The 72,089-nt window shown below is 32.2% G+C and overlaps 3 protein-coding genes, 3 long non-coding RNA genes and 1 pseudogene across 6 annotated transcripts; 6 read left to right on the plus strand and 1 right to left on the minus strand.

The window, feature by feature from the left end:
* Positions 1-3,011: 3,011 nt before the first annotated feature.
* Positions 3,012-10,280, minus strand: LOC11445187 (3-ketoacyl-CoA synthase 2-like; annotated as a pseudogene).
* A 3,675-nt stretch (positions 10,281-13,955) lies between these two features.
* LOC11444136 (very-long-chain aldehyde decarbonylase CER1) lies at positions 13,956-22,989 on the plus strand. Its single transcript, XM_003606146.4, has 10 exons — positions 13,956-14,015; positions 14,981-15,195; positions 15,492-15,724; positions 15,904-16,123; positions 16,554-16,929; positions 17,019-17,126; positions 17,257-17,457; positions 19,438-19,533; positions 20,035-20,208; positions 22,534-22,989. Exons 1-10 carry the CDS (start codon positions 13,956-13,958, stop codon positions 22,696-22,698), a joined length of 1,848 nt encoding a protein of 615 aa, XP_003606194.2. The 3' UTR covers positions 22,699-22,989.
* Positions 22,990-27,697: 4,708 nt separating this feature from the next.
* LOC112421196 (uncharacterized) lies at positions 27,698-28,148 on the plus strand. Its single transcript, XR_003011354.2, has 2 exons — positions 27,698-27,743; positions 27,875-28,148. It is a non-coding gene; the product is annotated as an uncharacterized lncRNA (long non-coding RNA).
* A 427-nt stretch (positions 28,149-28,575) lies between these two features.
* On the plus strand, positions 28,576-31,375 carry LOC120580314 (uncharacterized). The gene is made up of 2 exons (XR_005646035.1): positions 28,576-28,695; positions 31,079-31,375. It is a non-coding gene; the product is annotated as an uncharacterized lncRNA (long non-coding RNA).
* A 6,906-nt stretch (positions 31,376-38,281) lies between these two features.
* On the plus strand, positions 38,282-38,732 carry LOC112421199 (uncharacterized). The gene is made up of 2 exons (XR_003011357.2): positions 38,282-38,327; positions 38,459-38,732. It is a non-coding gene; the product is annotated as an uncharacterized lncRNA (long non-coding RNA).
* A 427-nt stretch (positions 38,733-39,159) lies between these two features.
* On the plus strand, positions 39,160-42,731 carry LOC112420763 (mucin-7). The gene is made up of 3 exons (XM_024780434.2): positions 39,160-39,279; positions 41,663-42,096; positions 42,218-42,731. The coding sequence occupies exons 2-3, from the start codon at positions 42,010-42,012 to the stop codon at positions 42,581-42,583; spliced, it is 453 nt and encodes a 150-aa protein (XP_024636202.1). The 5' UTR covers positions 39,160-39,279; positions 41,663-42,009; the 3' UTR covers positions 42,584-42,731.
* A 25,732-nt stretch (positions 42,732-68,463) lies between these two features.
* On the plus strand, positions 68,464-69,270 carry LOC11443991 (ethylene-response factor C3). Its single transcript, XM_003606149.1, has one exon. It carries the CDS (start codon positions 68,464-68,466, stop codon positions 69,268-69,270), a length of 807 nt encoding a protein of 268 aa, XP_003606197.1.
* Positions 69,271-72,089: the final 2,819 nt, after the last annotated feature.

Here is a 72,089-nt window from a genome sequence, read left to right on the forward strand (position 1 = left end):
TGGCAAATGAAAACAAAACATAGCAGAGTTGAAGTTAATCAAAACACGTAAATTAAATCAAATTCAGCTAAAAAAAATGCTATATCAAATTAATTGACAATAAAATTCTTTCTAAATTAGATTTCCAAGAAAAAAGGACAAGACTTCGCGAAAAAAAAAAAGACAAGATTGCTTATTACTTGGTAGACTGATACATTATATATAGCAGAGTTGGATCTTTACAAGATTGTCATAGACTTCATATTCCTTATTACTTCCAACGAGGAGCCCCCATTAGATATACCACTTATTCTTCTACATTTATGTGTCATATGATATATTAGCTTTCATGAATCAACATCTGCCATACTAGTAAAGACCAATGGGATACATATCTAATGGTTTGCTAACCTAAGTTTCAAACAAATAATTAATCATCAAAACTTGATTGATTTTTAGTTCCTATATTAGGTCATGTTCATTTCAGTCCCTATTTTTGAACTCATAGTTAGCTGTTATCTAAATTTAACAGTTCAGGGGTGATCTGGGGCATAGATGATGTGTCCTTACCTTTGCAACTGTGATTGCAATGGGGCATGGATGATGCGCGGATCTTGTGCCAAAAACTCCTATTCTTCTAACTTTAAGTCTAGGGACCCTCACCTATAAATCCACATATCCGTAAGTAAAAGTTACTAGGAAACAAATATCGGGCCAAGAGGATGATGACTCATACAAACAAAATATTATGTTTATGCAAAATGTCATCTCTAATTTTAACCTAATTCCATGAAAAAATAAACCTAATTTTAACCAAGGGCTCTAGAATTGGCTTCATCAAATTCCTAACTGATTGTAACTTCATCATTTCGCGCACCATAAGTGTAAAGATTGAAGAAACATGAAAGAAGAAAGAAAAAAAAGAAATTCATATAATCAAGTGAACTGATATTTGTTACTTAATGTGATTTTGATCATGCTCAATAACTTGAGCTCCTGTATTCTTCAGCAGGATTAACAATCACAGTGCATTCATAAACTGTGTGTAGCAGAAATCTTCACTCTTTTACAGTATAAAGGGAATCATGAACACAATGAATATGAATTAAAAGAATAAGCTAGATTACTAATCAAACAAAATGCCTTCATTGAATGCTAACCATGATGATCATGTATAAAAAAAACCAATAAAACCTTAACATAGTAATTATGGACACTTGGTTACTTCCAAAGGCAAATAAATAAATCTTAGGATATTACATGATATGTGCCAATAGAGTATGGTCTCAATATTTACTTGCAAGCAACATGTAAATTCATCATATCATATTTTAGGTCAGCAAACTAATATGATAAGTTAGGTCTCAGTAGAGCCTCAAGTTATCATATGATGGTAACAGATGAGGCAAATAAATCTTAGGATATTACATGACATGTGCCAATAGAGTATGGTCTCAATATTTGCTTGCAAGGAACATGTAAATTCATCATATCTTATCTCAGTTCAGCAAACTAATATGATAACTGAAGTCTCAGCAGAGCCTCAAGTTATCACACAATGTTAACAGATGCCTCATTGTCATACAATAAGAACAGATAATCAAAACTTGAAAATCCAATCCAGAGATTCAATAGAGCCTCAAGTTATCTTATGATGGTAACAGATACCTCATTGTCATACAATAAGAACAGATAATCAAAACTTAAAAATTCAAATTGAATTTGAGCAATGATATGTTATCGAATCGCCGACAGATTTTAAAAGTTATATTGGTGTATTCAACAAAGTAAATAGTCTTTAACTATATCTCTTCAAAGCTTATAATCGTCTTCACACTGTCCTCTTGGAATTCATATCCTCATCAGTGGTAATTGTTCGCCGACACCACATAACCAATCGTCATCACCGTTGAGACGTATGACAATACATTGTCATTGAAGCATAACAGTAGTGGTTGTCAAAATGAGAGTCACAGAATATCTAGCTCAAAGTAGATAGACAAAACCAACAAAATCATAAAACACATCCCTTATAAATCATTTTTCAAGTTGTCTTCAGCTTATTTCCAAAAGGAAAATGTTACATAGACACCTTTTAATTGCATACACCCTTGTACACCCCATGTATTAGGAAGAGAGAAGAGAAGAAGAAAGAGAAAGTGTACTTGTGCGGGGTCCATATGGCCACATGTCAGATTTTTGTGTGAGTGTCAAGGGGTGTATTGCCACCTAAGGGTGTTTATGTATCATAACTCTTTTCAAAAACTTTTAGTATAGCTTCTGAAAACAGTTTATAACTCACATGAAAAGTTGAAAACAGTTTGAATTTATTTTATCTTTTGATATAGAAATAGCACATACATAATCACTTAAATGATAATCATTTATACCTTATTAAACTGGTAGACAACATGAAATTGTGATGCAAACCTTGCAGCCATCGATACCCAATTGATAAAGCCTAATTCCACAATCAAAAACTCCGCAGTAGCTTCAGGATAGGGTTCAGGGCACAAACATATGCGCAGAACACGGCATCGGACGTCATCATTCTGATCATGTACGATAAGATAGAAAGTAGGATGCACATGGATCATCTTAGTGGACCCCACGAGCACATATATAACACACATATTATTCTCTTTTTCTTTAAAAAAAAACATATTATTCTTTTTTCTATAGAAACAATTTCATTTAAATGCGAATCAAATAGTTTGTGACTACATAAGCCATACAAGAAGAAATTATCTCAATCAAAATAGAAACATAAGCAAAATTATTATTCATTATATAGCAAACTACAACATTTTTTTTAAGTAGCAAACTACAATATATTATTCATTGATATTGTAGAAGTTATTATTATTATTATTATTATTATTATTATTATTATTATTATTATTATTATTATTTTTCTAATAGAAGTTTTTATTTTGTTGATACAATACTATTTATTTTTTTAGAGCTTGAACATAAAATGCTAGTTGTTGATCACTAAGAACAACAACTTTTATTATAAAAAAATCCCCACTTCAAATTGAAACATCAAGAGGAAACTCACTTATCTCATCACTCCAAGGATTGATCTCTTTAATTGGATCAACATTCCTTAATGCACACCAAACAGGAGTGTTACACTTAAATCCAGACCCAAATGCAATTTGCCAAATCCTATCACCTTTTCATACTCTTCCTTTAGCTTCACAATATGCCAACTCATACCAAACAGAACTACTTGAAGTGTTACCATATCTATAAAGTGTCATCTTTGAAGGCTCTAATTGAAAATCACTTAACCCTAGCACTTTTTGTATCTCATCAAGAACCGCTTTTCCACCCGTATGAACACAAAAGTGGTCAAAACACAACTTAAAATCAGGTGTATAAATCATCACTTTGTTGTTAATGTACTTTCTGACAATAAAAGTTGAAACATATTTGAATTGTTCTGGTAATGGTAAAACAAATTTTCCAAGTGTTGGGATGTTGGCTTTAAGGGCAAAACCAGCTGAACTCATTAGGTCTTTTGAAAGTGATACTCCTGTGATTTTGTTTGTTTCATCTTCTTTTTGAAAGACTGAATTGTAACAAGTATCTTGCGAACCTTTGTGTGTACGAACAGTGTGTTTAAGGTGATATTTTGAACGGTGAGAATCGGTGGAAATGTTTGAGAGTAAGATGGCTGCACCACCTACACGAAAGAGACAATTTGAAACAAGCATTGATCTGTTGTTTCCTAAGTAATATCCACTGTTGATGTTTTCTGTGCTCACAATTAAGGCATATGAGTTTGCATGTACCTATAAAAATCAGAAATTGAATTCACAATATGAGCATGAGAGAACGTTATCATAAAATGGTTGTTCAAATATAATTTCTCAATTTAGAAAATGTTTCAATGTACCGCCAGTGTCAAGATTTTTTACATTTTCTACAAATCATAACTATAAATTTATCAAGAATACCTAACTTCAATCATATCTACCTCAATAAGGATCGTGGTGGTTGTGGTGTTTCGCGTTGGTGGTCTTGTAGCTTCAAACTTTTCTTGATTTGGTGGCAGACCCCCTCCGGGGTCACTATATGTTTGTTTTTTACTGTTGTTTGGATGGGTGGTTGTGGCTTTTGGGACTCGGTTTTGGTGTCGGATCGGTTTTGCGGATGAGAGTTATTTAATGGGGTGACTGGTGTTGTTTAGGTGAGGAGGCGGGTGTTTGTTTGGGTGATTTCCTTTGGAGGCATCCTCCGTTACACGGATCCATGTTCGTCGCCACTAGCTCTTGTTGGTGTTTTTGGGTTGTTAAGGTGTTTAGGGAATTTTGGGGGGTGCGTGTCTCGTTGAGATGAGCCTTTTCCTTTTGATTGTTTGTCGTTTGCACCACCGCATATCATGTTGTTTGTCTTGCTTATTTCGCGTTGATTTCCAGTGGGCCGGTTACTTTTGCTTCGAGATCGGGAGTCAGTGTCTAGCTGCAATCTTGTTTGGCTTGATATGATATTTCTCTGGTTGATCGGGGGTGAGGGGTGCCCTTCTGTTTTGGTCCTAAAGTCTGGTGGACCATTCCCTTTTATTCGAGATCAGGAGTCAGTTCTTTGGCTCAAGTTTAGTTTTGGGTTTTGTTGGTGTTCTTTCGGTGGATCGACGGTCGATAGATGGTGGAAGCTAAATGATATTTTGGATATGAACTTTTCGGATGTGGCTAAACTTTGGTGTTGAGGACTGAGAGTTTAATTTTGAGGAGTGTTCTTTGGGGGTGAGTAGTGACGACGGATGGTGTTGGATATTGCTTTTACAGTGGTCATTTTCGTGAAGACGTCTGTTTGAGGTACTGGTGACGTGTTTTTTGGTGGGTGTTATCTTTAGGATATTTTTATCATATTGTATTGGTATGTTATTTTTGTGAAATTGTACTATGATATGACAATAATGGAATTAGCTGTCTCTGCAAAAATTATTGATAACCGGTGATGACATATAACTATTTATGTTTTGAGTAAAAAGAAATATGACATATAACCATTAAACTCTAGAGGACTTGTATTTGTATGCCCTCAATTTCAAAAATTCATTATATATCTCATTCTATCTTCATCTTTATCTTCCTATCGTATCACTCTACTCTATTATTTTTTTCTCTTTAATTAGTTGTAAATTGAGATTTTTGTGTCTAAGAGTCATTTTCCTAAAATCTACTATTAAACTATTTTAAGGATTCCTAATTATGAATATGAGGGAAAAAGTGGAAGCAACAATTACTTTCATTATTTCTTTACTAAAATAACTCTAACTAATTTACATTTTTATTTTTCCAACCAACAATATGTACAATGGTCAAACTATTAATTAATTCTCTCTTTTTTTTTGTCTTAAATGAAGTGGTAATCCACTGAAATTAAACTCGCACATAATTGTGAGGTCCCGGGTTCGAACCCAGGTCACAACGTTCGGCCTTGCAATTTCTACATTTACCAGTTGAGCTAAGACTTCTAGACAATTAAATTCTCTCTTTAAGGGAACATTTATCAAAGAATACCGGTTGTTAAGAAATTTAATAATAATACAATTTTTCTTAATTTTTGTGATTTAGTGCATTAGATCTATCGGCCAAAAAAGTCCATGAGATCTTACATTTAGGGTGTGTTTGATTTGGAAAAAAAAGTGTGAGGAAAGATAATAAAAGGAAAGATTGTAGAAGGATTGAAAGTTAAGGGAAAGTGAGAAGAAAGTAGGATGATTTTTTAGTTGTTTGGTATTAGTGAAAGAGAATGGAAAGTGAGAAGAAAGAATGATGAATATTTTAAAAATGACATAAATATCCTTATAATATGATGAGTTGTATATTTATTTAGGCTAAAATATGCTTTTGGTCCTTGCAAATATAGCGAGTTTGAGTTTTGGTCCCTGGTAATTTTTTTTTTGAAATTCATCCCTGCAAAATTTTTTGTTTTTTAAAAAAGTCCTTGGCCCCACTTTACTGATGATTTGGCACATTTTTGCCTACGTGATATTTGTTGACTGTGCAAAAACGTACAGGTGGACCACAAGTGGCAATTGTCTTACTTTAAATATTTGAAAATCATTTTAATTATAATTAAATTTAGTTTTCAAAATTAAAAAAAAATAATTAAATTAAAAATTGAAGAATCAGCGTCGTTCTCTTCCTCTCTTCTTCTTCTCCAAACCTTTTTTTCTTCTTCTTCTACAACAACAACACTTTTCACCATCTTCACATTTTCTCGTTCATCATTTTCTTGCATAGCAACACCAACTAAACTTCTTTCCCCTATCTAAATTTTCCTTCACAGATTCAACACAACAACAACAACAACTCGAACTCAGATTCAACACGAAATTTGGGTTTAAATTCTACAGATTGGGTGATCGAATCTGGGTATGTGATGTTGAATCTATGTTTCACAAATCTGGGTGAATGAAGAATAAGAGACTGATGTTGAATCTGAGTTTGGTTTCTAGGGATTGGACGATGAAGATGGCAGAAACAATGAATCTAATTGTTGTTGTTTAGCCATTACATAATAACAAATATGATTACCCAAAGAAAGATGAAGGAGAAAAGAGGGAGAATGGGGTTCGATTGATTGAGGAGAATGGGGAAATGAGAAACCCTAAAAAAAATCCCTGAATTTTGTGTCGTTTTTGCCCAAGCTGTGACGCGGCGGCGGCGGCGTTACGACGACGTGTCTCTTCGATGGAGAAGACGAGGGAACCTGTTGGAGAAGAAGGGAAGAAGAGAGAACACGTTCAGATTTTCCCCTTTCCTTTTTTAATGTTATTTTGGTTTAATTAAAATAAAGGTTGTTTTAATCAATTAAAATTAAATGTTTTATTTTAATTTCAAAAATATATTTTTTGTTTTTTCAAAAAGGTTTTTAAATAATTAAACTGAAACAATTGCCACGTGGCTGCCTACTATACAAAGTTACACAGTCAGCGAATGCCACGTAGACAAAAATGCGTCAAATCATCAGCAAAGTAGAGTCAAGGACTATTTTAAAAAACAAAAAATTTTGTAGGGATGAATTTCAAATTTTTTTTATCAGGGACCAAAATCCAAACTCGTTATATTTGCAGGGACCAAAAGCATATTTTAGCCATTTATTTATTATTGTTAATAATATATATAAATGCATAAATATTAATAGGCCACTCAAAAACCAAAATTTCTTGAAAAAAAATTCTGAAAATGGCCTATTAGGGGTGTTTTCCGGAAAAAAAATATTTTACAAGGGTGCAAATCAAACCGAAAATTTTATAGGAGCGAAAACCGAAAATGACATATATTACAGGGGTGAAAAACACTATTAACCCTATTAATAATTTAACATATGTACATGATCATAAACATTTATTTATATATAGATTTTGAAAATACAAATATTCAGTAGCATCCCATATTTATTTATCAATTTTATAATTTATATAGTACTTTTATGTAGGTTTTATGGTTAATTTGGAGGGCGGTTAGACTTGTGGTTTTTAGTTTTTATTGATTTCTGGGGGCCTTAGTGGAGGTTGTTTTTTGGTTTGTTTTTACAAGTTTGCATTTGATGTATGAGTGTTTGTTTGAGTGTTCCGTGTATATTCGGCACACTTTTTTTTTGTATGTTGCTATTTAAGTATTTTAGCCTAACATTCCTTGTGCTAGATAGGATTCTTTACGTTTTGAATCAATTCCATTTTAACTTCTTCAAAAAAAAAAGTACTTTTATGTACACATATGGACAAAGGTGGAACAACACAAAATCAAGCCCTTTCCTCGCCCTTTCCGCACACCGGTGGAAGGAAATTTTTTTGCACGTGGGTCCCACAAATCTTTCTTTCCTTAGCTACTGTTCTTGAGAACCAAACTATAGAAAGTTTTTAGATTTGCGTGCTTTCTTTCCTTAAACTTTCATGTGAACCAAACACACCATTAGGGACAATGTGAGCAACTAATGTTTTCCTTCAAGAGGAATGCTATGGACCCTTTTTTTTAACACTCTCTTCAACGCTCATTATCTTATTGAATAAAACCATAACTCATCACTTTAAGTGGAACCCATTTTTAAAGTGTGAGACCTACTATGATTTAAACCAATTAGAAAGTGAGTGTGGAGAGTGTTGAAAAGATAGTGTTGCTAGCACTACTCTTTCTTTCAATTGTACCACCTTCAATTTATTTTTAATCATAACAATCAATTTTCATATTTCTTTTAAGGAATCAATCAATATTGTATTTTTGCAATATTACTCGGTAAACTTTTTCGTTACGAGATAATATTTCTAAATTTTTCAATTATTTCTTGGAGTAAACTCCTCCCAATGTCTCATGTTCGATTTAAGTATCTTAGCCTAACATTCCTTGTGCTAGATAGGATTCTTTACGTTTTGAATAAATTCCATTTTAACTTCTTCAAAAAAAAAAATAGTACTTTTATGTACACATATGGACAAAGGTGGAACAACACAAAATCAAGCCCTTTCCTCGCCCTTTCCGCATACTGGTGGAAGGAAAGTTTTTTACACGTGGGTCCCACAAATCTTTCTTTCCTTAGCTACTGTTCTTGAGAACCAAACTATAGAAAGTTTTTAGATTTGCGTGCTTTCCATCCATAGGCTTTCTTTCCTTAAACTTTTATGTGAACCAAACACACCATTAGGGACAATGTGAGCAACTAATGTTTTCCTTCAAGAGGAATGCTATGGACCCTTTTTTTAACACTATCTTCAACGCTCATTCTCTTATTGAATAAAACCATAACCCATCACTTTAAGTGAAACCCATTTTCAAAGTGTGAGATCTACTATGATTTAAACCAATTAGAAAGTGAGTGTTGGAGAGATTGTTAAAAAGATAGTGTTGCTAACACTACTATTTCTTTCAATTGTACCACCTTCAATTTATTTTTAATCATAACAATCAATTTTCATATTTCTTTTAAGGAATCAATCAATATTGTATTTTTGCAATATTACTCGGTAAACTTTTTCGTTACGAGATAATATTTCTAAATTTGTCAATTATTTCTTGGAGTAAACTCCTCTCAATCTCTCAGGTTCGATTTCCATTGATATCAATTCCAATGGATTAAGTCTATGTATGTTATATCTTTAAACATGGGGACTCCACAAGTAGGGGTGGGCAAAAAAACCAAGAACCAAACTGAACTGAACTGAACAAAAAAAAACTGAATCATATTACTAACAGTTTTGAAACTGAACTGAAATAGTTCAATTCGGTTCAAAACAGTTTAGTTCGATTCAAAACAGTTCGGTTAAGTTCGGAACAGTTCAGTTCAATTCGGTAACTAAAATTCGATTTCTTTTGTTTTTTTTTCATATTTTTTTCAAAGGTATCAATAATAACAGTTCGGAACAGTTCAGTTTGAAACAGTTCAGTTCAACTCAAAATGCAACTAGTTCAGTTCATTTTAGTTATTTTAAATTTAGCAAATATTTCAGTTTAGTTTGATTCACTTTTCAATATCATCAACCTTCATTTTTGTCTTCATCAAAAGCTCATCAATAGCACCAAAAATAACCGATTCTGTTTCTTTCCTTGCTTCAACAATTGAAGTATTTTGTGGTATTTTCAATAAGGACTCTGGCACATAAGTCTTATCACCAAATCCAGACCTATCCAAAATTTTCTTTTGGAAATCTATGCTCTCATCTTTAAAATTTCCTCCAGATTTTGTTTGTTTAATAAACAATTCCTTACTACAAATGCCGTTAGGAAAAGGTTTATAACATGCAAAGTCCACTAGATATACCTTTTTTGAGCATTTCTTTTGGTAAAATGTTACTATAAAGGCTATTGAGGCACACCACATTAAAAGTGAGAAAATATTACTATACTTGAATAATATTTGGGTATTTAGATAGTCTCTAATGATACAGAGGGTAGAAGACTTGGATTGAGCTAAGAAAAGGAATGACATTGAAAACACACTCATGATTTTCGATATGGCAATTGTTCCTGCCAAAGAGCTTTTCTATTTATAGAAGTTTGTTGTAACGAACAGGGATATCCATTTATCATAAAAAAATTGAGAAATCATATTTGTACAATTATTTTTTGACAATTTTTTCGTTCATACCTATATTATATTTTTACTTTCTCTTTTTGTTGTTTTAATTTTTTTTTTGGATAACAAGAGGGTCGAAGCCCGAAAGAAAGCAACTACCGCTTCACAAGACGCGGAGTTACAATACCAATAAAGTGTGCTAAATAAATAGAACTAATCTGAGCGGGACATTGCTCATACAAAATCAAAGAAAAACCACTTTCACAAGCCATATTCGCCATCACATCTGCACAAGCGTTGGCTTCTCTAAAGGAGTGACGAACTTGAACTTCCCAATCTTTGGTCGATCAACCGTCGAATATTATGCAGAAGAGTCAGACCAACCACAATACCACCTTGATCACGGGATATGGAAGAGACCACACTCGAAGAATCTATGTGAAGCTCCACTTTACGGTAACCATGAGAACGAGCCAACTTCAAACCTTCAAATCCATTATCCCTTATCACCTCTGAACACCCCTCCACAACCTGCATTTTGGCCACCTTTAGAAGCACCATCTGTGTTAAGTCGAATCCAGCCAAAATCCGGAGGCCACCACCGAATTTCTTCCAACTCTCTACTAACTGTTAAATTGCAGCATTTATACTAGAATGAGCTCCATAATTCAGGACTCTTTGATTAATCACCTGCCAAGGAGAAGCAGGTATCACAAATTCTTCATCATGAACTAGCTTGTTCCTCCAATACCAAAGAGTGTGACACGTCGTCGGCCAAAATTCTGCCCACCTCTTCCGGTTTAGATTCTGCTCTATCCAATCTCTCAAATCTGTAGTATAGAAATTGGTACGGAATTGTAATTCAAAAGAATTTAGCCACACCGCCTCTGCCAAAGGACAATCCCTTAGGACGTGCAAGGTTGTCTCGATGGCATCCCCACAATGATGATAGTAAGGATTCCCTATGTGCATACGGTTGAGCCTACTGCATGTCATTAGCCTATCATGTTTGATAAGCCAAACGAAACTTCGAACTCTTTCCGGAACATGAAGCTTCCACACTTGATCCCAACGATCTACAGCGTCACTCGTTTCAAAATTGCATAACACGTTATAACCATGAGCAACAAAAAATACCCTTATATTCCCGCCTGTACAAGCACTAATATCACCCCCTTGTTGTTTTAATTTTCGTGTCAATACCTAATTTTTTTTTGTAAATTAATGATTGTCACAAAAGTTGTCACAAAAATAGTTGTCTGAAATATGGAAGTTATAAGGATGAGTTCATATGTTTGTTACATAGCTAAAAAATTAATTCCATATAATGTATTATCTGGAATTAATAAAATAACTTCCTACTTTTCATTTTTTTATTCTCAAAGAAATGAGTGGGAATAAAATATCTCATTAAGGTGAGAATAAAACTTGAATAACTACCTAGTAACTAACCTTATACCTCATGTTTACAAAAATAATCAGAAAAATGTGGTTGACAAAAATAATCAGAAAATGCTAACAAATGTCCTTATGATAATAGTTAAGTAAATAAAAACTAAGGTAAATTAAAGAGTGTTATTAGAACCATAAACATTCATAAGCTATGGATTTGCTTTAGTTTTTTCTTTCTGGACTGGAAAACAACTTTAGTAAGGCCTACTTCCTACATTATAACAAGGATCATCCATTAAGGGGCATCTTGAGAGAGATTATGAGTGCTCTAAGCGTTAAATATGCTTGGATCTTATCCCAAAAGTTAGCTCAAAAGAGGAGGGGACTCAAGCATATTTATACAATCGACAGCCCGGAATCCTGAGCGATGTGGACTAACACTACTAGAAAAAGAAAAATTAGTGAGGGAATTTAGTGACGGAAAAAATGAAATTCCTCACAAATTTCATGGTCGCAAAATTTAGTGACGGAATTAGAGAGGGATTTTACGTTTTCCCTCACAAAATTTCCCTCATTAATTTTTGTTTTTTTAGTAGTGTAACAACAAACTACAAATAACTTTAAAACCAACTTTAACACCCACCCTCACGCCTAGCGTGGGCCTTGGTCGAATTCCCACATCGCAATCCTTAACTGGCTCTGATACCATGTTTAATTTGGAAAATATTGAACCATTTGTAAAGCGTTTTTTTTTTTGTTTTTTTAAGAAGCTAAACTAACCTCCTTAAATTGGCACCAGAGAGAATCGAACCTAAGACCTTGAGGAAGAGCACACTCCCAAGTCCCAAGCGAATACCACTAGGCCAATCCAAGTGGGTTTAAAACGTTTTTTTTCCTTTCTAAAGAACCAGTTTTAAAGAGTTGATGAAGACTCTTGTTGTTGCACCTGGTCCGCAAGAAGAATATGCACCGTCCGTTCCAGCATCATTAATATTAGCAGCCGGCATTAACATCATTAAGCCGCCGTGCCATCAATATTCTCAATGTTAACCGTGCAAAAGAGTCCTTCTTATTTTCAGTTTTCTATCCATTCTGAGTCTGACGTCTGAGTAGAACATCTTAGAAAAATTATATTCCTCTCATCCTTATATCCTTTTCTATTATTTCATTTAAAACATGGGAATATTAAATTTTTGGTCAAATACCATTTTTGGTCCTTAGTTTGACCGAATTCTCAAGTTAGTTTTTTAAGTTTCGAAATTTTCAATTAGATCATTTTAGTTTGACAGAATTCCGAAGTCCTTTAAGGTGCAAAGGATTCAAATAGGTCATTTTAGTTGATAAACTATTTCACCATTACCCCTGCTATCAGTTATAATTGACTGATGTTGATGTAGCCGTTAAGTTGTTGACTTGGATCATAATGTTGTCTTTTAAAAGCTCGAGGATGTCAAAACGTTACGTTTAATGGTCACAAATGATCATTTATAGTGCTAGAAAGACAACTATTTACAACAACAAATGCCTTTCTAGCACTCTTAAACGACATTTATAGTGCTGGATCTAGGGATGTAACGGTTCGGTTTGGATTGGTTTTTGGTCAAAAAAATGTCCGAACCAATGAAATCTTCATCGGTTCAGTTTGGTTCAGTTTTTACCGTTTTAAAAAAACAAACCGAACCAAACTAGTCGGTTTGGATCGGTTCGTATGATCGATTTTTTGAAAATACAATTAAAAAATCCATATTTTCACAAATTTGTATTTCACGCATACAACGTACTCAAATATTTCATAAAACTTTGGTTTCCATGTTCTCTATTTTTCAAACTACTTTGTATAACTAACATGAAAAAACTAAAAAGAGATGGACAATCTCAGCGGTGACGAGGAACGATGGGTTAGGTGAGACTGACGGCTAGTGTTCTTTTTTAGTAGAAACGAAATAGTGTGTAAGTGATTAGATGAGATGATGATGGGAGACCGTGAATAAATTAAGGAGTATTTTATGTTTGACTTTAATTTTGAGCTTAATCGTAAGTGTATGTGAGAAGGGATAATATTACTAAAATGAGAAGTGAGGTTAGCATCGGTTTGGTTCATCGGTTCTGTTTTTATAACAGATCATCGGCAGTTAACTGCCAAAATTTTCCTCGGGCGTTAACTGCAGCCGATTTTGAAGAAACTCATGAGTTAACTGCCGAAGAATATTTAGATAAATTACTCGTATTTTTCAGCCTTTGCATACGTGACAACAACAATTTTCATTTTGTTCATGGCTAGCTGATTTCTAAGCTAATTTTAGCTTAGAAAAGACACATAATATGAGGCTGTGAAAACAGTAATTGTTAATTATCTGAAATTATGAGAAAATTAAATGGTAGAGTAGGCTAAACCCCACATGCTGGCAGCCCATATTTATGAATGTCAATCTAATCTCATTAATATGTCAACTTGTGTTTGAAAGCAGTCCACTTCTAGGTGAACAATTAATTTGCCAAGTCAAGCACTATATAAATAGCATCCATAAGCTACGATCTCATCACAAATTCCTACAATGGCTTCCAAAGCGGGCATCCTTACAAACTGGCCTTGGAAACCTCTTGGGAGCTTGAAGGTTGTTTTAGTTTACTACTATTATCATTTATAACAATCTTTCTGTAAAAATGATATTGTCTTTTCATAATCTCTATTTGTTTCACTCCCCTCGACCCTTTCCACAAATTAATTTATGTGTCAAATATTTCCAATTATAACACCAATATATCATTTATTACTTTTTTGCAATCTCATCTAAACGCTCTTGAGTTATTACATTTAGTTTTTTTATTAAAGTGAATGTTAAGAAATACTTCATTTATTATTTGTTCATCTAAGCGATATACAAGTAATAAATGAAATATTTCCTCTCGACAAGAAAGTAATAGATGAAGTATACTCCCTGCAAAATGAAATATAAGTAAAAGTGGTAGTTGAAATGTCAATGTACGTTGTAAAAAATTTAATCCACATACATCAACTTTTAAACTATCTCTTTTGCTTATATTTCATTTCAGAGCAAGTACAATGCTATTTAGTGAGACCTAAAATATGGAAGAATTTTAGGTAATTTGTTCAAAAATCAATAAACATTAGCGGCTTAAATAAAATACATATAGAGTAAGAATTAGTTTGCGGGTATCACTTGCAAATTTGTTTATGTGGTTAATTCTAATTGGTTATAAGAGAAATTACCATAATTTTTCAAGAATAGCCTAGGAAAAACTAGGAAATTTAGTGTCAACAATAATACCTTATAATTGATTATTATAGTTTAAGCATTTATTTTTAAGCAATTTAAAGTATAAGTCATGCTAACTAGTGCCCCGAGACACCAGTTAAAAAAAATAAAAGTAAAAAAGTTTATATTGAAAAAAGTATTCTCTACACTTTTAAGAGTTTGACTCCACAAATTTCAAGATTTTTTTACTATATATAACTAGTGCCCTTGTTACTAGTTAGCATTTTCCTTAAAGTATTGATGTTGACTGACACTATTTTCTATCTTTTTCTTCTATTTCTTTCATGATTATGAACACTAAGTTCGTGATTCTAAGCCCGTGGATTGCTCATAGCATATACTCTTTTATATGGGTGGAACGAGACCCAACCTACTATCTCATATTCCCTTATATATTGGTCAGAATGCTACATAATCAGATATGGATTTCTATCTCACGCTACCAAACTGCTAAAGGAAAAAGAAGAATTGTTGACAAAGGCCTGGAATTCGACCAAGTCGACAGAGAAACCAATTGGTTCCTAAATTTCAATTTTGGCTTTAAATATTTAACTTTCCTAATTAACTAAATAAATGTTATATAATTAATAGGAATTAGGCTCATCTAAAGTGAGTTATACATATTGATACTATAAAAAATAAATGATTTATATTTTAATTGTGTATGATTTGTTATGGACATACATAAAAAAATTAAAGACTTGTTCACTTTATTCACTAAAGTGAGTTGCTCACTTAAAAATTGAATACTAATTTATTTCGAAGAATTAATCTAATCTAATTATTAAGATTTTCATTGTGTGACATTTGCAGGGATGATCAAATATTGTTCACTGCATTAATGTTTTATATACTTTACACGATATTTCCTATGGCTGCCAACTTACCATGGTGGAGAACAGATGGTGTGATTCTTACAGCTATCTTGCATGCTGGACCAGTGGAGTTCTTATACTATTGGCTACATAGAGCACTTCATCATCATTATCTATATTCTCGTTACCATTCTCACCATCATTCTTCAATTGTCACTGAACCTATCACTGGTATGAACTTTTTTCCTTTATTTATACATATATTGAAAATGCTAACCGGTGCTCTGAGACACTCTGGTTAAAGAATCAGTTATAATAGTATTTGTATTGGAACTTTTTTTCCTTTATACATTTTTCGTAAACCCTAATATAAAAAACTTATTGTTGGTGTTGTTGGTTTTTTATGACAGCGGTGACACATCCATTTGCTGAGATGTTGGCATATTTCACACTTTTTCTTATACCAATGTTGACAACATTGTTCATGAAAAAATCGAGTGTGGTTGCATTGTATGGTTATATCTTTTACATCGATTTTATGAACAACATGGGTCATTGCAATTTTGAGTTCTTTCCTAAGAAACTCTTCTCCTACTTTCCCCAATTGAAGTATCTCACATACACACCATCGTAAGTTTGCATTACAACTTTATTCTTAATTTTTCCAATTAATTAAAACAAAACATGACGCAAAACGGAAACAAGGGTTAGCAAGCGCTAAACCTAAAAGATAAACAGACAGTTTGCAAGCGACAAACCTATCAAACAAGGGTTTCCAGAATTCAATAGAATTGAGAGAAAAGTTCTAGAAAATACTGAAATATTAAAAGACGGTTTCAGGCCTTCAGATGACCTCGGATCAATCGGACACCGGATGCAAAATTTGCACCGTTCCGACTGAACCTTTCTTGTGCGCCACTTCGTCTTCGATTAGCGCTACCGGCTTGTCTACATCAAAACATGAAGTTCCTTAGTTATATTTTATTATTTAACATTTCTTTATTGCATGTTTTTATGGTAATAAGTTCAAAAGTGTTTCATACAAAGTTTGGTTTTACAGGTTTCACTCGCTGCATCACACAAAATTTAGGTCAAATTACTCACTCTTCATGCCTATATATGACCACATTTATGGTACTGTGGATACATCCTCAGATGCTACATATGAAGCTTGTTCGAAGAGACAAGAGGAGTCACCAGATGTGGTGCACTTAACACATTTAACAACACTTGATTCCATCTTTCAACTACGTTTAGGGCTTGCTTCCTTAGCCTCCAACCCTCAAACATCGAAATGGTATCTCAATTTAATGTGGCCTTTTACAATGTGCTCTATGCTTTTGACTTGGATTAGTGGAAGTGCCTTTGTTTTAGAAAGTAACTCCTTCAAAGATCTCAAGCTGCAGTGTTGGCTTATACCAAGATTTAAAACACAAGTATGATTTCTTTCTCCCATGAATTTCGAACTTTATATTCTTAAATCTATATATTGCCGAGACAATAATGGTTGGTTGCTTTTTTGTAGTATTTCTCAAAAAAACAAAGTATCAAAATAAACAAATTGATTGAAGAGACAATAATGATGGCTGATTTAAGTGGAGTAAAGGTGATAAGTCTAGGACTTTTAAATCAGGTAAATTAATACACCCCTTATTGGATTATTTATAATATGATATAATTGTATACGTGTGTGAGACATTTAGGGTTTTCAAACTTGGATAATTAAAATTAAAATTGGGATGTAATCTTTCATGAATGTGCAGAGACAGGAGTTTAGTGCACACTGCGCACTTTATATTGAAAGGCTTCAAAATCTGAAGATTAAAGTTGTAGATGGTAGTAGCTTAGTTGTTGCTACTGTGCTTAACAACATTCCCAATGGGACCAATCAAGTGCTACTCAGGGGAAAGTTTAATAAGGTTGCTTTGGCCATTACTAATGCTTTATGCAGTAAAAATGTACAGGTATGTGCGTACATACATAACTGTTATCTCCTTTATTTATAAGCTAAAATTGCAATATTCCATGAATGATAATCTAAAGCACAAGATAACCCTATTGTAGATTCCTTTGATCCTTTAACGTCGTATACGACAGCATATAACAAATTGATCCAACAACAAATAGGTTGGATAGTTCAAACGATTTGAACTAAGGGTTAAAGAAGATTAAGGTCCTGAATTCAAATTCAAATGAAACAGTAAAATATTAATCTAACAATCAATTATCAATATTTTGTTGGAAAAATTAGGTCTTAAGCATATTTCATAAAACATGTTCAATAACTATAAATCAATAACGGAAGCAAACAAAATATTGAACGTAATTATCATCGGATCTACAACATGCTTGATTAATCAAGCATATTAAGAATTCGGGTATTATGAATACTGAACAAAGCTTTGATGACAGACATTTCAACAGCAATGATCACCAAAGAGAGAAGATGATCTGAAACACACAATATCAGCAGCTGATTTGGTTCGTTCTCAACCGGTACCATTATGCCTCAATTTCTCTTGGGATGAGGAGAAGAGAGAGTTTGCCTTGTGATGTATTGAGACTATAGTCTCTTTTATATTGGATGGTCAGTAGGGTTTCTCATTATTTCGTTAATGGGTCATCCAGACATCCACTGCTTGAGTTCATATCAATTAATTAAATATTCAATTAATTATTTTATTATAAATTTAACAGTCTTATTATTTAATTTGATCACTAATCAATTAAGACACACAATCGATAAATAGCTAATTATATAATTATTATTACGATAAATAGCTAATTATATAATTATTATTACGATATTTGCCCACAATAATGATATCGAAATATAATTAAATAATAAAATACTCCAAAATATTTTTCATTCAAAAACGAAATACAGTAAACCGCCATAAGTGGCTGTAGAGAACCAACCCAATGCAACAATGGACAACCAGTAAACTCCATTTTGTTTTCATATTTTTTACCAATATCTTTTAATGTTAAATATGATGGGTGACCCAAAAAATAGGCCCCAATACCATCTGGTAATTAAAACGAAATTGTTCATATATCTAAACCTTGTGTGATTTAATCTTAAAACTGTTCATATATCTAGTTCATATGTCTGACTTCTTAGTAAAAAAAAAATTCTAACTTCATTTCTTTTTAGCGTGGTATTTGAATTTTTTTCATAATTAACACCCCTTCAGTCTTGTGCGTGGATGACCTAATAGATAGTCTATAATATCATATTGTAAAACAAATTTGTAATTTAAATGATATTTTTCTTTATAAAATCTTTTGTAATATCATATTGTAAAACTCTTTCTTTATTAAATGTTCTCTATACTATCGTATTGTAAAACAAAGTTGTAATTTAAATGATATATTTTTGAAGTAAACAGTGCATCTGCATCTCAAAGCACTTCCCGTAAATGACAAAACACTCTTGAATCACCTCACAACAAAAGGCCACATTCTATCATCGAAAAGCCACATTCACGTAACGTACCATCGTAGATCATACTTTTTTTTTGTTTTTTTTAAATAGCTTAGTGGTTAAGGTTCGAACCTCAGCCTCAGCACATATTGTACATTATCCCTTATCAAATGAGTTAATCTCATTGAAATACATATAGTATTATTGAATAATGTTCATTTCCGATCGAGCATAAGATATTCATAGAATGGAGACACAAAATGTACGACTCTACACTGTACAATAGTACCTAAATTAAATCAATATGCTCAGCATAACCATCTAACTGAATTAAGGGGGAAAATACATCTCAATTCTCATAATATAACATTAACAAAGTTTATGATCATTAAGAAACACAATACTAGAATTCAAATTCATGTTATGTTACAGATTCATTGTCAAATTGACCCAAAATGTTCAATGTGACTTATCTGTTAGAGTTTAATTTTATTCTAATTGAGTAAATTGCAAACAGGTGACTGTATTATATAGGGATGAGCTGAAAGAGCTTGAACGAAGGGTCACCGTGTCCAATGGAAGCTTGGCTCTATCACAAATCAATACTTCAAAGGTTGATTTATTGTTTTAAACAATCATTGGACTTTCATGTTAACTAATGTCAAGATTTTCATTTGTCAACTTAATCTTAACATATTATTTCTCCGTCCCAAAATAATTGAGTCATTTGCAAAAAAAAAAATATAATATTGTTTTAAAATAAATGACCTATTTCACTTTTCAATACAATATCAATTACTTTTTTCAATTATAACTTTGATTAATACGTATTTCATCACTTCCAATTCAACATATTTTACTTTGCATTTTTTGTGATAATGAATGCACAAATACTTAACAAAAACACTCAAAATCATTTTGTTCTCTTTCACTTATATATTTTTCTTAATATGTGCGAAATGAACAAAACTTGGAAGTTATTTTGAGACGAAAGGAGTATGATCTATATTTTTGATAAATGAAATATTAAATCTTGCTTTTGTGTTTTCTTCTCAATTTGTTATGCAAGGAGGAACCTTATTACTTGATATTTCTAACATTATAAATCTAACAGATATGGTTAGTTGGAGATGATTGGGATGAAGATGAGCAAATGCAAGCATCAGAAGGATCATTGTTCATACCTTTTTCTCATTTTCCTCCAAAGAAAATGCGAAAAGGTTGCTTCTACCACTATACACCAGCAATGATAACTCCCACTGCACTTATAAACTTGCATTCCTGTGAGGTTGGTTGTTATCAGAATTTTATAATCTTCAATATATAATTTTTTTTGTTGTCAAGTATAGCCTAGTGGCTAGAGAAATTCACCTTAAAGATAAAGAAGTGAAGTGTCTGGGGTTCGAACCCGGCCCCTACACATATTGTGCAGGCCTTATCAAATTAGTTAAGCTCATGGGGACTAATCTTCAATATATTTACTGTTGTATATTGAAGATTAGTTATACAACAGTAAATATACTGTCGTATAACTAATTAATGAGATTTGAGATAATCTCTACGATAAATTATATGCATATTAGATAGAACCGTCAAATTGGATGGTCGATCTAAGACGCCTAAAGGCCCAACTAAAGATAATGGGCTAAATCAAGTCTACCTACTTGTTAGAAAATTGCTCTTCTTATTTATGAAATTGCTCAAAAATTATATGAATGGCTACCACTCGACCTCTCCAGCAACAGTTAACTGTCGTTAGACACTTTTAAAATTGGTTAAATCAACTTAAAAAGTGATTGAACCAATCTTAAAAGTGTCCAACGACAGTTAACTGTCGATGGAAAGGCTGAGCCACAATTAACTACCTCTGGTGTATTTTTTGAGCAATTTTATAAGTGAGAAGAGTAAAATCCTACTTGTTATTGTAATGCACATTAATTTTAGGGTTAAATATGTTTTTGGTCCCTATAAATATATCAACTTTTCGTTTTAGTCCCTCTAAAATTTTCCTTCGATTTTTTGTCCCTATAAAATTTTCAATCTTCACTTTTGGTCCCTCTTTTAAAGTAAACTCATATGTAGAATTCATATTATTTAATGAAATTTTCCAGAAAAATTCAAAATATTATAATAATCACTCCAAAAAAAATTCAGAATTTTTGAACAAAACATGAATTTTTATATCTTTTATGGTTAAAAATTCATATTTAATTTTTGTTTTGTTAAAAAATTCTAATTTTTTAAAGGAAATTTTTTTTAGAATATTTTACATATTTCTGCTTAATTTCATTAAAAAATACAAAATTTAAATAAAAAATAGGGACCAAAAGTAGTGATTGAAAATTTTATAGGGACTAAATGTTGAAGAATAATTTTAGAGGGACTAAATCGAAAAATTGACATATTTATATGGATCAAAAACATATTTAACCCTTAATTTTAATTTGAGCACTATGAGCTAATGGGTCAATCTGATCCATTTCATTTTAATCTTTTTCTTTAACTTTTTGGGTTTATTCACTATTTTTTTTTATATCACATTTATATATTAGTTTTTCACAATTATCTATTTGATATTATATGGTTGGATGAAATTGTAATTATTTATTATTTTTGCATTAACATTGACTATCAAATAAATTCAGGTTGTATCCCTTTAATTAATTGAACAAACCTAATAATTTATATCTTCTTAATATTTTAAAAGCATTTTTATTAATTTTTAAATTTTGTTTTAGAAAAATGTGTATAATTTTCATTAAATTTACATATTTATATATGAGGAAGGGTCAAATTGTTTTCTTGATTTGTGGTACTCCTTGTACTTGGATTCAAGTTGTTTTTGCTATTTCAAAAAAGGGATCAAATTTTATCGGTGTAATATTATTCAAATGTTCCACGACCCAATAACTTTTTCACAAATACAAATTTTACAAAATTCACCATTGGATAGAAGCTTTATACTTACATATAATTTATTTAAAGTACTTTGATTTGATGTGTTATTGAAATATAATAAAATGAATGTCTTATTGCCGCTAATTTTTCTGAGATATCAAATTACATTAGGTTTATGTAAAGTTTTACATAATATAAACTTTTAATATCGAAATGTTATATAATAGTTCGATAAAAATTAAGCAAACAAATAATGCTTCGTTCCATCTCTCAAAAAATAAAATAATGGTTCGTTCCAAAATAATATAAAGATTCATTGGACTCAACCGGATCGAAAGTAGCTTAACAAATAATTTTTTTTTGAGGGAAGCTTAACAATAATTGAAGTGTGATTTTCAGATATACTAACTCAATTTTTGTGAAAACAATTGTATAGAATCGCCATTATTCAGCTGAAAATTAGGATTGTTGAAAAACCAAAATTTCCGAATGTTTTGATTTAGACATATTAAACAATGAATTAAAACAACTTAATATTTGTTTCACATGTTATAATCTTTCTTTTTTGGTGAACCACTATGATATAATATCTTATATTAAAAACTTTTTGTAAAATAATTTGATCACATAATTTTTGATTTTGTGGTGATATATCTATAACATCAAATTGGAATTTTAACATATTAATCAATGTCTTTCTATTAATGTACAACAGAATTGGCTTCCAAGAAGAGTCATGAGTGCTTGGCGTATTGCTGGAATAATTCATGCCTTAGAAAGATGGAATGTTCATGAGTGTGGTGACACTGTATTTGACATTGAGAAAGTATGGGAAGCAAGTATTCGCCATGGTTTCCTACCCCTTAAGATTCCAAACTAATCAGACAAGTTTGGATAAACAGCATACTTAAGCATTTATAACATAACTGTTTATCAAAAAAGTGTTGTATAAGCTATTTCTATAATAAAAGTTAAAATAAAGTCAACCTGTTTTCATAGAAATTATAAGTTGATTTCATAAAGTACAGACATGTCATAAGCTATTTCAAATAAGTCATTCCAAATAAGTTCCTTAATAATGAGTTCTCATTATTAATGCTTCTTTTTTGGCTAGGGTTACAACTCTTGTAAAATTATGTTGTTTGCGGTTCGTCAAAATCATAATAAAAATGGTTAGTTTCTATTTATACAAATGTACTCAATTTATTTATTGATTTTATCGAAGTTAATTTCAAGTATCGTTGTTCACGCTACAAGGGGACCTCCATGGGCATTGCATTATGTATATTGAGAAATAAATACAAAACCATGTTTTTCTTTGGAGGCCTAGGGTTTCTCTGCCACCCCTTTGTGATAGTGTGTTTGTCGATTCGATTGAATCTCTATCAATCTTGATCGTTTTATTATTCATTGAATAATAAAAGGCTAAGTTTATAGACTTAGCACTGCAGCTACTGACTAGCAAAAAACTAGGAAACTAACCCACACTAACAACCTATCCTAAACGTGGGCAAAAGGATTTTTATTTTTTATTTTTTTGAAGAAATGGGCAAAAGGATAGAAACAACAAAACAGAAAAGTGATTTTATTTATTCTAAATAAACATTCACTCATTCAACAAGATAGGAAGTGCTCTTCCTATCATCAAGATCTCCTGCATAATCACTATCAGTATAGGAAACTAATTCTTCATTTACTCCTGCCTTGTAGAAAATTCCCAGACTTTGAGTGCCTTGTAAATATCTCAAAATATGCTTTGCTGCCAAAAAATGACTCTCATTTGAATCCTCCATAAAGTGACTTATCAAGCTGATAGAATATGCAATATATGGTCTTGTAGTTGTAAGGTACATGAGACTTCCCACTAGCTCCTTAAATAGAGTGTTATCAACTTCCACTCCTTTGTCTGATTTTAGCAATCTGCTACCTGAAACTATGGGAGTCTTCCCTGAATTACAATCAAACATATCAACTTTTTCCAGCATATCCTTAATATACTTCTTTTGCCCAATGAAAATGCCATTGCAACCTTGCAAGACATCAATGCCCAAAAAATATCTCATCTTGCCTAAGTTAGTCATTGCAAATTCTTTCATCATCATAGTGTTGAACTCTTGAAACATGACTTCATCATTACGAATATATATAAGATCATCTACAAAAACACACACAACTAAAATTTCACGTTGTGTGTGTTTTTAAAGGCACGCGTTAGCTTTCCCTAAAAAAAATGTTTAAGATTGCACTGAATATTGAAATGATCATTTAATTTTGTACAAATTTTTATTATAAATGAATCATTTATAGCAAAAAAGAAATACTTCCTCTGTTTCACAATAATTCTCCATTTTGAAGAAATTATACATACCAAGAAATCAAATAAATGTTGTCATTTTTTATGAAATTCTTTGTGTTTTTTCTATAATATCCTTACTCATTTATTATTTCATTCTATTATTTCTCTCTCTACAATAAATAAGTAAGGGTGTTATTGATAAACCAATAATTAATGTTGCATTGAAACTTGAAAGTGACAAGTAAAGTGAAACAAAATTATTCTCTAAAATAGACAAGTATTGTGATACGGATGGAGTACTAATGAATAAATTTTTTGCTTAATTGCACTTTTGGACCCCTAACTTTCCAAAAGTTGTGGTTACGGACCCCTAACTAATTTAAATACAAAACAGACCCCTATGTTTGGATTCTGTTAGTTTTGGACCCCCAGACCATTTTTTGACTTTTCGTTGCTGACGTGGCACCCACATCCCATTAGTGAGGTGCCACGTGTATTTTTTTTCTTTGTTTTTTAAATTCGTCCTGTTATTTTTAATTTAAAAAAAAATAAAAAAAAATAAAAAAAGGAAAAAGGAAATAGAAAGACTGGTCACGTGAGTTAGAAACAAAAGTTAGAAACTTTTGTTAATTTCGGACCCCTTTGTTTCATCTTCTCACCATCTTTTCCATTGTTCTCTTTTCTCCATTGTTCTCCACCTCTCATCTTCTCCATTGTTCTCTTTTTCTCCATTTCCAAAAAACGATCGATTGTTTGAGTTCGATCGTTTGAGTTCCTAATTTCGGTTATCAGGCACGTAATTCGAGTTCCGAATCTAGGGTTTGTGTTACTATTTTCGGAGGAAATAAAGTTGGTGGATAAAGGGTTGAATGGAAATGACACTGGTGAAAGCTCTGGTCCTCGACAAGAGAAGAAGATTCCAGACAAGAATACCTTAAAGTAAGATTCGTTTTTGTCTTTGCTTGAATATAGGGTTCTCTTTTTTGGTTGTTGTGTGATGTTTGCTGCATATAATATTGTAACTAGGGTCGTTTTTTTGTTGTTGTTGTTGTGTTATGTGATAAATGTAGCTTGAAATTAGGGTAGAAATACTATAGAAATACTTTGTACATATGCTTTGTATAAATACTTGATTGTTCTACATTATACTGTATTAATACAATTTTTATGTAGAAATACTTTATACTTTGTACACATACTTTGTAGAAATACTCTTGTACACATACTATTGCACTTATACTACTGATTTTGATAAGGTTGGTGATTCTATTGAATACAATAAGAATGTCATTTAAGGGCCTTTTGTAACTTAGCTAATATTATATTCCTTGCAGGGCTACTGAGGACCACCCACCGAAGTCATTGAAGATAAGGTTTAGATACAATGGTTACTTTAGTGGGGATCCTGAGTTGGAATACAAAAGGGGTGATACCTATGAGTATGGGGGCACGTGGAACTTAGGTGAAGTTAACCTAATTAACTTGGACAAGCTGGTGAGAGAGATAGGTGTAAAGGGGAACTATACTGTCTGGTATGTTGTGGTTGGTGGACAGCTGAAAGATGGTCTTAGAGCAATTAAGACTCTTAGGGATATGGTAAGGTTCATAAGTGAGTATAAGGATGAACAGAGTGTGACTTTTTACTTGGAACATCTTGATGTAGCTGACCTTGATACAAGATATGAGGATGAGGAGCATTCATATTCCCCTTTTGAATCTGAAAGTGGAACAGATCCTGAGTTTGTAGCAGTTGAAGGTGATGAATCTGAAAGTGTTGATGGGGTGTCTCTAAATGATAGTGACTATGATGAGGGCTTTGACTGGACAGATGTGTTGCCTGACCAACTAATAAATCCTGCACCTGTGGTTACTTCAGATGTTCAAGCTTTGGTGGCTTCTGAAAGATCAAAGATTCCTGATGCAACAAGACTTGAAGATTTTGATGATGAGAATGGAGATTCATCTGATTTAGATAGCATATGCTCTTCTAATGAGGATACTGGCCCTGGTAAGCAAAAATTACATAAGTTCAAGTTGTCTGATGAAATTAAATTTTGAAGGGACAAGTATTCTCAAGTTCTGAACTAATTAGGACATCTGTTAGAGAGTTTGCATTGCAACAAAGGAAAAATATTTATGTTCAGAAAAGTGACTGGAATAGAGTTGTGGTTAAGTGTGCTGAGGGTTGTCCATTTTACATGAGGTTTAGCAAGGCTCCACCTAAAACATACTTTGTTTTAATTACTTATTGTCCTGATCATAAGTGTCATTGCGGTGGGAGAACTAGATTGATTAGAACTTCTTTGTTGGCTAAGAAGTTGATACCACTCCTAAAACTCACACCTCATATGAGGATAAAGAAACTGAAGGACGCTTGTAAAGAAAGGTGGGGGGTGATGTTAAGTAGCTATCAATTATATAGGGCTAAGAAGAAGGCTTTAGAACTTATCCATGGTGCCATAGATGAACAATATGCATATCTGTGAAACTATGCTGAGGAATTGTTGAGGAGCAATCCTGGTAGTAGTGTTTTGATTAAGTGTAAAGATAGTGATGTTGGTCCTGTTTTCCAGAGAATATATGTGTGCTTTTACGCTTGCAAGAGGGCATTTGCAACTACTTGTAGACCATTAATTGGTCTAGATGGGTGTTTTCTGAAAGGAAGAGATGGAGGACACTTATTAGCAGCAATTAGGAAAGATGACAACAATCAAATGTTACCAATTGCATTTGCAGTAGTGGAAGCTGAAACAAAGGATGCATGGGACTGGTTTCCGGAACTGTTATTGGGTGACTTGAATGGTATTTCTGATAAAAAATGGTCTTTCATATCAGACCAGCAAAAGGTATGCAATTGTCTTGTAATTTTTTTATTTATGCCTTAATTGTCTTGTAATTTTATTATTTATGCCTTAATTGTCTTGTAATTTAAGATTAAGTTAATTATTTTGAAGGGACTTGTGAACACAATTGCATCAATTCCTGATGCTCATGCGCACAGATTGTGTGTTAAGCATCTGTATGGGAACTTTAAGAAGAGACATCCAGGTGAGCATTTGAAGGATGCAATGTGGAAAGCTGCTAGGTATACTACAATGATTGAATTTGACAAGGCCATGGATAATTTGAAGAACATTAATGAAGCTGCTTGGAAGGAGATGAGTGAGCATGATGTAGGTAGTTGGTCAAGGGCTGGGTTTAGTACTTACACTTGTTGTGATCTACAAGTAAGCAATATGTGTGAGGCATTTAATAGTGCAATAGTTCATATAAGAGAGCATGCTGTTATATCTCTTCTTGATGGCCTGAAAATGTATATCACATATAGGATAGTAAAACTTAGAGATTATATGTTGAGGTATGATGGTGAAATTTGTCCAATGATTAACAAGCTGTTGGATAAGTGTAAGAAGGAAGCTGAGGGCTGGTCTCCAAATTGGTGTGGAGATAAGGACTATGCTAGATTTACAGTTTATAATGGCACTGACTCATATGTTGTGAATCTTGGAGAAAATTCATGTGCCTGCAGGAAATGGGATCTGACTGACATACCTTGTCCACATGCAATTGCTTGCATATGGTAGGTATAATCAGAAAAATCCAGATGACTATGTGGCTCATTGGTACAGGTTAGCACACTTGCAATTTAACTTGAGCATATAATTTAGCTTTTACTTTGTTTTAGTTTATAAAACACATTAGACAGGGCTTACAATTTAACTTAAGCATATAATTTAGCTTTTACTTTTACTTTATATAGGAAATCTACTTTTTTGGATACTTACAACAACCTCATACTGCCTTCTAATGGACCAAAATTATGGCCACAAGTTGACCTTCCACCCATCTTGCCACCATATGTTAGAAGGGAACCAGGTAGGCTCAAAAAACAAAGAAAAAAAGGTAATGATGAGAAGGTGAAACATTCTGAATCTGGTTCTGGTGGTAGTAAATCTGTGCCCAAAAGAAACCAACACAGTCTCAAGTGTGGAAGGTGTGGTGAGCTTGGTCATAATGCTAGGACATGTTATGGTGTAACAGCCCGATTTTTCGCTAGAATTATTTTTAATTAATTATTATGTGTTTGTGTGTGATTATTTGAGCTTGTGTGTATTTAATCGTCATTGGGTGCATTTTCATGGTTTACCGTATTAGAAGGGTATTTTGGTCATTTGGTGGGTAAGGGTAAAATGGTAATTTTGGTGAGAATTATTTTTAATATATTGTAAGAACCCTTATTTTACTAAGTTACTAGTGTAGTGATTAGTTTTTACCGTTTAATGACCGTTGGTTATATTTTACCGTTGTTAGTAATTACCGTTGAGTGTATAGAAACTTTTTAAAATTGTGTTAGAATGGGTTAAGCCCATTAGGGTCTAGAATTGAGCCCAATTGAGTGGGAACACACTAAACCTAAACTTGGAGAGAAATTCATTCATTCATTTCATTTCACAAGTTAGAGAGAGGTAGAGAGAGAAAGAGGGAGAAAGGAATAACAAGGGTTTGAGAAAGGGAGAAACTTGAAGATTGAAGAATTAGGAGGTAAAGTGAAGCCTAAGTGTGAATTAATCATAACCTAAGGTAAGGGGGTTAGTGTTCTTCATAATCATGATTGTTTTGTTTGCAATTTTCCTTGTTGTATGAAATGGGTTGATTGGAATGAATTGATAATTGTTGTTAAATTCGTGCTCTTGTTTTGGTGATAATTTTGAGTATGTTAATTGAATGATAAATGAATTGTTAGTTATGAAATAACATGTTCATAATGTATGAGAATGAGTTGTTATGAAATTATGCTTAATTGATGAATTATGACATGTTGTTGTTGAATTGAGGTGAGAATCAAGTTTTAATTGATGTTGTTGTTGCTGAGACATGTTGTTGTTTATGATTATGGCTTGGGTGTTCATATATCATGATTGTTGGTGAGAAATAAGATGTTGTTGGTTGTTTTGCAAAAATGGGTCAAATGGTGATTTTGGTTTAAGATGATGTTTGATTTAAGTGATTATATGTAATTGAGTGTCTTTTCATGTTAAGAAACGTTTGGATACACTTTGGAATCGAATTTGGGTAATGGGAAGTCGAAAATTGGGATTTTGGGGTGAAAAATGGATTTTTCCCGTAAAACTGAATTGTTCTGAACTGCGCGATTTCGCCGGGCGAACTAATGGCGAGCTAGTGGCGAGCAAACATTCCGCCAGGCGAAAATGCCCAGTTCCAGCATCCCCTGTTTCGTGTTCTTGCGTCTTTTTCACCTATTTCTATTTTGAATTGGCCTTTCGTGTAAACATGAAAGTTTTAGATAATTGTGTTAGATTTCTTTTGGCTTTGGTTTGACGTCCAAATGATTTTTAGAACTTGAGTTATGATCAAATTACTACACATGGGTCATGTGGATTTTTGTGAAAACTTAGCATAACTTTTTCTATGAGCCGTGAGACTTTTCCAAACTTGATATTGGGTTTAATGAAGTACTTAGAGTGAATAATTGAGTATGCATTTATGTATTTGGGAATGTGAATGTGTTGATGGTTTAAGAAATATTTTGGGCGGAGTTGAATCGGTGAAAACGGGTTTTGAGCTAAATGTTGTTTTATCTTGGAATTTCTCATACGAACTTAAGCTATCCTTTGAAATAATTTCTAATAGTTTGCAAGTGGCTTAAGTCTTTGAAATAATTTCTAATAGTTTGTAGGATTTCAAATTTGAATAAGTTGCCTAGCTTTGAAAATTATCAATGTTGGCCGTTTGCCACATGATTTGGATTTTTGTCGGAAATGTTTTTTGAGTCATTTGTCTTATGATTTATGGTGACTATTCTTATATGACTAAGTGAAGTTGAATGAGTGATTATATTTTGGATATGATGTTTATCATGAGATATGTATGCTATCTTACTTAGAATGTAAGGAATACTTGAATGGTGAAACTATATGTGATAGTTGATGTTGAATTATGATATGTTGGACATGATATTAACATGAGGTGTTATATGTTCTCTTACTTGGTATATGAGAAATATTGGAATGATGAGATGATATTGGTGAGTCCATATACATTGTTATTATGATATGGTATTGATTATGTATTGGTGATGAATTATTGGTGTGATTGCATAAATGCAAATAAATATTGGTGATGAATTATTGGTGTGATTCCGTAAATGCTCCATAAATGCAAATAAATATTGGTGATGAATTATTGGTGTGATTGCATAAATGCAAATAAATATTGGTGATGAATTATTGGTGTGATTGCATAAATGCAAGTAATATTGGTGAGAATATGGTGAATTGTTTGTATGAACATATGTATTGTTGTTGAGATATATGTTTATGCATACATGACTGATGGTGACGGATTTTATATCCAATGTGGTGAGTTGTTTGTGTGAACATATGTATTGTTGTTGAGTCATATGTTCATGCATACATGACTGATGGAGACGGATATTTTTATATATCCAAATGGTGAGATTATGATGTTATGTCGGCATCATGGGCGACGGCCTAAATATTGGTGAGACCGGTACCGCATGCATCTAGAAGAGTCTAGAACATTGCATGCATTTGATTGGTTGATGAAGTATGTCATAATTGAATATGTGACTTGATGAAATGTGATTGGTGATTGTTCATGACTTATGATTGGTGATTGTTCATGAAATGTGATTAATGAATGTTCATGGAATATGATTGATATTTGTTCACGATATATGTGATTGGTGATTGTGTATGAATAGCTGTGAATTGATATTTGTTCATGACACATGTGATTGATGATTATTAATGGGAGATATTGGGGTTTGATGTAAGTATTGATATGAGAATATTATTATTGATCAAGTGCATGATGTTTATATTGAAATAATCATGTTAACTGTTATTTGGATTATGTTGATGTAATACTTACCCCCAATGGATCTGTTATGGACCGCCTGCCTATCTGTATGGATGGGTAGACGTTGTGCAGGTTTAGTAGCTTGGTGAGTTCCTGATGTTGGTGGATAGTGGGAGCTTTCTCCGCTATCGGGTCTTAGAGTAGAGTTGGCTCTGATCTAGGGTTTTGTTGTTAGCTCTAGATCTTGTTGGATTATTTTCGTACTTTGAGATTTTGTCCACGTGTCGGACTTGGAGATTTTATGCTTATGCATTTTTGAGATGACATGACATGTATGTTTGATGTATGAGATTTGTATCCGCTGCGACTGATGAGGTTTTATATACATGCATGTTGACCGTTGATTCGATTTTGTTTTCTTTGATTTGGTGAAGTAGCATCTATTTCTTGAATATATGAATTATTCGCATGTTTAATTGCTTTAATAGAAATAGGGTGTTACAATGTTATGGTAAACAACTTGGTGACAGGATGCTTGCACCAAGGGAGAATCAGGTACAAACTGTAATGTGTTAAATATGCAACTGTCATATGTTATTGTAATGTGTTAAATATGCAACTGTCATATGTTATTTAACTTGTATTATGCATATTTCATACCAATTCAAAATATTATAATAATCACTCCAAAAAAAATTCAGAATTTTTGAACAAAACATGAATTTTTATATCTTTTATGGTTAAAAATTCATATTTAATTTTTGTTTTGTTAAAAAATTCTAATTTTTTAAAGGAAATTTTTTTTAGAATATTTTACATATTTCTGCTTAATTTCATTAAAAAATACAAAATTTAAATAAAAAATAGGGACCAAAAGTAGTGATTGAAAATTTTATAGGGACTAAATGTTGAAGAATAATTTTAGAGGGACTAAATCGAAAAATTGACATATTTATATGGATCAAAAACATATTTAACCCTTAATTTTAATTTGAGCACTATGAGCTAATGGGTCAATCTGATCCATTTCATTTTAATCTTTTTCTTTAACTTTTTGGGTTTATTCACTATTTTTTTTTATATCACATTTATATATTAGTTTTTCACAATTATCTATTTGATATTATATGGTTGGATGAAATTGTAATTATTTATTATTTTTGCATTAACATTGACTATCAAATAAATTCAGGTTGTATCCCTTTAATTAATTGAACAAACCTAATAATTTATATCTTCTTAATATTTTAAAAGCATTTTTATTAATTTTTAAATTTTGTTTTAGAAAAATGTGTATAATTTTCATTAAATTTACATATTTATATATGAGGAAGGGTCAAATTGTTTTCTTGATTTGTGGTACTCCTTGTACTTGGATTCAAGTTGTTTTTGCTATTTCAAAAAAGGGATCAAATTTTATCGGTGTAATATTATTCAAATGTTCCACGACCCAATAACTTTTTCACAAATACAAATTTTACAAAATTCACCATTGGATAGAAGCTTTATACTTACATATAATTTATTTAAAGTACTTTGATTTGATGTGTTATTGAAATATAATAAAATGAATGTCTTATTGCCGCTAATTTTTCTGAGATATCAAATTACATTAGGTTTATGTAAAGTTTTACATAATATAAACTTTTAATATCGAAATGTTATATAATAGTTCGATAAAAATTAAGCAAACAAATAATGCTTCGTTCCATCTCTCAAAAAATAAAATAATGGTTCGTTCCAAAATAATATAAAGATTCATTGGACTCAACCGGATCGAAAGTAGCTTAACAAATAATTTTTTTTTGAGGGAAGCTTAACAATAATTGAAGTGTGATTTTCAGATATACTAACTCAATTTTTGTGAAAACAATTGTATAGAATCGCCATTATTCAGCTGAAAATTAGGATTGTTGAAAAACCAAAATTTCCGAATGTTTTGATTTAGACATATTAAACAATGAATTAAAACAACTTAATATTTGTTTCACATGTTATAATCTTTCTTTTTTGGTGAACCACTATGATATAATATCTTATATTAAAAACTTTTTGTAAAATAATTTGATCACATAATTTTTGATTTTGTGGTGATATATCTATAACATCAAATTGGAATTTTAACATATTAATCAATGTCTTTCTATTAATGTACAACAGAATTGGCTTCCAAGAAGAGTCATGAGTGCTTGGCGTATTGCTGGAATAATTCATGCCTTAGAAAGATGGAATGTTCATGAGTGTGGTGACACTGTATTTGACATTGAGAAAGTATGGGAAGCAAGTATTCGCCATGGTTTCCTACCCCTTAAGATTCCAAACTAATCAGACAAGTTTGGATAAACAGCATACTTAAGCATTTATAACATAACTGTTTATCAAAAAAGTGTTGTATAAGCTATTTCTATAATAAAAGTTAAAATAAAGTCAACCTGTTTTCATAGAAATTATAAGTTGATTTCATAAAGTACAGACATGTCATAAGCTATTTCAAATAAGTCATTCCAAATAAGTTCCTTAATAATGAGTTCTCATTATTAATGCTTCTTTTTTGGCTAGGGTTACAACTCTTGTAAAATTATGTTGTTTGCGGTTCGTCAAAATCATAATAAAAATGGTTAGTTTCTATTTATACAAATGTACTCAATTTATTTATTGATTTTATCGAAGTTAATTTCAAGTATCGTTGTTCACGCTACAAGGGGACCTCCATGGGCATTGCATTATGTATATTGAGAAATAAATACAAAACCATGTTTTTCTTTGGAGGCCTAGGGTTTCTCTGCCACCCCTTTGTGATAGTGTGTTTGTCGATTCGATTGAATCTCTATCAATCTTGATCGTTTTATTATTCATTGAATAATAAAAGGCTAAGTTTATAGACTTAGCACTGCAGCTACTGACTAGCAAAAAACTAGGAAACTAACCCACACTAACAACCTATCCTAAACGTGGGCAAAAGGATTTTTATTTTTTATTTTTTTGAAGAAATGGGCAAAAGGATAGAAACAACAAAACAGAAAAGTGATTTTATTTATTCTAAATAAACATTCACTCATTCAACAAGATAGGAAGTGCTCTTCCTATCATCAAGATCTCCTGCATAATCACTATCAGTATAGGAAACTAATTCTTCATTTACTCCTGCCTTGTAGAAAATTCCCAGACTTTGAGTGCCTTGTAAATATCTCAAAATATGCTTTGCTGCCAAAAAATGACTCTCATTTGAATCCTCCATAAAGTGACTTATCAAGCTGATAGAATATGCAATATATGGTCTTGTAGTTGTAAGGTACATGAGACTTCCCACTAGCTCCTTAAATAGAGTGTTATCAACTTCCACTCCTTTGTCTGATTTTAGCAATCTGCTACCTGAAACTATGGGAGTCTTCCCTGAATTACAATCAAACATATCAACTTTTTCCAGCATATCCTTAATATACTTCTTTTGCCCAATGAAAATGCCATTGCAACCTTGCAAGACATCAATGCCCAAAAAATATCTCATCTTGCCTAAGTTAGTCATTGCAAATTCTTTCATCATCATAGTGTTGAACTCTTGAAACATGACTTCATCATTACGAATATATATAAGATCATCTACAAAAACACACACAACTAAAATTTCACGTTGTGTGTGTTTTTAAAGGCACGCGTTAGCTTTCCCTAAAAAAAAATGTTTAAGATTGCACTGAATATTGAAATGATCATTTAATTTTGTACAAATTTTTATTATAAATGAATCATTTATAGCAAAAAAGAAATACTTCCTCTGTTTCACAATAATTCTCCATTTTGAAGAAATTATACATACCAAGAAATCAAATAAATGTTGTCATTTTTTATGAAATTCTTTGTGTTTTTTCTATAATATCCTTACTCATTTATTATTTCATTCTATTATTTCTCTCTCTACAATAAATAAGTAAGGGTGTTATTGATAAACCAATAATTAATGTTGCATTGAAACTTGAAAGTGACAAGTAAAGTGAAACAAAATTATTCTCTAAAATAGACAAGTATTGTGATACGGATGGAGTACTAATGAATAAATTTTTTGCTTAATTGCACTTTTGGACCCCTAACTTTCCAAAAGTTGTGGTTACGGACCCCTAACTAATTTAAATACAAAACAGACCCCTATGTTTGGATTCTGTTAGTTTTGGACCCCCAGACCATTTTTTGACTTTTCGTTGCTGACGTGGCACCCACATCCCATTAGTGAGGTGCCACGTGTATTTTTTTTCTTTGTTTTTTAAATTCGTCCTGTTATTTTTAATTTAAAAAAAAATAAAAAAAATAAAAAAAGGAAAAAGGAAATAGAAAGACTGGTCACGTGAGTTAGAAACAAAAGTTAGAAACTTTTGTTAATTTCGGACCCCTTTGTTTCATCTTCTCACCATCTTTTCCATTGTTCTCTTTTCTCCATTGTTCTCCACCTCTCATCTTCTCCATTGTTCTCTTTTTCTCCATTTCCAAAAAACGATCGATTGTTTGAGTTCGATCGTTTGAGTTCCTAATTTCGGTTATCAGGCACGTAATTCGAGTTCCGAATCTAGGGTTTGTGTTACTATTTTCGGAGGAAATAAAGTTGGTGGATAAAGGGTTGAATGGAAATGACACTGGTGAAAGCTCTGGTCCTCGACAAGAGAAGAAGATTCCAGACAAGAATACCTTAAAGTAAGATTCGTTTTTGTCTTTGCTTGAATATAGGGTTCTCTTTTTTGGTTGTTGTGTGATGTTTGCTGCATATAATATTGTAACTAGGGTCGTTTTTTTGTTGTTGTTGTTGTGTTATGTGATAAATGTAGCTTGAAATTAGGGTAGAAATACTATAGAAATACTTTGTACATATGCTTTGTATAAATACTTGATTGTTCTACATTATACTGTATTAATACAATTTTTATGTAGAAATACTTTATACTTTGTACACATACTTTGTAGAAATACTCTTGTACACATACTATTGCACTTATACTACTGATTTTGATAAGGTTGGTGATTCTATTGAATACAATAAGAATGTCATTTAAGGGCCTTTTGTAACTTAGCTAATATTATATTCCTTGCAGGGCTACTGAGGACCACCCACCGAAGTCATTGAAGATAAGGTTTAGATACAATGGTTACTTTAGTGGGGATCCTGAGTTGGAATACAAAAGGGGTGATACCTATGAGTATGGGGGCACGTGGAACTTAGGTGAAGTTAACCTAATTAACTTGGACAAGCTGGTGAGAGAGATAGGTGTAAAGGGGAACTATACTGTCTGGTATGTTGTGGTTGGTGGACAGCTGAAAGATGGTCTTAGAGCAATTAAGACTCTTAGGGATATGGTAAGGTTCATAAGTGAGTATAAGGATGAACAGAGTGTGACTTTTTACTTGGAACATCTTGATGTAGCTGACCTTGATACAAGATATGAGGATGAGGAGCATTCATATTCCCCTTTTGAATCTGAAAGTGGAACAGATCCTGAGTTTGTAGCAGTTGAAGGTGATGAATCTGAAAGTGTTGATGGGGTGTCTCTAAATGATAGTGACTATGATGAGGGCTTTGACTGGACAGATGTGTTGCCTGACCAACTAATAAATCCTGCACCTGTGGTTACTTCAGATGTTCAAGCTTTGGTGGCTTCTGAAAGATCAAAGATTCCTGATGCAACAAGACTTGAAGATTTTGATGATGAGAATGGAGATTCATCTGATTTAGATAGCATATGCTCTTCTAATGAGGATACTGGCCCTGGTAAGCAAAAATTACATAAGTTCAAGTTGTCTGATGAAATTAAATTTTGAAGGGACAAGTATTCTCAAGTTCTGAACTAATTAGGACATCTGTTAGAGAGTTTGCATTGCAACAAAGGAAAAATATTTATGTTCAGAAAAGTGACTGGAATAGAGTTGTGGTTAAGTGTGCTGAGGGTTGTCCATTTTACATGAGGTTTAGCAAGGCTCCACCTAAAACATACTTTGTTTTAATTACTTATTGTCCTGATCATAAGTGTCATTGCGGTGGGAGAACTAGATTGATTAGAACTTCTTTGTTGGCTAAGAAGTTGATACCACTCCTAAAACTCACACCTCATATGAGGATAAAGAAACTGAAGGACGCTTGTAAAGAAAGGTGGGGGGTGATGTTAAGTAGCTATCAATTATATAGGGCTAAGAAGAAGGCTTTAGAACTTATCCATGGTGCCATAGATGAACAATATGCATATCTGTGAAACTATGCTGAGGAATTGTTGAGGAGCAATCCTGGTAGTAGTGTTTTGATTAAGTGTAAAGATAGTGATGTTGGTCCTGTTTTCCAGAGAATATATGTGTGCTTTTACGCTTGCAAGAGGGCATTTGCAACTACTTGTAGACCATTAATTGGTCTAGATGGGTGTTTTCTGAAAGGAAGAGATGGAGGACACTTATTAGCAGCAATTAGGAAAGATGACAACAATCAAATGTTACCAATTGCATTTGCAGTAGTGGAAGCTGAAACAAAGGATGCATGGGACTGGTTTCCGGAACTGTTATTGGGTGACTTGAATGGTATTTCTGATAAAAAATGGTCTTTCATATCAGACCAGCAAAAGGTATGCAATTGTCTTGTAATTTTTTTATTTATGCCTTAATTGTCTTGTAATTTTATTATTTATGCCTTAATTGTCTTGTAATTTAAGATTAAGTTAATTATTTTGAAGGGACTTGTGAACACAATTGCATCAATTCCTGATGCTCATGCGCACAGATTGTGTGTTAAGCATCTGTATGGGAACTTTAAGAAGAGACATCCAGGTGAGCATTTGAAGGATGCAATGTGGAAAGCTGCTAGGTATACTACAATGATTGAATTTGACAAGGCCATGGATAATTTGAAGAACATTAATGAAGCTGCTTGGAAGGAGATGAGTGAGCATGATGTAGGTAGTTGGTCAAGGGCTGGGTTTAGTACTTACACTTGTTGTGATCTACAAGTAAGCAATATGTGTGAGGCATTTAATAGTGCAATAGTTCATATAAGAGAGCATGCTGTTATATCTCTTCTTGATGGCCTGAAAATGTATATCACATATAGGATAGTAAAACTTAGAGATTATATGTTGAGGTATGATGGTGAAATTTGTCCAATGATTAACAAGCTGTTGGATAAGTGTAAGAAGGAAGCTGAGGGCTGGTCTCCAAATTGGTGTGGAGATAAGGACTATGCTAGATTTACAGTTTATAATGGCACTGACTCATATGTTGTGAATCTTGGAGAAAATTCATGTGCCTGCAGGAAATGGGATCTGACTGACATACCTTGTCCACATGCAATTGCTTGCATATGGTAGGTATAATCAGAAAAATCCAGATGACTATGTGGCTCATTGGTACAGGTTAGCACACTTGCAATTTAACTTGAGCATATAATTTAGCTTTTACTTTGTTTTAGTTTATAAAACACATTAGACAGGGCTTACAATTTAACTTAAGCATATAATTTAGCTTTTACTTTTACTTTATATAGGAAATCTACTTTTTTGGATACTTACAACAACCTCATACTGCCTTCTAATGGACCAAAATTATGGCCACAAGTTGACCTTCCACCCATCTTGCCACCATATGTTAGAAGGGAACCAGGTAGGCTCAAAAAACAAAGAAAAAAAGGTAATGATGAGAAGGTGAAACATTCTGAATCTGGTTCTGGTGGTAGTAAATCTGTGCCCAAAAGAAACCAACACAGTCTCAAGTGTGGAAGGTGTGGTGAGCTTGGTCATAATGCTAGGACATGTTATGGTGTAACAGCCCGATTTTTCGCTAGAATTATTTTTAATTAATTATTATGTGTTTGTGTGTGATTATTTGAGCTTGTGTGTATTTAATCGTCATTGGGTGCATTTTCATGGTTTACCGTATTAGAAGGGTATTTTGGTCATTTGGTGGGTAAGGGTAAAATGGTAATTTTGGTGAGAATTATTTTTAATATATTGTAAGAACCCTTATTTTACTAAGTTACTAGTGTAGTGATTAGTTTTTACCGTTTAATGACCGTTGGTTATATTTTACCGTTGTTAGTAATTACCGTTGAGTGTATAGAAACTTTTTAAAATTGTGTTAGAATGGGTTAAGCCCATTAGGGTCTAGAATTGAGCCCAATTGAGTGGGAACACACTAAACCTAAACTTGGAGAGAAATTCATTCATTCATTTCATTTCACAAGTTAGAGAGAGGTAGAGAGAGAAAGAGGGAGAAAGGAATAACAAGGGTTTGAGAAAGGGAGAAACTTGAAGATTGAAGAATTAGGAGGTAAAGTGAAGCCTAAGTGTGAATTAATCATAACCTAAGGTAAGGGGGTTAGTGTTCTTCATAATCATGATTGTTTTGTTTGCAATTTTCCTTGTTGTATGAAATGGGTTGATTGGAATGAATTGATAATTGTTGTTAAATTCGTGCTCTTGTTTTGGTGATAATTTTGAGTATGTTAATTGAATGATAAATGAATTGTTAGTTATGAAATAACATGTTCATAATGTATGAGAATGAGTTGTTATGAAATTATGCTTAATTGATGAATTATGACATGTTGTTGTTGAATTGAGGTGAGAATCAAGTTTTAATTGATGTTGTTGTTGCTGAGACATGTTGTTGTTTATGATTATGGCTTGGGTGTTCATATATCATGATTGTTGGTGAGAAATAAGATGTTGTTGGTTGTTTTGCAAAAATGGGTCAAATGGTGATTTTGGTTTAAGATGATGTTTGATTTAAGTGATTATATGTAATTGAGTGTCTTTTCATGTTAAGAAACGTTTGGATACACTTTGGAATCGAATTTGGGTAATGGGAAGTCGAAAATTGGGATTTTGGGGTGAAAAATGGATTTTTCCCGTAAAACTGAATTGTTCTGAACTGCGCGATTTCGCCGGGCGAACTAATGGCGAGCTAGTGGCGAGCAAACATTCCGCCAGGCGAAAATGCCCAGTTCCAGCATCCCCTGTTTCGTGTTCTTGCGTCTTTTTCACCTATTTCTATTTTGAATTGGCCTTTCGTGTAAACATGAAAGTTTTAGATAATTGTGTTAGATTTCTTTTGGCTTTGGTTTGACGTCCAAATGATTTTTAGAACTTGAGTTATGATCAAATTACTACACATGGGTCATGTGGATTTTTGTGAAAACTTAGCATAACTTTTTCTATGAGCCGTGAGACTTTTCCAAACTTGATATTGGGTTTAATGAAGTACTTAGAGTGAATAATTGAGTATGCATTTATGTATTTGGGAATGTGAATGTGTTGATGGTTTAAGAAATATTTTGGGCGGAGTTGAATCGGTGAAAACGGGTTTTGAGCTAAATGTTGTTTTATCTTGGAATTTCTCATACGAACTTAAGCTATCCTTTGAAATAATTTCTAATAGTTTGCAAGTGGCTTAAGTCTTTGAAATAATTTCTAATAGTTTGTAGGATTTCAAATTTGAATAAGTTGCCTAGCTTTGAAAATTATCAATGTTGGCCGTTTGCCACATGATTTGGATTTTTGTCGGAAATGTTTTTTGAGTCATTTGTCTTATGATTTATGGTGACTATTCTTATATGACTAAGTGAAGTTGAATGAGTGATTATATTTTGGATATGATGTTTATCATGAGATATGTATGCTATCTTACTTAGAATGTAAGGAATACTTGAATGGTGAAACTATATGTGATAGTTGATGTTGAATTATGATATGTTGGACATGATATTAACATGAGGTGTTATATGTTCTCTTACTTGGTATATGAGAAATATTGGAATGATGAGATGATATTGGTGAGTCCATATACATTGTTATTATGATATGGTATTGATTATGTATTGGTGATGAATTATTGGTGTGATTGCATAAATGCAAATAAATATTGGTGATGAATTATTGGTGTGATTCCGTAAATGCTCCATAAATGCAAATAAATATTGGTGATGAATTATTGGTGTGATTGCATAAATGCAAATAAATATTGGTGATGAATTATTGGTGTGATTGCATAAATGCAAGTAATATTGGTGAGAATATGGTGAATTGTTTGTATGAACATATGTATTGTTGTTGAGATATATGTTTATGCATACATGACTGATGGTGACGGATTTTATATCCAATGTGGTGAGTTGTTTGTGTGAACATATGTATTGTTGTTGAGTCATATGTTCATGCATACATGACTGATGGAGACGGATATTTTTATATATCCAAATGGTGAGATTATGATGTTATGTCGGCATCATGGGCGACGGCCTAAATATTGGTGAGACCGGTACCGCATGCATCTAGAAGAGTCTAGAACATTGCATGCATTTGATTGGTTGATGAAGTATGTCATAATTGAATATGTGACTTGATGAAATGTGATTGGTGATTGTTCATGACTTATGATTGGTGATTGTTCATGAAATGTGATTAATGAATGTTCATGGAATATGATTGATATTTGTTCACGATATATGTGATTGGTGATTGTGTATGAATAGCTGTGAATTGATATTTGTTCATGACACATGTGATTGATGATTATTAATGGGAGATATTGGGGTTTGATGTAAGTATTGATATGAGAATATTATTATTGATCAAGTGCATGATGTTTATATTGAAATAATCATGTTAACTGTTATTTGGATTATGTTGATGTAATACTTACCCCCAATGGATCTGTTATGGACCGCCTGCCTATCTGTATGGATGGGTAGACGTTGTGCAGGTTTAGTAGCTTGGTGAGTTCCTGATGTTGGTGGATAGTGGGAGCTTTCTCCGCTATCGGGTCTTAGAGTAGAGTTGGCTCTGATCTAGGGTTTTGTTGTTAGCTCTAGATCTTGTTGGATTATTTTCGTACTTTGAGATTTTGTCCACGTGTCGGACTTGGAGATTTTATGCTTATGCATTTTTGAGATGACATGACATGTATGTTTGATGTATGAGATTTGTATCCGCTGCGACTGATGAGGTTTTATATACATGCATGTTGACCGTTGATTCGATTTTGTTTTCTTTGATTTGGTGAAGTAGCATCTATTTCTTGAATATATGAATTATTCGCATGTTTAATTGCTTTAATAGAAATAGGGTGTTACAATGTTATGGTAAACAACTTGGTGACAGGATGCTTGCACCAAGGGAGAATCAGGTACAAACTGTAATGTGTTAAATATGCAACTGTCATATGTTATTGTAATGTGTTAAATATGCAACTGTCATATGTTATTTAACTTGTATTATGCATATTTCATACCAATCCAACTGTTCAGCAACCTCAAGCACAACCTGCACCCAAGAAGAAAGGGCCGGCTAAAAAGAAAGGACCAAGCAAAAAGGCTGGGCCACCAACTGCAACCACAACAGAAGCATCACCTGGAAACACAACTGCACCACCAACTGCAAGCACCACTTTACCACCACCTAGCACCATTGTACCACCACCTGCTGCAACCAACATTGTGTCACTTGCAAGCAACAATGTGTCAACTACAAGCAATTCTGTGCCAATTGTAAAGCCACAAATAGTGGGGGAAAACATACTCATGGTGCCTAAGAAGTGCAGGAACATTGGTCTGAAGAGAAAGTCTGATAAAATGGAGCCTATTGGAACACAACAGTCGGTATACAAGAAGTAGTTTAAGTTTTGTTGGCATACTCTTTTATTGGCATTATATTTTGGTTGTAATAGCTAAGTATTTTGGAACACATTTGTTACTTTGGAACCTATTTTGTATTCAAACATGGTTGATTGTAACTTAACTCTACTTTTGGATATGCTATTTTGCAATATAATATCAGACTTTTTGTTATGTGTTCTACTTTGTCCTCCATATCATATTTTCATATCATTGTCTTACATATGTGGAAAAGTTCATAAACACAAACATCTTTCATTAACTTTCCAAAATCAATGGTTACAAACATTTTCATTAACTTGCCGAAATCAAAAGTTACAAACAATCAACATCATTCAGCTTCTTACAATAATCAACCTTGTTACATAGCTAACCCTAGACCTAAAAGGCCAAACATGAACAAAAGCATTCCTAACACAACTATGGCAATTACAAAACTTCTTTCTTTCTTCTTCAATTCATCATTCTTCCTTAACAGTGCTCAAATTATTTTCTTCTGCCGATCAGGTACCTCAGGATCATACCACCTAATAAAATTGCATTTTCTTCTGCAAAAATACCTCCCACAGCCGTGAAACCTCCTCCCTGGATTCTCATCAGTCCAAGCAGTCACCAATGGTGAATCAACACTACAAAAACAAACCAACTTGGTTCTTTGCTTCAATGTTTACCCACTAAACGAAGAAGATGAATATTCAACCATTTTTTGGTTTCCAGCAAAAACTAAGCTTCTTGTGTTGTTATGCGACTCAGATGAAAAAAAAGAAGGCCAGATGAGCAAACGAAATCGATTTGAGAAGAAACAAACAAGGAGAACGATTGGAGAAGAAGGAGGAGGAGGAAATCGATTTGAATGAGATGAAGAAGGAGAACTTGATTGGAGAAGAAGATGTTTTGAGATGGATTTTCAGATCTGGGAAATTGGGGGTTTTTGAACCCTAATTTCTTACCGTTGCATCAATTGCAGCCTGCACGTGACCAGCCTTTCTATTTCCTTTTTCCTTTTTTTTTTTAATTTTTTTCAAATTAAAAATAAAAGGACGAATTTAAAAAACAGAGAAAAAAAATAATACACGTGGCACCTCACTATTGGGATGTGGGTGCCACGTCAGCAACGAAAAGTCAAAAAATGGTCTGGGGGTCCAAAACTAACAAAGAATCCAAACATAGGGGTCTGTTTTGTATTTAAATTAGTTAGGGGTCCGTAACTGCAACTTTTGGAAAGTTATGGGTCCAAAAGTGCAATTAAGCCTAAATTTTTCAATAAATGAGATACTCCCTCCGTCCTAAATTATAAGGAAAAAAACTCATTTTCTTTGTCCCAAATTATAAGCAAAAAAGATCAAATTTTATCATATTTAATTATGTTTTTTTAAATAATTATCTTTTTCAAAGAAAAATAATTAAATGCAAAGTGCATTCAATTTGCTCTCTTTTTCATTTTCTCTATAATCAACTACCAATAAAAATTGTTTTTACATCTTCCTATAAAACTTATTTTAAAGATAACACAAAAAACTATGTTACAAACTACTAGTATGTTTTAGTTTTCTTAATAAGTTTTTTTTTTTGGCTTATAATATGAGACGGTGGGAGTATTACTTAGTTGAACTAATTTTACTTTGGTAAAATGATTTTTTTAGTTTTTTACTAGATAACGGGGGCATGAAGTTAGATGGAGAAAAGAAAGATAAAGAAAAATTGTACTCCTTCTGATCCTTATTATAAGAAATAATTGACTTTTTAGGTTCATTGAATAATTAATGTATCTCTTTATAAATATTGACTAAGTACATCACTTACACAATGAACTTAAAAAATCAATTGTTTGTTATAATAAGGACTAGAGGTAGTACTTTGTTACTCCTTCCATTTTTAAATTTAAGTAAAATTGACTTTTTAGGTTCATTCATTTAATGATGTATGTGATTCATAATTCAGACCACATACATCATTAAATAAATAAACTTAAAAAGTCAATTTTACTTATATTTAGAAACGGAAGAAGTATATACTAAAATTAAAATTAATTAGTAGTGCAAACACATGCCCACACAAGGGTACATGTAGCTCCGTCACTAAGTGGAGTTAAGACAAGTCAAATGATTTCTTTGTCTCATAAATGGGCTGTCTCATTTTAAATCTAGAGGCAATTTATTAATTTGTTGATTGCTCAAGTTGAGACAATGAACTCACTATAGTAGTAGCTGCTACAATAACTCAAGTTCTGTTTGATGTCGTTCATGTTGCTATAGCTGCTAAAATGTTGAATAAAGGGACCACTTTTTATTTTTGAAAGGTGTTGAATAGTCCCATGATAGAAACAACTCTTCAATCATGTTGTGAACAACATTTTCATGTACCATCGGCTTTTTCTTTTCGGTAGCAATGCGGTCCAATTACATGATAGACATTACAACAATTCTTTGTAATGCATTACCAATTTAGAGGGGAAAAGCAACAACACTATGAGAAAATACGAGAAAAAAATAGTAAGGTTTCTTTTTCTGCTCACAAAATAAAAAAGATATTATCAATTTAAACATCTTAGTGATTTTTTTGGGACATTTTAATGAGATTGCTCAAAATTTAAGGTGTGTTTAATATGGACCTTTTGAAAATGGTTCAAATGTGATTTTTTTTTTTAAGAAGGTTCAAATGTGAATCTTTATCAACTTTAGTAAAAAAAATTATAATATTCAACATATTTAAATATTATTTGATATTTTTGGAAATGATTTCTTCAAAACTATAACCATCTCGTGCGTCGAATCTATTAGAACTAAAATAGAAGCTTTGGTACGACCTAATTAAGTGCCTTTAAGGTGAATATTATTAAAGAAATTTGATCTAAATACCGTGATTCTATTTAGTTCTTATGGGAATATTTACATTCAACTGTGTGTTGCACAAGTCTAACGTCGCAATTATAAGAGTTATTTTAAGAGAAGGGTTAAATATATTGATAATATATGAAGATGATGGAGATATTATTGTAACTTCAAATGTGCTCTATAGAAAAATATTTTGTAATTTATGATAATTAACGTTGCATGCACCTCATCCCCAAAAACAATGAATATTTATCATACTTTGTTTAATGGTAATATAATTTTTTTCTGACTTATTTAAAATCAATGAAAATATATAATACAACCTATTGATGTCTATTATAGTCGTTAAGACCCCGTGTATCGCACGGGTTGAAAGTTGGAGTACCTGTAATGTTAATTAGAAACTTTGACCCAATTGTAGGCCTATGCGGTGGAACTAGGTTGATAATCACAAAAATGGTAAATATGTACTTGAAAGAAAGGTGATTACAGGAAGCAAAATTAAGGATAAGGTATATATACCTCGACTATCATTGACACCATTTGATACAATAATTTCATTTAAATTTCAATGTTTGCAGTTTCCTATATTTGTATGTTTTGCAATGATAATTAACAAAAGTCAAGGGCGCCAATCATTCAAACAAGATGGCATATATCTTCCACAACCAGTTTTCTGGCATGGTCAACTTTTTGTAGCAATATCAAGAATTACTTCAAGGAAACAGATGAAGATGGTATTTGCATTGATAATACATCGAACGTAGTGTTTAAAGAAGTATTTCGTAATTTGTAAGCATGAAAAAACAGAATAAATATTTGTGCTAGAAATTGATGACATTAAAATTATAAGTTGTAATTAAGCTATTAAACTTTGTTTTGGCCTACTATATTTACAATGTTTTAGTTATTATAATAAAATGGAAAATAGTGTGCAAACCCTATCTCCAACCCTACTTGCTTAAAATGACTATTTTACCCTCAATTTTTGTCATGTCATTCCAACTTTGTCTTCTTATTCTAATCTGACATATGTTACAATTAGGCTTTAATATCACGCCTTTAATACCATGTCTTTTAAGCCATGCTTTGAAAATTGAATCGATCCAATTTCCATCCATTCTTTCTCCAATCCAATAGCTATATATTTGTATGAAAAATTTAAGAGAGTTATATAATAATCCAATAAAGCTTCCTTCTTATTAAAAGCTTCCATCTATCTCGCTTCTCTTGTATCTTTTCATTTTGAGAACCGTACATACTTTTTTTAAAATGTTTCGTTCATATTTTCATTATTTTCCCAAGTGTCCTTTTTTAGTTTTTGATTCATTAGATTGTTTTTTAATTTTGTGGAATTATGGATAGTACAATGTGTTTGAGCGACTTTTTGATAAGTGTGTCTTTTGTTACGTTGTTGAAACCCTTTTTCATTGTATTGGTTGGTGTGGTCATAGAAAGATGTAGTATTTCCCATTCTGTTGGTGGAAAAAATATGGAAAAGTTGTAAAAAAAAAAATAAGTGGTAATTTCTAGTTCTTTAAATATAAATATAAAATATATATTTTTTAAATAAATATGTATATCAATATATAATATAAATTTATTTATTCAATATTTGCTCTTATTTATTTCAAATTCTATGCAGGACCTTAGAGTGTGTTTGGATTGGGAAATGTTTTGAGGGAATGTAATGTTTTGAGGGAATTCAACTACTTTGAGTTGAATTCAAATAATAGAATTCACCTTAAAGTAGTTGAATTCCCTCAAAACATTACATTCCCTCAAAACATTCCACCATCCAAACACACTTTTAATGTTTCATTGCAAATTGAGACAAAAATTGTATTGAAGGCAATTGATCAAAAGCAAACAAGAAACAAAGTGAGAATGAATTATTTGAAGCTGTTATGTTAGTCATGTGATGTGGTGGTTATTAATCAAATTACTGGAAGTTGTTAGTCATGTGATGTGGTTGTTGTAACCTATCTATATTATCTATCTATCTATCTTTGCTATATTGCAAATTAAGCTTGAGTTTTCTTTTTTTCTTCTAGCTAGAGCTCACACAAATAACCTAGCAACCGAGCTCAGCTCATGGAAATAATTAAGCTTGAGTTTTTCTTTAGCAAGTTAAAATATTTTTCCCCTTTCTTAACTATTACCTCTAATTCATTACTTATTCTTCACTATATCAATTTTAAGATTATTAGACTTTATTATAGTCGATAGGACCCGTGCGTCGCATGGGTCGAAAGTCTAAGGGGGATGTATTCAATCATGATTCTAAAAGATTTTAAAAGACTTTTTATCATGAAAAAATCTTGTGGTATTCAATCAAGACTCTTTCCAATTTAAAAAAAGTCTTGTGTTATTCAATCAAGATTCTTTGTCATTTATAAAAAGTCATGTGGTATTCAGTCAAGACTTTTAATCACTTAAAAAAAGTCTTGTGGTATTAAAAATCATTCAAATTTCGAAGGATTGTTTAATAAATTAGATTTTGATGGATTTTGTGGGATTTTCTAGTGAAATTTTAGCTTGAAAAAGTCTTTCATGAAAGGATTAGTAACTTCAGGGACGAAAATTCAAATGACATATATTTGCAAGGACGAAAGACCTATTTAAGCCAAACTTTTTTAAACAAAATTATCCTTTAAAATCCTAATCCGATACACCCTCCTAATTACTACTCCCTCCATTCCTTTTTAATTGTCACTTTTAGAGAAAACAATTGTTCTTATTTAACTGTCACTATCAAAGTTCAATGCAACATTTTTTTTTGAACAAACAAAACTGGAATATATTAACACCAATAACGTAATTGTTGCAGCACAAGGTGTGCCATAACAATCACGGAAAGAAACACAGTCTAGTCAGTGTTACAAGACAGTTCGTCGATACTCATACATATGAGCGGGTTCAACCACCAATTATGAGTACCAAAAGTAAAAACAACATTACTAGCTTTCAGCCACCACAAGGAATATGATTTTACTTTATCTAACATATGCGATAGAGAGCTTTGTTTATTTCTGAAAACTCTATCATTCCGCTCATTCCACAAAATCCAAACACACAAGAGCCAAATTAGATAGAAAAAGGAATGATGCGCTCTCAAACCACCTACATAATTAATAAATTGTAAGAAATGGTCTGCTATAAACTGAGTTTCGACCCCAACCACACCAAGCCAAGCTCGCACCATCGACCACAACGCACCAAAGTAAGGACAAGACAAAAATAGATGATTCAGATCCTCGACATCCCCACATCCATCAATGCATGACCGCGCATCCAAAGATAAGACCCCACGACTTGCCAAATTTTGTTTAGTAGGTAACCGGTCCCTCAGCAAATCTAACGCCCTATTTAATTAATTGATTATTTTATGGAGTTTAGAGTATATTTATATGATTTATGTGATTTAAATGATTATGTGGTGCGTTGTTATTTTATTAAGTGGTTTTATTTTATTATTTAATAGAATAAGATTTGAAAATAAAATAATATTGAGATGAGGGTCTGTTTTGAATATTTAGAGAGTTTAGTGGAAAAAGTGGAAATAAGATAAAGAGGGTTGAGGAAATAAATAGGAGAAAATAGGTCAGAATAGTTTTTACGTGAAACAAGTTTTGGAGAAAAAGGGAGAAACAAGAGAAGAGAAGAACCAAGAAGAGAGGCTGCCAATCGATTATCCTAAGGTAAGGGTGAGACTAACCTTCAATAATTCTGAGTATGTGATTATGAATATGAATTTAACACGGTTGTAGGTTGTAGTTTTAGAATTTGGGAATTAGGGTTAAAAGTGATGAATTGATGATTAGATGTTGGAAAATTGTTGAATTGATGTAGAAACTGTGTACAGACCTTAGGTAATCCACAGGATGATAATTGGAATCAGTTTTAAGATTAGAAACATGAGATTGGGTGATTTTTGGAGAAAATCTGCATTCTGCCCGAGCTGACATTCATCGCTCGCCCCAGCGAGCAGCTAGCCTCGCCTCGCGAGTGATGAACATCATTGCTCGCCTAACGAGTAGTTCCCCCTCGCCTCGCGAGTGACCCAGATGTTGCTCGCCACTGCGAGCAAATCACCCGCCATAGCGAGTTGACCACTGAGGAAACCATGATTTGTGAATTACCCGTTTTAGTTGAGTTTTAGATGGTTTGAGTGCCCTAACATGTATAAGAACGAGTAGGCAAGTTTTTAGAATGAAATTTGACGTAGGGAAGCTATGAAGCCCGGATACGAGATACGATACGGATACGACACTGCACCGATACGCCGATACGGAAAAATTTCAAAAATCAAGATACGATACGGCTGGGATACGTTAATAAAAAAAAATTATATAATTAAATGTACTATATAATTATAACCATTTTTTTTAATATGCAAGTATATTAACAAACACAAGAAACCATGCTCGTAGCACATTAATATAAATATAATATTGACGATTAAGAGAAAGGGAAATATGCAATTGGTTGTGTGGTGTGGTGTGGGTCGTACGGGCACCAAAGAAAGATAAAGAAAATGTATATATATTATAGTAATTTATTCTTATTTTTTACACAAAAAAAAAAAACAGAAATCAAAATAATATAAAAAAACACAAGTATCCGTGCGTATCGGGATGTATCGGAAAGTATCGGATAATTATTTTTTAAAAAAATAAAATTTAATATTTGGATACTCTCCGGATACGTATCGGGAAGTATCGGGCAGGTATCGGTGCAGGATACGCAGGGGATACGGTACGTCATCCATTTTGAAGTATCGGGGCTTCCCAGTAGGGAAGTTAAAAATGGTATTTTGGGGTAAAAAAGGTCAAGTTCCCGAGAGCACCCAGTTTCTAGCTCTCCAAGGCGAGTAGCCTTTTTCCTGAACTCGCCATAGCGAGTAGAATGGTTCGCCTCGCGAGCTGCACAGTGACAGACAACCTTGTTTAGGGTTCTTGCGATCTTTGTCGCACGAAGAGTTATGAGTTGGTCCTTGGGGTAGAAACGAAGTTGTTTATAATATTAATGTTGTTCAGAGAATCTGAAATTAAGATGATTAATGTTGATAGTAATGTTATATAGTTATATATGCATTATGTGGAATATGTATGATGTTGAAGTTGTTATTGTTTATTCATTAACGTTGTTATGTTGTGAGATGTTTATGTGCTGCCTCTGTTGTTTTGAATATTAATCAAGTTGCAAGTGTTGGTCTAAGTTACAAAGTTGTAAGATGTTGTTCCAAAGTATTGGAGTCATATAAGTTGTCGATGTTGTCCAAGTTGTAAGTTGTTGAGTCCATGCATACTCATTGAGTTGAGGGCTTGATGCCCTGTGAGCCTTTGCTCCTTACGTTGAGGGCTTGATGCCCTGTGAGCTTTTGCTCTTATGTTGAGGGCTTGATGCCCTGTGTCATACCCCAATTTTTGACCTAAGGCCCCACTGACACATGTCACTTGACTCTGATCGATCTCTGAATTTTTAGTGAAAAAATTCGGCAGGGAGGTATTTTAAAATACCTCATTTTTGATTCCGAGTCGGACCCTCTTTTCTCTTTTTATTTTCTTTCCATCTTTTATTAATTTTAATTTTAAGATTAGTTACTTTTTTTATATTTAATAATTTTTATTTTCCATCTTTTAATTTTATTTTTCTTTACATAATTTATTTTAATTTGTTTTTATTTTATTTCGTATTAGATTTATTTTATTTTTATTTTTCTTTTTAATTAATTAGTGTCCAAAAAAAAAACAAAGTGTCAATAGGTCCAAAATAAAATGTACAAGGTCTAAAAAAAATTCAAGTCAAGTGTCAACTTTAACATTCCTTTTTCAAAATTCACCATAATTGTCCATCATTTCCATTAAACCAATTTTCCATTTTTCATCAACCTCCTCACCTATAAATAGAGCCCTCATTCCACACAATTTCACACACCAAAAGTTCTCTTGAGTTGTCAAAGAACTTTTCTCTCTTCTCCCTCTTTAGCTTGTGTTGACGAGCTATTCTTTTCTTCTCCCTCTTTTTTCTGTCCCTTCGGAATAAGTCCCTTCGGAAAAGTCCCTTTGGTAATTTTTGCCCCTTCGGTTGTCAATTTCTTTTATTTTCTTGCATTTTATTTCTTTTTAGCATTTTTGCATTTTTTTAATTTCTATTTAGCATTTTAATTATTGTTATTTATTTTCCAGCAATTAGAATGTACTTAGGTCCAATGTAAATATAAATGAGAAAAGTGTGTGGGTGTGTGTGTCCTTTTATTTCTTTACCGCCTTAGATATATCCAAAAATGCAAAAAAATTAGATTAGGGATTTTGTGGTGATCCAACGTCACTACAAAAATCCACGCGCTTTTATTTTTATTGCTCCGTTAGTTTAATTTTTATTTAATATTCCAAAAAACAACAAAAAACATGCAAATAATCAAAATCACAAAAATATTTTCATAATAAACCTTGATCCAAATCAAGTGACCGCATTTTTTTTCTTTTCTTAATCAAACTTCAATCAATTTAACTTTACTTAAAGTCTCTTTTTTTTTTCAATATTAAAAAACACAAACAAACACTTATTTGCCACTTGGCTTTTCATTTTAAAACCTTTTTCAAAACTAATAAAAAACATAAAAACTAATCAAACGGTATTTCTACCCCGAACTACGAGGTTTTGATCCCTCACGGTTACGTAGGCAGAGGACAATCGTCCTTTCAAATCAATAAAAAATGTATTAGGTCTTTATTTTTCCACATTAATTACTTCTTTACAAAAAATAAGCAAGCAAGTTATAGCACATTAATTAAATAAAATCAAGAGGTTCTCGTAGAGTACTACGAATATTTAGGGTGCTAACACCTTCCCTAAATATAACCAACCCCCGAACCCAAAATCTTTTCAAAATGGAGTAGTTTGAACTTTTTCCCCCTTTTCTTAATAAAATTAAATGTTCAGTCGTGAAATAAATTAGTGAGTCAAAAGCTAATCAAATAGCCTTGATCTCCGAAAAATGACGCGACACCCTGTGAGTGTATTTATGCTCTTTATGTTGAGGGCTTGATGCCCTGGTTGGTACCACATGCATGATTAAGAAGATGTAGTTGCATAGTCAAGTTGAAGTCTTAGATGTCGCATTGTCGTTGTTGATAAGTTGTCGTCTATCCATGAATTGTTAATGAGGTATTATATGAAGATTATTATGATCAATTGATGATGTCTATGTTGTTAAATGCATTTGATGAGTTATATGCTGATTATTATTGTTTGTGAAATCTCACCCCTTCTACTTGAAAATGTTGCCCTTACAATTAGGTAACTTGCAGGTAACCAAGAATAGTTGCGGTCGTGAGTGGATTCTCTCAGGTGTGTCTTAGGTGCTCTGATACGTAATAGGATGGGAATTTTGTTGTTGCTTTCTGTTCCTTACGTATTATTTTATGAAGTTTTATGAACATGTTGTTAGAACAATTTTATGAGATTTTATATTGAGGCCTTTGTGCCAAGGTTGTTTTAAACGTTGAAAATTTCCGCTGCGAAGAAATAAATGATATTCCGTTTATGATTTTATGAAAAGAAGTGTGACATTCCGTTTATGTTGAATTACTATGATTTTTATGTGAAATTTTCAAGTTGGGAAAACGGGGTGTTACAGCAAACGCCAAGCAAATATAGAAACTTCCAAAGGTACAAGTTTATGCCTAATTAACTCCAAATTTTGATGTAACATAGGTTGTTCCTGCGATGTCAGCATGTCATACACACCACGAATCATATACCCACCTATCTGATCCGTTAACCAAAGCCACCTGTTAGAAGATGAATCATGCAAAGTAACTGTAAGTAATAGTTCCCTACACTCCGCTACCAACTCTTCCTCCAAGACCCACAAGCGGCGACGCATTTGCCACACCACCCCCCCCCCCCCCCCCCCAACCTCCAAACCCAACTGGAACATGTTCCTTTCCGTGACAACTTTGTTTACAGCCAAATCAAAAAGCTGTCTAAAACACACATAAAACGGAACATTTCCACACCAACAATCATGCCAAAAGTCAGTCTCAGCACCGTCTCCCACCTGTCTCCTAACACCCGACACAAACCTACCCTCTCCGCCCTCTCTTATCCCATCTCTAATCCTCACTATCTCCCGCCACCAAGAAGAACAACTCCGGCCCCCATCCTCCGCACCATACCTAGCCACCAACATTGTAACGCCCTATTTTATTATTTATTTATTTTAATTGAGTTTAGATGTCTTTTTATAATTTAGTCGATTTATTTTGATGAATGATATTTTGTTATGCTATATGTTGGTATATATTAGTAAAATATATTATGTTATTTGGTGTTGAAATATTATGTTATTTGGTTTGGAAATATATATGTTATGTGATGTAGAAATATATTTGTTATTTGGTGTAGAAATATATATGTTATCTGGTGTAGAAATATATTTGTTATTTGGTGAAGAAATATATATATGTTATAGAAATATATTTGTTATAGAGATATATTTGTTATTTGTTATAGAAATTATATATATATATATATATATATATATATATATATATATATATATATATTAAAATAGAATATTGAAGCTGAGGGGCAGAATAGGAAATAAGAGAAAATAAGTAGGTTAAGGATTTATATAAAAGAGGAGAGTTAGAATTAGAAAATAAGGATTACGTAAAACCTGTTTTTGGAGAAAAAGGGAGAGGAAGCGGTAAAGTCCTTCGTCGATCAATCTTTGTTGGGACTTTGGAGACTTTGGAGAAAAAGGGAGAGGAAGCGGTAAAGTCCTTACGTGAATATCTTTGTTGGATAATTTGAAATACATATATTATGTGAATGTTGTTGTTGAATAATTTGAGATACATATATTATGTGAATATTGTATGATATAATGTTGTTATACCATCCAAAGTGGTTATTATTAATGTTGCTATGATTCAAGTTGTTGTATGTTGTTGTCTCTGTTGTTATTGATTATTAAATCATTAAGTTGCATATGATGGTCAAAGTTGTCAAGTTGTAAGTTGTTGTTCCAAGATATTGGAGTCATATGAGTTGTTGAAGTTGTCTAAGTTGTAAGTTGCTGAGTCCATGCATACTCATTGGAAGTTGAGGGCTTGATGCTCTGTGAGCCTTTGCTCTTTAAGTTGAGGGCTTGATGCCCTGTGAGTGTATTTATGCTCTTTATGTTGAGGGCTTGATGCCCTAGTTGGTACCACATGCATGATTAAGAAGTTGTAGTTGCATTGTCGAGTCGAAGTCGCTGACGTCGCATTGTCGTTGTTGTTAAGTTGTCATTTATCAATGAATTGTTAACGAAGAACTATGTGAAGTATTAATATTTATTAATCGTTGTTGTTTATGTTGTTATATGATGATGTCTATGATGTGATGTTTATGTTGTTATATGATGATGTTTATGATGTGATGATTATGTTGTTATATGATGAGTGTATATGATGTGATGAATATGCTGTTAATGATGACTAGAAGTTGATTGATAATTTAATGAAGTACTATATGAAGAATTACTATTATTAATTGATGAGGTTTAAGTTGTTAAATGCATTTGATGAATTGAATGCTTATTATTATTGAATGTGAAATCTCATCCCTTCTGCTTGGAAATGTTGCCTTTACAATTGGGGTCGCTCTGATACGTAACGGGATGGGAATCTTGCTTGTTTTTCATGTGTTACGTGTTTATTATGAATTTATGTTGAAGATTTGTTTAGACTGAATTTAATAAGTTATTTAAGTTGAGGCCGTTGTGCCATTACGATATTAAATTAATGTTTTCCGCTGCATTGATATTTAAATTGATGACATGAGATGACTGAAATAAATAGTAATTCTACTCTATTTTATCTTTTAAAGTAGTGTGACATCCTGTTTTTAGTTGTTTACTATGATTTTATGCAAAAAAATTCAAGTTGGGAAAACGGGGTGTTACAAACACCCTACGCCACAACCCATCTCTCTCTATTAACAACCTCCAACACCATTTTCCTAACAAAACAGTGTTAAACTCCCTCAATCTCCTAACACCCATCCCTTCGTACTCCTTCCTCAAACATTCCAACTAATCCAATAAATTTTTCTTTTATCCTCACTCCAACCCCAAAAAAAATTATTTAATAAAGATTCAATGGAAGAGATTATACCTGACGGAGCTTTGAAAAAGGAAAGAGCATAGACAGGAAGGGCAGTCAGGACAGATTTGAGAAGGATCAATCGACCACCAAAAGAAAGGAACCGACTATGCTAACCAAACAATCTAGCTTTAATTCGATTAACACAGGCTCCCAAAACAATAACCGACGCCGATCGCCCCCAATCGGAAGACCCAAATAGAGGAACGACACTTTACCCACTTTGCGACCTAACACAGAAGCCGCTTCAGACAACCATGAAACATTGATATTGACACCAACCATTGAGCTTTTATGGAAATTTACTTTCAAACCAGACATAGCCTCAAACAAAACTAAGCCATAACTCATTGCACGAACATTTTCCTAACTTTTATTACCAATCAAAAGTGTATCATCAGCGAATTGTAAGTGAGACACTACCATAGAGTTGGCCTCACCCACCTTGTACCCTGTAAAGGTACCTGTTTCAACCAAGGCTTTCATCAATACATTCAAGCCTTCTGCTGCCAATAAGAACAAAAAAGGCGATAAAGGGTCACCCTGACGTAAACCCCGTTCAAGAGGGAACTCGTTAGTAGGACTGCCATTCACTAACACTGACGCAGTAGCGGTACAAACACACTCTTTAATCCATTTTCTCCATAAGGTCGGAAAAGAAATACTACCCATAACCTCATCAAGATACCCCCATTCTACAAAGTCATCTGCCTTTTCAAAATCTACTTTAAACATTAAAAGCTCTTTCTTCGATTTTCGGGCCTCATCAACCACCTCATTTGCTATCAAGATCCCATCAAGAATTTGTCTATTTTTTACAAAAGCTGATTGAACATCAGACACGACACTGCCTATAACCTATCTCAACTTGTTTGCTAGAACCTTTGCCAAAATTTTATAGAGACATCCCACCAACGAAATGGGTCAAAAATCATTCAAAGTCCGAGGACTGTCTACTTTAGGAATAAGAGCAATAAACATAGAATTTATACCTTTCGAAAATTTTCCATTCCTATGAAACTCTGAAGTGAACCGCAAAATATCATCTTTCATCTCATGCCATAAATTCTTGATGAACCCGAAGTTGATGTCATCTGGACACGGGCTCTTAAAGCTATCACAGTACCACACTGCTGCCTTAACTTCATCCATAGAAAAAGATTTTGTCAGCGTACCTATTTCCATGAATGAAAGCTTACGGAACTGCAAATTACCCAAAGAAGGTCGCACCCCCTATCTGACAAAAAATGGTTTTTAAAATGCATAAATACTGCTTGACGGACAGGGTTAACACCCTCCACCACCTCCCTGATCACCATAATCAAAGATAAAGGATTATGACGTCTTCTGCCTGCTAGAACAGGGTGGAAATATTTTGAATTTGCATCGCCATCACGGAGCCAAATCAATCTCGATTGTTGCCAACAGATACTAGTATTAATACGGGACAAATAATGAATGTCCGTCGAAATACCATGCAATTCACCAAGCTCTTCATCCGACAACTCTGTTTCCTCCCCTTTACTATCTAGGGCCGTCTTTCTTTCTTTCAAAGCTACAATTTTCGTCGGTAAATTACGAGTATTGGATTCGTGCCACTCCCTAAGAGCCACTTTGATTAATTTTAATTTCTCTTAAAGGACATAATCGCCCTATCCTTGAACCTGGAAAGAAACACATTTTTCACGAACAAAATTATTATAACCAGGCATATCCTGCCAGCATTTCAACAACCGCAAAGGTCTCGAACCCAAGTTTTGTTCATCAACTGATAGTAAAATGAGACAATGATCAAAAAGACCCTTAGATATTTATTGCGGAGAGAGAAACATTTGAAATGAAATATTAAATTAATAAGGTCATTATAGTAAAAGTAAAAACAAGTGTATCAAAAGTAGTACTCCCTTCGTTCCATATTAGATGACCTAGTTGACTCCGACACACGTACCAATGCATATGTTTTATCTTTGATATCTTCAATGCTCTACTAAAACAATTATGAAAATTTAATATTTTAAAAATATTCATCGAGACGAATCCAACATCTTAAATGATATTATTATTTATCTTTCTGAATTAGCATAAATATATGGTCAAAGTATGTTAAGTCAATAATGTATATTGTGAGTCCTCGTGAGCTTAGCTCAATTGGTAAGGACAATGCATTAATATATGCAAGGTTCGGGGTTCAAACACAAAATCATATTTGAGCTTTAACGGTTCATGATTTGATTTGTTGTGGAAAAAACTTTTCTCCTCGATATTGTCGAGTGATTGTGATAATATAGTTTAAAAAGCTAGAATCCGTTAATCGATCGAGAGATTGCAGCTGTTACGCTTACAAATATTGTGAAAATGCTTATGAAATACGCAACTCCCTGTGGACACGATCCTATTATACTTACATGTGAAAAGTTTTATGAGAGGTAAAAATCCTTCATCATGGATATCATACATATAATTTTTTCATCTTCTTGAATAAGTCTAACCCGGGCAACGCCGGGTAAATACAGTAGTATATATATAAAGTAAGATTTTTTATGCCACATGTCGCTTCCACGTTTATTTTTAATATTTTTATTACTTTTCTATTTTCTAAAACTAATACTTTATTTGGCATAAATATCTCAAAAAAATCCATATATTACTTTGATCTTATCAATTAAAATATTTTATTTAAGTTTTTTATTTATTTTTATTAATTTATGTAGCATAGGTATCTCAACAAACTACTGATTATATTTTATTTTTTTTAATTATCAATAGTATATATTTTATTCTCTATATATGAAAGAAATGATCAGCAAAAACACAATTTTCTCTCTTCTAATCATTCGACATCAACATATTTTTACTCTTTTGTGTCTTTTATAACAAAAAGTCATATCGAAAGGAGAGAGAAAATAATTGTCAAAAGATTGAAGTGATTTTGAAACAAAAAGTTCCTTTTTTATAGTTGTATTAAACAAACTTTTTTTAAAAAAAATAATTTTATTATGATAAGTAAACACAAAATAGATTCTGATTTTTGTATAAAATTAAAAAAAAAACTCTAAATTATTGAATATCAAAATCATTTTTATTGAATATCAAAATCATTTATATCAGTCTCACATTCGTATGAATATCCGCTAGACGAGTACGAGTATTAGTGGACATATTAAAGTATTTACAAACATATGAAATTATTAACGTGCGAAATGATTTTTTTATACAAAAAAAATGCATTATAATAAAATAATTGAAATTATGTGGAATCAATTCTTTAAATTTTATTATTAATATTTGTAGGACTAATGATCATTTTAGAATTGTTCCATGTGAGATTTGTACAAGGTCTCTTAAAGTTACAAAGTCAAGTTCTCACCACTAAGTTGACACCTCTTAGAATTATTTCTTCTATTTTAATAAGACAAAAATATTATACCACGTACTTTCACTCAGACAATAAATTATTAATCAAATAAAAATCATTAATTAGAAAATCAAGTTATAGTTTATTTCATGACGAGAAGATTATTATTTTAGTGATACGACAATCGTATAATTATACTAATTTAATGAGGGGTACAAATGTCTACAAGTAACGGTACTTAAAAAATGTTTATATTATTCTATATGTGTTAATAATTTTACTAAATCCAATTAATTTCATCCATTTGTGCATCAATTAAAAATAATTATTAGAGAACTTAAAATATGGTTTATTTTATTCTATTCGTGTGTACTGTGACACCCTAAATCCAAAAAATAATTATTACTATTATTTAATTAAAAATAGAGTTTGATTCGCAGCGGAAAGTGTTAGATAAAAACTTCTCTAATAATATAGGAATTCTTCCACAAGATTTAGGATATCACATTGACTCATAACAAACATAATCCAGACTTCACTTCATTAAAAATCGTAATAGCATTAATATCGAATCTTTTGCTTTTGAAAATACTTTCTTTTACATCATAGTCAATGGTTTTTTTGTACAAAACGAAATAAGTAAGCATATCCCTTTTCCCGTGTCACTATCAGAGCGGTGTTTTTCCCCAAAATAACAGACGACACAAGACAATCTTCACGAAAGGCATGTACTTGACTCCAAGACTCATAACCTATATACTACGGTTTCGCAACCGTAGGGCCAAGCAAGCAAACACAAACACAAACAACGAAGGGGTGAGTTTCGAGAACATGTAATAGTATAAAAAAAAATGAGAAGAACACATAAGCAATTAAGTCAAAGTCATATCACATCACAAACATAATATCTAGAACCTTGAAGAATATATTATATCATCTCAATCCATATTAGTAGAAAATATCATTACAGCTTAAGAACCAAAAAACTTCACAAACACAATGTCACAATTCAATTTCAAACAAGTCACAAAACATATAGTCACCAATAACCATCTTCATAAGAACATCAACAGATAATCATCTTCATCGTCTCACACAATTACACTTATTCACCAAACAGAAATCATCGTCAAATTTTATGCATGTGGACTCAATCCTAAGACCTATATGAATGTGGTACCACACCTATCGTCATAATTTGCCAAAGGTATGTTACTGGACTTTCATCGTCATAATTTGTCAGAGATATGTTACTGGACTTTCATCGTCATTTCGTCATCATGATTCCTAGACATGACTCTATATGCATGCAAGAGACAAACTTTTCAAGTATCAAAATATCATAACATCCTCAACAAATCAGAATCATAAATGTAGACTCCTCCTATTATGCACAACATCAAGACAAAACACATCATCGTCATCATAAGTAAACATCGTCGTTCTCATCATCAATGTATATTAGACATCATCATTCAAATCATCATCATAATTATACTTTATCATTCTCATCGTTAATATAAATTAGACATTGTCATTATCATCATCAATATAAAATAGACATGCATTTTATCATCATCAATATAATTAGTAACATCACTCTCATCATCATTATAAAATAAACGTCAACAATACGTCTGAATGAGGTCAAACCAAAGCTAAAAGAAAGTTAATACCCATATCTACAACTTTGATGAAGGAACCTAAATCCAAATTTGATGCAGAGAGGGGTGAAAAGGTTGGTTTTTCTAAACCTACACAGAATGTACGACCGTGCTGACCTCTGTGTAGTATTTTGATAATAACTCAAGTTTTTGACGTTCTATTGGAGTCACTCCAAATCCACATGAAAACTGACTTCCATACTACAACTTTTATGTTTATATCGAAACCTAGTTCAGAACATAAAATAGTCAAAATTTGGTTTTCCTAAGCCTCGAAAAAGAGCACGACCCGGCTGACCCATGTGTAGTATTTTGACCATATCATGAGTTCTAGATTTTGGAATGAGATCAGACCAACGCCCAATTAAAGCTAAAACGCATATCTACAACTTTTATGAAGACACCCAATCCTAATTCGGAACAAAAAAGTCCCTGCTTTTATTTTTGTTTTCGGTTACAACTTTCCTAACTTCGTTTTCGACCCTAAACTCGCCAAACTCGACCCTAATCTTCACTCTCCATGATTAACCTATCATTCAAACACTAACCAATTTTTAACCTACCGGATTATTCTTTTTAAGACTAAAAACTCAAATAAAACAAACTAAACTAGTTTTCCTCAATTCTCATCTTTCAACTTCATCTTTTCAATTTGTTCATCATCATTCTCTCGTCAAAATTCACATCATAACAGTAACAACATTTTAAAATTTAAGACAACCCTCCCGTCATAGATTAAGATACCCTAAAGTGCAAAGATTCTCCGCCTTAAGAGTGTCATCTACAACATAAGTTGGAACAGTCACTACTTGTCATCTAAAGAATAACATCAATGCTTATTCATCTCAAATCGACATCTCATTCATCAACACTTATCATATTTTCGATCACACATAATCATATTCCAATAGTCATCATATACATGTGTCATACCAAAAATTACATTCAAATACATAACATCACATCTATATCAATCATTAATTAAGTCATCAATCTAAATAGTTGCAGCAAATCAAGCATAAGCACACACAAATCTATCCATGACTTCAAATACCACATATTCACATAATTTAAATCAAGCAACACCTTAATAATGTTTCTAATTCTTCTTTTAACCTCCCACGTCTAAATTTGCACATTAATTAAATATTCCCTCAAAGGGCTACAACCGTCGCGGTGAGCCCCGTAAGAAACTTTGGGAAATACGGCTTTCTCGTTCATCTCAGTTAATTTACACTCATGATCTCGAACTTTTCTCTCTCACCCCATACCTGAATTGAAGCTTTTAAAACATGACAAACTCGACAAAACCAACAACTCGAACGGTTTGACATGTACACAGTACACCTCTCCTTTCTGTCAAGCAGTGCAACGACACAATAGAGCGCCAACAAGTTTGATGCCATTTTCACCGAAGCATTGGGCTTTCTGAAGATTACACTTAGAGGGATCGAAGAATCAAGAATGGTATTTGCTTCTTGAAACTACAACTAGGTAACTGAAATCTTGAAAATACAAAATCTATTTTGTTAATGAAGTGCCATCTTTAAATTGCCGTGACAAAGACATGGTGCTTAGTCTACAAATATGCAGCCGTAGACTCATGTTAACTAGAATCCAAATTAAACAAAACTATTGGTTGATGTATGTGTGGGTTCGATGAACAATTTATTTGACCATGACAAGACAAATATATGATTACAATTCTAAGAGTTCCATCAAATATATGAAGAAGGGTGGAAACAAATACTGTTGACGGTGCATGAGTGGAACGAGAGAAAACTAAAATTAGGTCTACTATCCTTTCAAAACAAATATAATAGGCTATACTAGGTTAATAGAAAATATACAAGCTTAATAGAAAATATATAAGGTATCACGCATCATCACTGCAATCTATATATAATAATTAAAATAAACTATCTATTTATATAGTAAATAATTTAGTAGTTTGATATTTGCAAAATATAAAGTAAGATCAATTATCAAAATATAATTAACAAAGTGATAAAATATTTTAAATAGTTCTACTATCATTAAATTTTAGTAAACTACTATACAAACACTCAAATCAATCAACTAGAAAATTATCACTTCATATTATAATGATAATTAATCACAATATTATTCATTTTTTAAGAATAAGAAATTTGGGGTGTTACATGTGCCTATTAAGATATTCGTCATATACTGCTTTGTGCTGAATTTTATTTGCGAATACCATGCATACAAAATTTTAATCATCCTTAATTATATGTTTATCCTGGGCAACGCCGCGTAATTACACTAGTGTATATATATCACACACGACGCTGCCGCCGTCCGTTCGGCCGGGCCTGACTTGGGTCAAAAAGAAATATATATTTTTGGTTTAATTGCACTTTTGGCTCCCCAATCTTTTCAAAAGTTGCGATTTTGGCCCCCTAACTAATTAAAATACAAAAAAGCCATCTATGTATTGGATCTTTGGCATTTTTGGCCCCCAAGGCCACTTTTGACTTAGTCTTCGCTGACGTGGCACCCACATCCCTTAAGTGAGGTGCCACGTGTCGACCATTGTGGGTGCCACCTCAGCGAAGACTAAGTTAAAAATGGGGCCAAAATCGCACTTTTGGAAAGATAGGGGGCCAAAAGTGCAATTAAGCCTATATTTTTTTATCACCTGAGAATGTTAAATTAATTTTTTTGTTAATTTAATCATTATCCGAAAGCGCTTTCGTAACAAATAAGTTTGTTACAATCTGATTCGATCCAACAAAATATTCATAAGGTTCTAGATATATCCACTCACGTGAGAACGAACCGATCCGCGAATGCTTAGAGATTAAGGCTCCGTTTAGATTGATCTTATTTTGAGCTTATGAAAAATAGCTTATGTAAAAAAATAAGTTTTTTATTTTAATTTATAAGCTCTCACTAATGAAAATTATATCTTCATAGACTGTTTTTTCATAAAATACCTTAACAAACTTATAAATAATACATAAAAACGTATTTAATTGCATAAGCTGTTTTGTATAAGCTCTAAAATAAGTTATTCCAAACGGACCCTAAGTCTGCTTAATCCGTAAGCTAACTTAATTGTCACTCCGGATTTGTTACGAACTCTCCCTATAAATGGAAAGCTCGCCTCACTTATTTTACACACCGAAAAATACAGTTGATGTTTCCTATGCTCTTCCACTATTCTCCTTTCGACTTGTGTTGACGAGTCCTTCTTCCTTTCTTCTACTCCTTCTGTCCCTTCAGTTTCGAGTGGTCTTCGTACCATATAGAGTGGTTTAAACGAACAATTAAACCATATTAAAGGTGTTATTTCTCGAACGATTACATACGGTGCAGTACGTAATCGAACAGATGACCCCTATATGGAATTTTCAGTGACCAGTGACCCGTTCATCAATCTCGCAAAAAAACTCAATTTCCAGTGACCCCTGCATGGAATTTTTACCACGTTACTGGAAGGGCTGCTTCATCATTCACCATTATTTTTGGAGTTTTTATTGTTTCTCATCTTGGTTTTGTATTTTATGTTTAGATATATTTATTTAATTTATTAATTTTTATTGAGATTATACATCTTTTGTTTCTACCTGAAAATTGATAAATATATACAAATTTATTTTTTAAAATAAAAGTAAACTGATTTTATTTGTTATTTCTTTCCTTAATATTTTTAAACTGATTTTTATTTATAAAAGAACGTTAACAACATACCAGATTATATCTTGCCTAAAAAAAAACATACCAGAATATATCTACCTGTTGTTTTTTCATTATTTACCTGTATTCTTTTCTTATTGTTCCTATTAAAGAATTCAAATAAATCATATAATAGAGTAAGCACTTAAATTTTATTCGTGTTCCTGTGTACTCTTATTCTTGTTCGCCGTGGATGAGAACTTTAAACTATACCCAGTGCGTCTATTTGGGTTAATGAGATTATTTTCAATAATGGTGTGCTTGAGGTAGAAGAATTGATTGAGAATATCAAGGTGTTAGCTTGGTATTGGAGTATGAGTAGACAAAAAATGGTATCATGTTTGTATTAAGAGTTGTGTTGGAACCCTCAGGAGTGTTTACTTAGATAGTTGTTATGGTGTTTTTTGGGGGCTGTTTGTTATAGGGCTTCTGTTTTGGATTTTTCTGTTGTAATTGTGTTTTCATGGTGCTGTTTGCTAAGGTGTTTGTGTTTTCTCTTTGGTCGCCCTGTAGCTTTTGCACTTTTGCGCTGGGGTGTTGTAATTGTGTTTTTCTGACAAACTACCACCTTGTGAGTTTGGTTGCTAGTAATAGTATTGACTGTTCAAAAAAAGAATAAATGTTTAAATAAAAATGGAAGCTATTAATGAATTTAAAAATTAGAGAGAAGAGATGTTGAAGTGAGAGATAGAAGGATAGCAACAGATACAGGTGAGGCCACCATTCGATTTTTTCTTTGTGGGGATAAAATGTCTTTCTTTATTAATGTTTTTTTTAATAATGTTGTGTTGTGTCTTTGTTTGTGACCCATGACTCATTTGACATGTTTTAAATCAAGTTTTTTTCGATCATTACAATTTACAAATTCTTTTCTCATGTGAAACGTCACCTTAAACATATTATATAACTTTGGTCATAGTGAATTGTAGAATAAAACTTCACGTGTTACTAGAATAAATAGTACACTAGATATTGTAAACAACAATAGACTCTTTTTTTTTTAAATCACAAACAATAGATTACTTTAATCTCTAACCGAAAAATACCAAACTTTTATTATTTTCTTTGGATAAGGTTTGGTCTCCCCATTTTTCGTTGTAATTTTTCCTTATTTTTTATAAAAAAATTTAAATATAAATGTCGCTAGTTCTTATTTTATAGAAGTTTCAATCTAATTGAGATGTCTATCAAACATTTCGGTGCATGTTTAAACTATAAATTTACTCAAAAAAATCTTTCTCATAATAATTTTTTTAGTAAATATTTATTTATTTTTTTAGAGATAAATGTTAATAATTAATTTATTATTTTTTTATAGAAGCTTTGTTTCAATTTTAAAATATTTCACTCACTAATAATTATGTTTTATAAGACCAAATTTTTAAAATATTAATTTGCCAAATATTTTTCATTTTATAAGACCAAATTTTTAAAATATTTATTTATCTAATATTTTTCACTTTCAAAGTTAGCTTTTAGCCACAACAGAATTAGTAGTATACCAAACAACTTTAACTTTTATTTCTAAAGTTGTTACATTTCACTTTAAGTGCAAAATAGGTTATAATGCTTAAAAAAGTTGGGCCAAACAAAGACTTAATGTACGTTTATTCCTTTTTCACATCTAAAACAGGGATAAACTCTGTGCCATTGGATTGTCATAAATAGAAATAGATAGAAAGTCACTACATAATTTATAATTTATGTTCACAAAGAATATGCAATTTTTATTAGAATTGCATGCTGATCAAAGCTCCAAAAGTTAAAAATCTCTTAATTTGATCAAAGCTTTCATAAGGAGTTGCATATGTTTACTTGAATCAAAGCTCTTACAATCGCCAAATCTGTACCACATGTAAGTTTTGAATTGGAATGAATCCTCTTTTTCTCAATCTTTTCTGTCTCTTTCTTTCCTTCAATTCTACGGGGCCTTAAATATCTTCATTTACACTACAACAATAATGTTAAATAAACACTCTTTTTTTTTAAATAAAAGTAATCTGATTTTATTTGTTCTTTCTTTCCTTAATTTTTGTAAAACTATTTTTATTTATAAAAGAACATTAACAACATACCAGAATATATCTACCTCTTGTTTTTTCATTATTTACCTGTATTATTTTCTTATTGTTCCTTTGAAAGAATTCAAATCATATAAAGCATTTAAATTTTATTCGTGTTCCTGTGTACTCTTATTATTGTTCGCCGTGGATGAGAACTTTATACCAAGTGCAACTGGTTGTGGATGATATCAGTTAACCTGGAAAGAAAAAAAGAATGAATTAGATGTTTAAGTAAGAATAAAAGGATATTAAAGAATATGAACGATAAGAATAAATGTTTGAATATCCCTAAAAAGAGTATAAATGTTTGAATAAAAATGGATTGAAGAAGAAGAATGATAAGAATAAATGTATGAATAAAAAAGGAAGGTAATGAAAGAAGATTGAATGATGAATTTAAAAATTAGAGAGAAGAGAGGTTGAACTGAGAAAGAGAAGGATAGTAAAAGAAAAGAAATTAAGGGGTAGAAAGAGTCGGAGATAAAAGTTGAGATTGAAGATTGAGATTTGAACCAAATAATGGATTGAACCAGCACCATTAGCAAGCTGGAACTTGGACCTACATTATTGTAACCAATCACAATTCAATCACGAAGATTAAAACAGAATTAATTATTTTAATTTTTAATAAATATTTTATCGGATACTTATGTGATACTCCACAGATACACAATGATATTTCTAAGATACTTCACATACACGTATCCTAGAAAAAGATGAAGAGTAAAAAAGTGAGACGATGTTGTAAAAATTCATTATAGATATATATGACTTAATTTTGGATATGCATCAATAGAATTGTTTCTCAATTAAACACTTAAAATTATACTTCTTGTGGATGAACGTAGCGAGAGATGTGATTCAATTAATCAACATTAGATAAAATTTGTGTTGAGTTCTTTTAATGATGTTTCTCTCAATATCCTAACATATGAAAATTTAATATGGTTTATAAGAAAACTTTCAAAAAAAATTATTTTGATCACATGTATTATTTTTAAAAAATTGTAACTTTTATAATAATACAATAATGAAGAGTAATCAATATTAATTTTCTTCAAGTATTTTACATACATATAAGTTTTATTATAAATTTTTGTTAACGTATCCTAACCATATCGTATCCTAAATTTTAAAAAATCCGCGTATCCGCGTACCCATATCGTATCGTACCCGCACCCGTATCTGTATCGGAGCTTCATAGATTATATCCTTAACTATTTATTACTCTCTCTTCTTTCAATTCTTTAATTTATCTTTCTTATACCATTTATTAAGGACAAATTTGTAAAACAACTCATAATATTTATTTCTCACACAAAATTAATTACACTTCTTAATTATGTTTCTTAATACATGTGAAATGCCTTAACACGTTTCTTTCCCGTATCATTTATGATTTTTATCTTTATTTGAACTCTTTGTCTATGTTTGTTATTTCACTTATGGGAGGTGTATTTTTAAGTAATAGCATGCCATTTTTTTTTTAAGAAATAGCATGCCATTTTTTATTCAGAGAAAAATTAGTGTAAGTAATAGAGTTGGATCTAATAATGAATATTTCAAGTCACTCGCATCGTGTAGAGAAATATTATAAAGTTTTAAAATAAGTAGTTTAATTTTTTTTTTTTATGATCAACTTTGTGCTTAATTTTGTCAAAAAAAAAAAAAAATTGTGCTTAATTAATAATACATATTATAACATAAATTTTGTGTTTAAATATTCTAATTTTTTTGTGGTTCATCGAAAAAATAATTCCCGACTCCACCAATATTTCTCTTTATTTCTAAGTGTATACACCTTTATGAGACGTATATAAAATGAGAAATGATATTTGCACATCCATTTTGTGACAACTTTTGAATAACTTTCTCTCTCTTACTCACATAATATTCTTTTCCTCTCTCTTTCTTTTTCTCTCTTCATTGTTTTTGACCAATTATAAAAGAGAGAAACAAGGTTGTCATCAAAGTTGTCTTCAAATGGATGTACATATATCACTACTCATATAAAATTGTTAGTGTTTCACTATAAAAGGGGAAAATCAGATTAGACGTTATATAGAAAATTCCAAGTGATAAAGAACATTTGATAAGTATCCATGAATTTTGATCCTCCTGTCTTAAGAAATCAAAACCAAAACCTTCTATACTTCAATGAAAATTCTTTCTCTAATGATAATATCTCTTGGGAATTAGAAGATATCGTTGATTTCTTCAATGGTGATATCAATTTCAACAAGGACTCACTATCACAAACAAAAGAATCATTATTATTACCATTATCATTACCTGCTGAATCCAACTCTTCATATCCATTACTAAGCAATGGATCACTTGAAGTCTCATCTAATACTACTTACACACAAGTGATCAAAGAGAAACAAACATCATTCTCATTGCCCTTAAAAAAAAACACATCATCGTCGTCCTTGCCACTACCACCAATTAAAGAAAGTAACACAAGGGTATTTAGAGGAGTACGAAGAAGGCCATGGGGGAAATTCGCGGCGGAGATAAGGGACTCAACAAGAAAAGGGGCTAGAGTATGGCTTGGAACATTCAACACGGCCGAAGAAGCTGCTTTAGCTTACGACCAAGCTGCTTTTTTAGCAAGAGGTTCATTGGCAGTGTTGAATTTTCCAGAGGATGTAGTTAAAGAATTACTCAAAGAAATGGCTAGAAATTCTGAGCCTTTAGAAGAAGGTACTTCTACTTCCCCTGTGTTGGCAATAAAGAGAAAATACATCAAGAGAAAATCACCCAATAAGGTTAGCAAAAAGAAAATGAAAACTGATCATAATGGTGATCGAACAAAGAGAGAGACCAATACTAAATCTAAAAATGTGTTTGTGTTTGAAGATTTGGGTGCTGAATATCTTGAGCAACTATTGAGCTTAACTTCTTAGTCCTCCTCATCCTTTGTCATCATCATCATTATCGGTTTTTGAGTTTTTAATATGAACAATTGTAATTCCATAAGGGAAAAAAAGATAAAAATAATTTCCAAAAATAAAATAAAAAATAAGGAAAAAAAAGCTTTACAAAGTATGTACTACATGTTCTTTAAAAAAAGTATGTAATTATGTTAACGCACATGATAATTTTATCCGCATTATGAAATTAATGGATAATTATTTGCAAAGTTTTTTTTTTAAGAAATTAAAATGGGATATATTAAACGACTGACTGTCCTTTTCTAGCACAAAGTGTGCCAAGAAAGACAACAAATATTTACAGCAAAGTATCAACAAGAATGAACAATGATTAGTCTATACCCAAACACAAGAACAGGTTCGGGCACCAATCATAAAACTTATAATTAAAACTAGCACATTTTGCGAAGTTTAATGATTTGTTTTTACAAAATGCATGTTTAATGAAATTAAATATACTACTTCGCACTTAAATACAAAAGTAAAAAAATTAAAAACAAACAAATACTCATGTATCCAATATTTAAAAAAGTCTAGCTACGGAAAAAAATAGCAAAATTACAACTTTAAGTTCCTTAACTTAATTTCAAGTAACAGTTTGATCCTTTAAGTTAAGGGACTAAAAGTGTAATTTTATCAAAAAATCATTTAAAAATCATATATTAGCAATAAGCACTATGAAAAATAATTAAGCCAAAATCATGTGTCATCTTTATATAATAAATCAATCGGATTGCATCGTTTTGTTTGTTTGTATCATATTTATTTACTTGTTCAAATTGTATTTTTTTTTTTTTTTTTTAAGTAGTTTAATTGTTAGAGTTCATATATAAATTTTAAAAAATGGGGTGTTCCGGGTTCAAACCCCGACCTTTACATGTAATATGCAATATTCCAACCAACTGAGGTAGGTCACGGGACTGTTCAAATTGTAATTTACATAATATTTAGCACTGTTTTTATTTCGGATATAATAAAAATTCTCTGCTGAATTATTTAAAATAATTAAACCATTTAAATTATATCACATAGTCTCCTTTTAATATGTAAACCAATTATAGTGTAACATGTCTCAACTTTGTATAATAAGTCAATCAGATTGAATTGTTATGTATATTTGCATTGTTTTTTTTTATTAGAAGATATTCTTACCTTATCTATTTTTATTTTTATTTGCATCAATTATTTTTTTTATTAACGAATCATTATAGTGTGTTAAATTAATATTGACAAAAATCAACTCTGGTACACCGGATTTTTTTGGTGACAAACGGAAAAGAGAAAAAGAAAAGACAAGAAAAAAAAACTAAAAAAGCTAATGCCTAGTAAAAGAGATGATTAACGCATCACCAAGCAATATGGAGGATAAGTTCGGAGGAGTTGTATCTAAAATCACTAATTTCTCAGAACTTTTAGCACCTAACTTAGCCAAATAATCAGCAGCAGAGTTATCTTTTCAAAGAGTATGACATAAATCAAATATCCAATCTTGACTCAAGAGCTTCTTAATTAAGCTAATCAAGTTACCAAATCTGTGAAATATATTAAGTGGATCCTGAACCAACTTAATCGCATGCAAGAGATCTGAATAAGCAAATAACTCGCCGAAAACCAGTCGACCAACACAAATCCAAACCATGGTAAAGTGCAAGAATCTCAACATGTAAGATACAAGAGGGATCAATATTACCGTAGAAATCACATTCGACTAAGACCACCAAACCCTGTTAAACTTGAATTCATAAACATGCTATCATTAACATTAAGAGAAAGCAAGCCGGGGGGTGGGGGGGGTGATTTCTTAGATACACTCCTAGCTACAACTTGAATGTCATTTGAATCTGAGTTCCCAGATACCATCGTAACATGTCACAATATGGCTACAACTTGAGCTGAGATATCCAACCCATAATGTTTTGTTCCCTCAAACAAATATATATTCATTGAACAACAAATCTTCAAAATAAAGAATGGCAGAAAGAATATATGTGAGAGAACAAATATGAGAGATAAAAAATAATTATTTAACAGCAACTTTAACTTACTAGGTATATAGACCTTCCAAAAGAACTTTCAATGCTTAAGAATAGTAGACTTGATGTTGATCAACAAAAACATTATTCCCCTAAAAAAAATTATTATTGTAATTAATTTAAATAAAAAAAGTGTGTTATCAACAACTCCTTCATACACACTTTTCAACATATTATAATTACTTAAAATTCATGTGTTCCCACCTAATAATGTGTTTCCCATTTAATTTTAGTGATTTTCTTAAAGCGAAAAAAGCAGCCAAAAGAGCTAACAGGTATATTTTCTTTATATATATATATATTTTTTGCTAAGTCAGGAGTGTGAAACGACATGAAGGAAAGCATCGACATCCCAATTAGGTTGACATCCCGCAGAAACCCCATCTTATGCCGACCAGCTCAAATAATTTTATTAAAAAAAAGGAAAAAATATATAAAATGAGGGACTAGACTAAAACCTCAAAGAAAAAAACAGAAAATAAAATTGACCAATGCGTTGGACGGGTGTTGGGGTTAGTACTACCAAGTAAATATAGCTTGCATTATGCACGTGCCGCCCTAGATGCAAGATATTAAGCAATAAGGGGATAATGAGTTAACACATCTTCTTTAACAACTAGGAAAATGTGGTGGCATTTAGCATGCACAAGACATAAATTTGTGTATCATACACAAGTATGGTTTGGAAGGACAGGTGGCTGTTAATAACCTGTTTCATTATAATACTAACAAAATCTTTAAGTCATATAATAATGTCAA

This window comes from Medicago truncatula, chromosome 4 (assembly GCF_003473485.1).
Source record: "Medicago truncatula cultivar Jemalong A17 chromosome 4, MtrunA17r5.0-ANR, whole genome shotgun sequence".
NCBI classification, from domain to species: Eukaryota; Viridiplantae; Streptophyta; class Magnoliopsida; order Fabales; family Fabaceae; genus Medicago; species Medicago truncatula.

Bases quoted from the DNA above. Each gene is read 5' to 3' on its own strand.
- LOC11444136 (XM_003606146.4), top strand. From the start codon at position 13,956: ATGGCTTCCAAAGCGGGCATCCTTACAAACTGGCCTTGGAAACCTCTT. The intron at 17,458-19,437 runs GTATGTGCGTAC...AATTGCAAACAG, and splicing joins TATGCAGTAAAAATGTACAG to GTGACTGTATTATATAGGGA. The intron at 19,534-20,034 runs GTTGATTTATTG...TAAATCTAACAG, and splicing joins CACAAATCAATACTTCAAAG to ATATGGTTAGTTGGAGATGA.
- LOC112420763 (XM_024780434.2), top strand. From the start codon at position 42,010: ATGTTTAATTGCTTTAATAGAAATAGGGTGTTACAATGTTATGGTAAA. The intron at 42,097-42,217 runs GTACAAACTGTA...CCAACTGTTCAG, and splicing joins TTGCACCAAGGGAGAATCAG to CAACCTCAAGCACAACCTGC.
- LOC11443991 (XM_003606149.1), top strand. From the start codon at position 68,464: ATGAATTTTGATCCTCCTGTCTTAAGAAATCAAAACCAAAACCTTCTA.